Raw genomic sequence first — 72,089 nt, 5'->3', positions numbered from 1 at the left:
AGGTAGTAATCTGTAAGACAGAGGCATACTAGTGTCGTAGTTTAAGCCCAGAGGGCAACTGAGCACCAACCACACAGCCACTCACTCACTCCTTCCCCCTCAGGGATGGGGAGAAGAAAATAAAAAAAAAAGGCTTGGGAATCGAGACAAGAACAGGGAGGGATGACTCCCCCATTATGGTCATGTGCAAAAGACAGACTTGTTAGGGGGAGAAAAAGAACAACAATTTGATTTAAACACCACACCAACAACACTTAATCTAACAGTCAAACAGAGTAGGACAGTGAGAAGTATAACCACATCTTAAAAACACCTTCCCCCCACCTCTTCCTAATTCCCAGGCTCAGCTTTGCTCACGATTTCTCCACCTTCCCCCCACAGTGGCGCAGGGGGCAGGAAATGGGGGTTGTGGTCAGTTCATCACCCCTTGTTTCTGCCACTCCTTCCTCCTCAGGGGGAGGACTCCTCACGCTCTTGCCCTGCTCCAGCGTGGGCTCTCTCTCATGAGGAACAGTCCTCCACAAAGTTTCTTCAACATGAGTCCTTCCCATGGGCTGCAGCTCTTCCCAAACTGCTCCAGCGTGGGTCCCCGCCATGGGCTGCAGCCCTCCCAGCAACTGACTGCCCCAGCGTGGGCTGCCCTCAGAGTCCTGCCCTTCTCCGGGCACAGCCCCCTGCTCCCGCGTGGGGTCCTCCACGGGCTGCAGGTGGCATCTGCTCCCCCGGTGACCTCCATGGGTGCAGGGCACAGCCTGCCCTCTCACCATGGGCTGCAGGGGTCTCTGCTCCGGCACACCTCCCCGTCCTCCTCCTTTCTTCCACTGACCTCGGTGTTTGCAGAGGTATTTCCCTCACAACTCCTTCTCCCCTCCGGTTCCCCTTCTTAAACACGTTATGGCAGAGGTGCAGCCACCATCGCTAATTGGCTCAGCCTTGGCCAGAGGTGAGTCTGACTGGGAGCTGGGGGAGCTGCGAGAAGCTCCTCACCAGGGCCACCACTGTAACCCCCTCCCCTGCTACCAAAACCCCACCACACAAACCCTACACAACTAGCATAGCCTAATGCTAAACTGAACAGAGCGGTGGGTTCTACCTAAGCAAGAAAGGCACAAGTGTGTTGTTACACTACTGCAGCAGTAGCAGGACAAAAGTGAACTTGAGTCACAGCCACCATTTCTCCTTTGCTTACCCTTTGTCCGCACGTAGAAGTAACTTCCCCATCATTGCACAATCACTGCCCAGGGTACCTGGGGCAACAAGGAGTTGGGGGGGGGGGACACACCCGACTTCACTCATTGCAGTAAGATATAGGGAAGTGCTCCCTGCTGTAGATGCTCACGGTGGGACCAAGCAGAGGGAGGTAAGCAGGCTCCTCTGTCTGTGCTGCTCAGCCAAGAACAGCCTAACCCTGAGAGAAGTGAAATATCACTGCAGTGTCAAAGCTACCATGACATTTGACCTTGAGCCTCAACTGTGATGCAAAAGAAATGTGACTGGAGTGGCTTGGGAGCAGTAGTTGGCTGTCACCGATGCAGGTGTACTGGCCCGCTTGAGAGCTGCAGCCTGAAAGAACTGCGAATTTGGAAAGTATTATGGGAAGTTCTCACAGGCTGGAACTGAAGCTGCAAGTTTTGACCAAGCATGCTTAAAGAAAGAAGATGATCAGACAAACTCCCGTGTGCCTCATGATTGATGAGATGAACTGGTGAACAGAAAGGCCATTCAGCAGGAAAAAAACCACATGGAGAGCTATTTTTCCTTTGTTTCTCCATAAAAAAGGCCATCTGCATGTAGCAGAAGGTCACTTAGACAATGTTTTGCTGATTAGGGATATCAATTAAACTCAGACACCAGAGTGAAAAGAGCAGGTGTATTTTACTAGAAATAACTAAATAATATAACAGAATAATACAGAAAACATACAGTAAGAAAAGACAGAACAGTGCACTTAAACAAACAGGCAAATCCAGGGTAATGCATCACATCATTGCTACCTGAGAGAGAGAACAGTGATTAAGAAAGATCCATCACCACTTGCACACTTTACCATCATCCAGATCCGCAGTCGCTGGGCAGCCCCGGTTACAGCGAGGATTTGGAGAACCTTTCCCTGCAAGTGGGAAATCCTACGCGGTGCGTCCACCCGTAGGTGAGGCTTCCAAAGTCGCTGTGAGCGGGCCCAGCCTTATATACCTAAAAATCAGTAAGCCAGAATAGCTGACACCTTTGTTTTAAGCGGAAATATCTGGTTTTCATCTCACGTTAGGTTCCCCCCAGAGCCTGGCCAGGGCTTAAGGGAGAAGCTCAGGGAGTTTCCCTGCTTATCTAGTTAATTTATGAGCAAGGTCACAAGGCCAGACAACTGTTTCTGTGGCCTTGTTATCTTGCTCACACATAAAGAAATATAAGGATACATTCAGGATAGACATGTTTTATGATGTTTAAGCTACATCTTCTATGCATATTTCACTAATGACTACATACGGAGTTAGCAGTTTCAGTTCAGGGCCTGTTGCTCAGGCTTCAGTATTCCCACCTTTTACATCAGAACAGTTGGTTTGCTATAACTTAGTATAATACCTGTTAGCACAATGGTTATCAGTTATAAAATGTACAGGATTCATCTATAGGTCAACTCTGGCTTGGGCCTATTGTCCAAGCCTTAGCACTTCAGACAGCTAAACAGAGTGAGAAGAAATTTGCCTCCATCCAGGAGAAATAATAGGAAAAAATTGTGACTCCAGAGGCTGATACAGAAGAGCACTGTCTGCCCACTGCCACAGAAACAGGGTGGCTCTCGACTTACCAGGAGGTTGTCCAGCCCTATTTTCCTGTGATACCTCTTACTTCCCATGGCTGATTAATCTCAAAAGGAAAAATAGTTATTAGTAATTTTCAGAGATTCCATTTCCTTTTCTCAGTTTTGTGTGGCTCCCCGTCTGTCATTATCCTCAGTAGTAGCCTTAGACTTTTCTAGAGATGCTTTTTCTTCACTTCTGTGTCCTGCAGCCTGGGCAGGGGGAGGTGGCATTGGTCAGAATTTCTGTTGTAGACCACCTCGTCCATGGTCAAAGCTCTTCAAGGACAGATGAGAAGATGGTGTGCCACAACAAAATACTATTTTTGGTAGACAAGATGAGACAAAGGATGGGAAATCTGTGTGTTATTCTTCCTGTTTTGTTGATCAGGAGCTATTGTTAGTGGGGTTAAATTTGCTGAGAATTGACTGCAGGTGCTCTCATTTCACATGCAGATTGGTGACTGCAGGGACATTCTTCCTAGGTTCCCCTCAGATCTGCCTTAGCCAGAAAAAGAAAGCCCCCAAAACGATCACATTCTTCAGAGAAGTATCTTCATTTTGTCACCAAAACAGGGAATAAACCTCTTAACAGCAATGTAGCATTACGAAGCAGGCCTTCTCTTTATTACAGCACTGGATGCACAGGGGATCGCTCCACCTAACATGTTTACAATAAAATAAAAGTTCATCCTTTAATACTTTAAAGACATGAATATTCATACATTTTCCAAGAAGTCTCCACCTTTGTGCCTATCTACTACATTTACATAATGTTGGCATTGCAAAGCTACACCACGCGTGCGCGGGGGTCTCACGTGGTCCTCGATGGTCGGTTGGGGAGTTACCCCCATGCTCCTTTTTCCCTTTTACGGTCATGAGTCTTTTGAGGACAATTTCTTCTCCTTGGATATGTCCCAACTCTGTTGTCTGGCCAAGTTGTTCTTATCCACCTTGTTTGAGCAGTTCTGCCAGGATGTGTCTCTTCTCAAGGTTAGGATTTCTTCTCTGTGCACTTTAATCACTCAGGCCTCGTTAACTACAAAGTTAAACATTGTTTGGTAAAAGAATTTCTCAACAATTTCATCCCACCAGCAGGAAGCTTTGTCACTGTAGGATGGGGAAGAACATGATGGGATATCATAAAATTAGCTGCCTCAAAAAAGAAAAAAACAAACCCCAAACTGAAAAACAAGATGTGGAAAATATGGTACAAAGTTCTCAGGGTGCCTCCCACATGGACTGTTAGCACTAGGTTCATTCTGAGCCCAAATTTCTTTATTTTGAATTTACTGTGAGCAAGCTAACAGCAGAGGTGCAGTTCCTGCATGGTTTGCACATAGATCCCGTTTGACTTCACTTACGATTAACTTGCTTTAAATTCTCCGTGAGAGAGAACAGAAAAACTTCATCTTTCCTGATGGCAGAAGTGGCTGTTGGTGGTGCTGCCTTTGAGTATTAATCTCTCAGTCTTCATTATCATCTTGTTGTTCTATGCTATGAAGTATAAAGCCAGTGAGTGCACTTCTCATATTTTTTTGAGGTAATTCAGATGTTGAGTGGGATATTTATGGGCTGAAGGACTTGATGTTACTCTTGTGAGACTTCACAGCGGTGAGCTGTAACAGAAGCACTCCTCCAGCTCTCTTCAGCCGGCTTCTGAAAGTATTCATACTAGGTGAAAACAAGCTGTTTCCTTTCTCACTGATGTAGAAATACAGAGAAATGCTTGCACTCTCTCAAATCAGAGCATATCCCCAACAATATTACTTGCATTAATGGTATTATACATACCCTGAAGTGGATAGTACCCAGCAGAAATGGAGCTGCTTGAGAAGTAGACACAAGAAGTCCTGAGCAACCACCTGGAAAAAGCCGTGTCAGTCCCTTTGGAAGGACATAAAGGGCTGGACTTTCCTGCACCAGGATTGTCTGTAGGTGGGATTTGGCAGTTAGCTGAGGAGCTGGCACAGTTGGCAGATCTTGTGCTCTGACCAGTCTGGTGCTACTCTGAAAAGGGTCTTTAGCATTACTGGTCATTGATAGGGAGCAAATGTTGTCCTTTGGAGCACTGGCAAATATCAAAACACAGCCCTAATGTAGGAGTAAAACAAGAAAAAAGAATTTGGACTGCTGCTAGCTCAGCTGGTTAGGGAAACTTTTGGCTAGCTTACACAAATTCTTGGTCTGTGTGTGTGTGTCTTTAGGTAAAGATTGTGTCAAAGTTTCCCTGACACCAGGAATGTGAAGCGCCCCAGCCCAGAAGGCTTAGGTTTGGTTAGGTGGTTTTGTTTTCTGGATTAAGGAGGGCACGGCTACTCAGTTGATTAAGCTGGTGAGCTATACTGTATTTACAGTGTGTCTACTGGAGCAGAATGAAGTTTCTGGGATTTTCTTTCCCCCCCTGTTTGTAGGCATTTCTGGAGAAAAGGTACTACTCTCATTTCCTCTGTGGTAATCCCCCTCCCATAATTTTTACAAGATTAATCCTGTGGTTTTCGGGGAATTTCGAGAGAACCCAGTTTGGATTCTACTGAAGTGAGTGGCAGAGCTCCAGCCTGCTCTATGAGAGAGCTGAGACAGATCCTCTAGCTTCTGTAGAAATTCCCATTCAAACACACAATTCTTTTTATCACTTGTACTTTCTTGCTTAACAATTTAAAATGAGTTAACTCGTGGTGCGAAGTAGGCTCTTAGCACTGTGGTAGCCTTACTGGCAAATTGCAAGATGTTCTGCAACCATAGTCCCCCCAGAACTGAGTGAATCTGATGTTCACCTCTTACCACTGATAACAACTCCGAAGCCTCAGTTCGGTGTGAGAAGTTTTCATGTGAACAGGGCCGTGCACCAGCAGACCATGTACATGACTGGCTCAGGCAAAACCACACCTGGTTTGATGCCAAACACTCACCTGCTGCTGGTTTTTTTCATCCCTTTGCTGTATTTTCCTGTTGTATATCTGCCAAGCACCCGGGCCATAATGACCCCGAGGTCTCCCCTCACAGCAGTGAACCTTTCTGCTGTCGGCTGCAGCCCTGGCCTGGGGAGTGGTGCTTTGCTGGCCTGGGGAAAGCCTCCCCTCCAGAGCCCCCGTGGGATGTGCCTCGGTGGCCTGGCAGGGTCCTTCCAGCCCTGGAAGTGTCTTGTCACACTAATTTGGGGCCAGATCCTCTGGGAGTTGTTGGGGGGCTGATGTAGCCCTTTATGGCCTTGCAGTTTTTGTTTGCAGAATCACAGAATCGTCTCGGTTGGAAAAGACCTTGAAGATCATCCAGTCCAACCATCAACCATATTGTGAGTTTATTGACCTGGCTGGGAGCTTCCTAGTGAGGAGAGCTAATGTACAGTAAATAACCAGCAAACGGACCAAAGCTAAAACTCTGAAGGACAGAGCTTCCTGAATTCGTTGCTAGTTCAGAAATGATGGTATTTAATGACACGGTCAGAAGGAGCTGCAGTCTCTTGAGTGCTTTAAAAATTATTCAATGTCAGGATGGGCTTTTAACTCCTCGGATTTTGGTTAACACCATTTAAATTGATTTCTAGCATACGTCATTCTGTCTGAAAGGTCTCTGCAAATTTTGACTTGGAGACCTGGAGCATAATGGGTCTCTAAAGAATTCCTTAAGGGATAAAAGGAGCACGGGGTCTTTCTGACAAGTTGTATTTATAATCCCCCCTGGGTGACTGCTGAGTAAGAGATACTGTGTGGCAGCAAGCGGCTCTGAAGTGGAAGTACTGGCATAGCTGGTGCCTGGCTTCTGGTTTTCCACAGCATCAGACTGTTCCAGCCTCTTGTCAGTAAACTTGAGTGTACCGACTGTATCGGTCAGTTTTATCATTAGCCGAGGGTTAGTCTTGGGCACTGGGTATTTACAGAGCCAAGTAAATACCTCACAAAAGGAGACATCAAGCATAACTCCTAATGGGTGTGCATTTGAAATGTGCTTTTTCACTAAACCTCGTTCTAACAGGATTTCGGAGCACGCTGCATTCAGCACATGGAAGTGACTGAGAAGATGCACGAAGTGGAGTGGTCGTGTTTGAGGAGAAGGTGGCATTTTGAGTGCTGGTTTGTTCCGATACAGGAAAAGGTCCCAGGGGACCTCTGAGTCTCAGCCTGGATCTCTGTAGGAACTTGTAAGACCCCAAGGCACTCTTGGCATCTAAGTTTTAAGATGATCTCCGCTATAGATAGCGCCATCACATGATGTTGAGGAAACATTTGAAATGCTGCAAAAGGCAGGGACAGCCCAGTTTGTGTTGGAATCGCAGCCAAGGAGATGTTTAGCTCCCGAGTCACTCTCCATGCAGTAGATTGTATTCTGTCAAAAATTCCTTTGGGCCTCAGGATTTCAGCATATCCCCGAAGACTTGGTACATGCCAGAGATCTCTGGCCTCTATGGAAGCATTTCTTCTCGGCCCATCTCCAGCAATACTAGCTACCCACCAGGGCTGTGCAGTTGGCACCATGCCACGTCCTGTTACTCCTTGGCTGTTTGGAAGTGCAGCATTGCAGGAGCTTTCAGCCAGCCTCGCTCACAGATGTAGTTCAAGGCCTTCCCTTGAGTAATGTTTTGATATTACCAATGACCTTGCCGTGATCTTAATTCAAACTAGACCAAATACAGATTAAAAGTATTTAATTAAAGTGTAGAAAGCCTACTGGAAAAAAAAAGCAAAGAAATAAAAGGCAAGTTTTATCTGCTGATACCAAGATAACACCTAAAAACTGTCCCTCCTGTATTTGGCTGTTGTGTTGCAGGTGCTTTCTGGTCCGACATCCCTGGAAGCCGATGGCCTGGCGGTAGCCTAGTTAGATTTCTCAGAGAAGACTGTTTCCTGGTGCAGCATATTTGCTTTGTAGTCCTTCTGCCTTTCAGAAGTTTTCCAGAGGTTCCATTCACATTCAGTCCTTTTTCAGCAGACCTTGTTCACTCCTGGCAGCTGATGACTGTGATACCTCCTGGGAAATCTAGATAGTTCACTGGAATGTCATCTATCACTTTCTGTATGTATTAAGAACTTTCTGGCTCCACAAGGGGTTAAACTCTCTGTTTTACCCCCCACACCTACTCTCAGGAATATACAAACAGTGCGTGTATCCCTTGAACTGATCATCATGTCTCTATCAATATTTATATCATCTGTAAGACTAAATGCCAGAAACAAGAATGAATTAATGCAGCTCATTTCTGAGACTTGGATGTGATCAAACATGATCAAGCTTCCACCTGATTGATAGCTTGGGCAAGGCACCCCCTTGCAGTCTGGCTTGGATGGCCGTTCTTTTAAATGCAGGAGTCTCTGCCCCCTCTACATGTGGCACGTTGCCGTGTCCCGGGGTAGGACACACAGCGCTGGGTCCATGTTGGTTTGCTTGTGTTGCAGATTCTGGGTACGAGCGGTGGGAACTACGTAACTGTTTTCTGTCTGTACTTACGATCAGGAGTATTGGTTATGGTAACATTGGCTTGGTGAGTCCCTGTATTCAGTTTTTAACTTAAAATTGCCAAAAACAAGCACTTGATTGCAAAATAAACCCTCTAGTGTTTTTTACATAAAAAAAAAAAATCAAACAACAGACCCAAGCAAGAAATAGATAAATCCAAACCAATGCTTATTCACCATCATCTCTCAGCAGAGGGGTAGATGTTTGAGGGAGAGCTGAGTTTTCATGTATAAACTTGGAAAAAGAAGCATAGAAAACAGAGTTCACAGGACTATAATTTCCACTTAGAAACACGTAAAGGGAAGTAGGAACGCTGTGTAAAATACTGCTGTTACATTTCTTAGGAACTTTGTGTAGGCTTTATTTCTGGTTTTGAATCATGTGAACTCCCAGTAGTTGAGCTTTGTTTTGCGTTTGGATGAAACCAAACCTTTCGAAACAAAACTCAGATTAAACTGCTCATTTTCATCCTTTTTGTGGTTTGATCACATGAAGTTAACATATTTCCCATGGTTTCTAGTCAAAAACATTAATCTAAGGTTTATCTGAAACTCAGTAAAAATTCATGTGGAATTGGGCTCAGGTTTTGAGGTGATTTCATTGAATCTGGACTGAATATCAGGGTTACAGCAGAACCACAGCACGCAGTGGAAAACACCTGTTTGGTTAAGTTCCCTGTCTGCCTCCTCGATATTTAACTTGACAATTTAACTAACATTTCTGTGCTTGGAAATAATAGTGAAATATTATTATGGCACCATCTGTTATCACCCTTTGAGCAAAGAGAAGCAAAGGGCAAACCAAAATCTTGTTCCACAAGAACATAAAGCAGTTGCTGGGTTTTTTTCCTTCCCTGTGTTCTCTGGTGCTATGCTGTTTTCTGACTATAGGGGAAAGTTTCTGCAACCTAAAATGCACTTTGGTTCTACATTTTGAATATTAGGTGTTCAATACTATTCAGCTTTGAGTGTTGGATACTACTGGGCTGGAATGAATGGGATAGGCCGTCTTTGCTGTGAGTCGTCTCAAGGAAGCTTGGCATTGCAGGATCTGACCAGGCAAAAGGAGCCATTGCCCAGGAACAATTGTGTCAGGATCAGTCCCGCTAGGTGCTGGATGTTCTGGCCTCCATCCATCAAAGCATTCCAGGAATACACAAAATACCCAAGAGATCTCATTACAGACAGAAACTGTACTTCTAGGTTAGAAGGATATCCTTGGCTGGATTGAAGCTTGAATGCTGAATGACTTGGAGGACAAAACATTGATTCATTTTATTTACATGCACAGAGAAAAGGCAGAAGAACAACTGCAAGTCCAGTTGAATAAGGGTGGAATAAGGACTTTTTTAAATGGAATTTTTAGAGGCACTTGGATACTTAATGCTGCAGCTCAGTGCCAAAAAGGCCCTTGAGCAGTGAGCTGAAGTGTTGAAGACTCATTTTTCCCTGCTCAGAGAGGAAGAATGAGTCAATCGAAGCACTCATCCCCACCGTGCTCCTTCTCTGCCTGATTCCATTGCTTTGGCTCTGGTGCTCATCTGATCCTCTTGTGAGCTGGTTCACCCTGGTTGGTCTATCTGCTTTTCCTTTAAAAAAAAATTTTTAAAAAATGGACAGAGGAGTGCTAGATACAGAGTGAAAAGGAGGAGGGAGAACCTTCTGGGTGAGTAAATACTGTCAGCATGCATTTTAACATACTTGATGTAAAGGTCTGAATTAAATTAAATACTTATAGGTCAATGCTGTCTCTTGGCTGAAACCAAATGAAATTGGAATTAATTGCTTTAGGATGAGAAAAGGTTTGAGGAGACTGACCTGCCTATAGCAGTCTTCTCAGGATCTTTACCTTTAATCCAAGGATGCTTACTGTGGTCATGTTACTTTTCACTTCACGTGAAACCCCTGAGAGCAAAATTTGCCTTTAGTTCACTGTCAGTTGCGTGTTTCTGCTAAGGTATTACTGCTGGGGAAAAAAGAGTTTCTGGGGTCATACATACAGTTGAAAGTTTCCCCTGAGTGCAAATAAACAGAACATATCTGTCACCTACCTGTTGGTAACAGCTTTGCATCCTCCAGAATGACAGCGTGTGCAGTGGAGTTGCGTGTAGAGACTTTTTGGCTGTGTGTTTCTTCCTCAGAATAAACTGATGATACGAAAGGCTTCTCAAATCACAGTTGCTTCCCAGTGGGAATGAACTGAGCAGTTTCTTGTGCCAGAGCTTATGGTTTTGATGGGAAAATCCTGCTCCTGCTGGAGTTATGTGCCCTGTATGCAGTGGGAATTTAACAAAAGTGCTTTAACTAGACTGGTACGCTCAGAGAAAAGTAAACCTGTGCTTTGAACCAATTCCATTCACTCCATCCTCTGCCAGTGCAGTCTGTGCTGCTAAAACTTCTCTTCTGACAGTATAACTGTGCCTAAATAGGGGTTTCTCTCTACTGAGTGGGGGTGTCACCACCACACAGCTTGGGTAATTTAGCTGTACTGGCAGAGATGTGTAGAGTAGCCAGCTGTACCAGGATGCTGGTCAGACATCGGGGAGATGTAAATGGCAGTTTGCAGCTTACTGGATATCAGGGAGAACATGCCCAGAACAAATTGTCCCCACGTCCGTGCCACCGTTTTAAGTACAAATGTGGTTTCATGGCTGCCTTAAATTAGTCTGGATGTAGTTCTGGAGCTCTCAGTGGCTCTGCCAGCTTAAGTGGCTTCAGGCTGGTTGTTCATCCTCAGCTGTGGCAGTACAACTGTTCGTGAGACAAAAGGGTGAAAAGGCTTGGGCGGCTGACCCAGAAGTTTTCCTCTCAGTTCTCTTCCATGTCCGAGCCGTGTTCCCATAGCAGCTTCCCAGACAAGCTGTACTGGTACAACTGCAGCCCAGGGATGAGCGGGGAGTGAGCTGTTGGGGGCAGAAAGTCTTCAAGCTGGTGCTTACACTGAGAGAAGTGGCCACAGCAGCAAGGCTTTTGGCTCTTTTCATGAGCTTCAAGACATTTTCTCTGTACCTGCTGCACGTGCATAAATACAAGGCTGCTTGTTATATTGTTTACAGCATTTCTGTGCTGACTACCACCGAGCTCATCTGAATGAGTGCAGATTCACTGTCATTTGTGAGAGTGCACGATCAAACAGCCACAGTAAATGTGATACCAACTGTCAAGAAGATTTAATCATCATATGAAGTGAAACATCTCCCACTAATGACACAGCCTAATCACAGGATGCTCTTTTGCATGCATCACTGTCAAATGCTTTAATAGTTTTAGTCTGAAGGTATTTCAGAGATTACAAGATGCTTGTGATTAAAATTAGTACAATTACACTGAAGGAATGGGATTTGTGTAGTTGCCCAAAGACACTTTTTGAAAAATAGAACTAAATTCCTGTATAAAGGATGAAACAACGCTAAGACAGGTTCATTTGAAAGCGTATGTCAGTACTGGTCCTAGTGACCCATGTGTTTTCTCTGTCAGTTTGCTTCTCTTGTATGTTGTCAAAGAAAATCCTTCCCTTTGAAATACAGACTTCAAAACATAAAAATAGGATGCCTGCCAAGAAGAAAGAGAATTTTTATTGGGGAAAATAACCAGAGAAGGATATGGAGCAGAGATGTGCATTTTTTTCCCCACTCTAGTATTAAGAATGTGTTTATATGTTTGTAGACTGAGTAAAACCATCTGTTTGGGTTAATGCCTAAGCTCAAGTGACACTTTAATTTAGGATCGAATGTATTGCACTGGTCTTCTAAGGAGGACCACTAAGCATTGGCTCTGTTGTGTAAGCCTGATACTTGGTATAAATGATGCAGGCCTTGTTAACGACTGTACCCTTGAAGAGGAGCTAAAAGATTGGTAAGAGGGGAACATCCTGTCCCAGAAGGCATCAGAGGCTGGATTGTCTCTGAGAAACTCTTTTATTTGCCAGATGCCTCATAGCAAAGAATTACTCTCCATTTATGAAATGTGACTGTTTTCCACGCTCTGAAGATACATATCAGAGTACACCTATGCAAATGGATTCCCTTCAGAAACTTGATCCTGAGCTCTCTGAAACAAGTATAAATAAAAAAGGAGGGTCTCTCAGATTCAGGATTTGAGCAGCAAGACCCGCTCATGGTTAGCATTCCTGCGCTCAGTTCAGCTTTTGGTACTCCAAGGAGTTTTCAAACCTGTTTTTCCACAAACGCCGCATACAGCTAGACTTGACTGTTATTTCTAAGTTCTGGTCTCCAGAATCTCCTGATCATGGGGGCTGATGTAAAGCTCCTTACCTTTTGTCCACAAGCATTATTGTGGAATAACAAGTGGAGAACTCTGCAGGCTGTCTTACTTGGTGGTACAGTTCCCTCACACATGCATGGCTGTGTATGTACTGCAAGGACACTGCTCTGAGCAATCTGAAGATTGCTTGAGAGCATTTCTTTATTTGTCGCAACACAGTTCTAGATGTCATCAAATTCAAAACGCATTTGAACTTTCTGGTAAGCATTTAGCTTCTCTTTGAAATGCAAAAGGACATATCATGGCCCCATTCCATAAAAGCTAGCAACAGTGTCTTTAGAGGCTCGGGGCTAAATTCATGTGGAAACACTGATACCTTTGGAACAGTCTCCTTCATTTCAGCTGCTGCAAAAGGGCCTGCCAAATTCTATACTTGGAGAGGACAATTAATAAAATCTTATTAAAGAAAATTAGTAATGGATATGAGTTACAGATAAGGTGGTGCTCTGAAAGGTGAAGGCAGTCATATTAAACCAGCTGGGTGACTTCTGTTTGCATTTATCCTCTTGGTAGAGGAGACCGCCTGACATAGAATCATAGAATAGTTTGGGTTGGAAGGGACCTTTAAACCTCATCTAGTCCAACACGATCTTCACCTAGATCAGGTTGCTCAGAGCCCCATCCAACCTGAACTTGAATGTTTCCAGGGAGGGGGCATCTACCACCTCTCTGGGCAACCTATTCCAGTATTTTACCACCTTCATCATAAAAAATTTATTCCTTATATCTAGTCTAAATCTACACTCTTTTAGTTTAAAACCATTACCTCTTGTCTTATCGCAACAGGCCCTACTAAAAAGTCTGTTCCCATCTTTCTTATAAGCTCCCTTTAAGTACTGGAAGGCTGCAATAAGATCTCCCCAGAGCCTTCTCTTCTCCAGGCTGAACAACCCCAACTCTCTCAGCCTGTCCTCATAGGAGAGGTGTTCCATCCCTCTGATCATTTTGTGGCCCTCCTCTGGACCTGCTCCAACAGGTACATGTCTTTCCTTTACTGAGGACTCCAGAGTTGGACACAGGTGGGGTCTCACGAGGGTGAAGCAGAGGGGCAGAATCACTTCTCTCGGCCTGCTGGCCACACTTGCTCTTATACAGCTCAGGATACGGTTGGCTTTCTGCGCTGTGAGTGCACACTGCCGGCTTATGTCCAGCTTTTCATCCACGAGTGCCCCCAAGTCCTTCTCCACAGGGCTGCTCTCAATCCCTTCATCCTCCAGCCTTTACTGATACCGAGGGTTGCCCTGACCCATGTGCAGGACCTTGCACTTGGCCTTGTTGAACCTCATGATGTTCACATGGGCCCACTTCTCAAGTTTGTCCAGGTCCCTCTGGATGGCATCCCATCTCTCAGGTGTGTCAGTGGCACCACTCAGCTTGGTTTGGTCTGCAAAATTGCTGAGGGTGCACTCAATCCCACTGTCTATGTCACTGATGAAGACATTAAACAGTAGTGGTCCCAAAACAGACCCCTGCGGGTCACCATTCATCTCTGATCTCCGTCTGAACATTGAGCCATTGACCACTGCCCTCTGGATGCAACCATCCAGCCAGTTCCTCATCTACTGAGCCATCCATCCATCAAATCCATCTCTCTCAAATTTAGAGAGAAGGATATTTATTGTGGGGGACTATGTCAAAGGCATTACAGAAGCCCAGACAGATCATATCCGTAGCTCTTCCCTTGTCAACTGATGCAGTCATTCCATCACAGAAGGCCACTAGGTTGGTCAGGCAAGACTTACCCTTGGTGAAGCCATGCTGACTGTCTTGAATCACCTCCCTGTCCTCCATGTGCCTTAGCATAGCTTCTAGGAGGATCTGTTCCATGATCTTCCCAGGCACAGAGGTGAGGCTGACAGGTCGGTAGTTCTCAGGGTCCTTCTTTCTACTCTTTTTAAAAATGGGTGCAGTGTTTCCCTTTTTCCAGTCACTGGGGACTTCACCTGACTGCCATGACTTTTCAAATATCATGAAGAGTGTTTTGGCAACTATGTCAACCAGTTCCCTCAGGACTCTGGGATACATCTCGTCAGGTCCCGTAGACTTATGTATGTTCAGGTTCCTCAGGTGGTCATGAACCACCTTCTCTGAAATTGGAAGGACTTTGCTCCCCCAGTCCCTGTCTTGTGGTCCATCCACTCAAGAGGTGTAGAAAGAGAGGTTGTCAGTGAAGACTGAGGCAAAAATGTTGTTGAGTACCTCAGCCTTCTCCTCATCCGTTGTTATCAGTTTGCCAGTTATATTCATCAGGGGAGGTACACTTTATTTGACCTTCCTTTTCTGGCTGACATACCTATAGAAGCCCTTCTTATCATTCTTTGCGTCCCTTGCCAAGTTCAGCTCCAGCCTCACCTTGGCCTTCCTGACCCCATTCCTACACAACCGGGCAACATGCCTATACTCTTCCTGGGACACCTGTCCCTGCCTCCACTGCCTGTGCATTTTCTTCTTGCTCTTCAGTTTGACCAGCCGGTCTCGACTCATCCATGCCAGTCTCTTGCCTTCTTCTCCTGATTTCTTACACCTGGGGATTGAGAGCTCTTGCACCCTATGGAAAGCATCCTTAAAGATCTACCAGCTCTGTTCTGTTTCCTTGTCCCTGAGGGCAGTTTCCCAGTGGGTCCTGTAGACTAACTCCTTGAACAACTCGAAGTTGTATTTCCTAAAATTCAGGGTCCTGACCTTACTCTTCATCTGACCCATATCCCTCAGGACTATGAAATCCACCAGTGCATGATCACTGCAGCCCAGACTACCTCCAATCTTGACGTCATGGATTAGCTCACCTGCATTGGTGACTGTCAGGTCCAGTATTGCATCCCCTCTTGTAGGGCTGTCTCTTACCTGGCTTAAGAAGTTGTCCTCAATGCACCCTAGGAGTCTTCTGGATTGCCTACAGCTTGCTGTGCTACTTTTCCACCAGATGTTGGGGTGGTTCAAGTCCCCCAGCAGTATGAGTGCCTGCAAGCGCAATGCCTCCTGTAGCTGGAGTAAGAATGCTTTGTCAATAGGCTCCCCTTGCTTGGGCAGCCTGTAGTAAACACCAACCACAAGGTTCCCTTTGTTGCCTTGGTCTCTAATTCTTACCCGTTATCTTTCAACCTGCTTGTGGCTATTCTTCAGAGACAGTTCTTCACAATCTATCCCTTTCTTGACATAGAGGGCAACCCCTCTGCCCCTCCTTCCTTGCCTGTCCCTTCTGGACAACCTGTAGCCATCAATAGCCACACTTCATTCATGGGATTTGTCCAACCAGGTTTCAGTAATGGCAACTAGGTTGTAGCATTCTAACAGCATGCTGTCTTCCAACTCCTCCTATTTGTTGCCCATGCTGCATGCGTTGGTGTAGAGGCACTTCAGCTGAGCTGTTGGCCGTGTCACCTTCTTAGAGGAACACACCTTAATTCATTTGAGGTACTTCACCAGTGTTTCCCTGTTGGGTCCTATTACCTAAGGAGCCCCTGGCTCATCTCTGTAAGACTTCAGGTGTGCTCCAGTGTACCCAGCACATCTCAGACCAACAGGCTGAGGGTCCTCTAACCTTGGTGTGTCATCCCACAGCTTGTCATGAACAGGCCTGATATTATCCTCTTCCCACTTCAAGTCTAGTTTAAAGCTCTGTCAATGAGCCCCACTAGCTCATGAGCAAAGAATCTCTTCCCCCTTTGAGAAAGGTGAATCCCATTTGCTGCCAGCAGGCCTGGTGCCATGTAGACCATCCCATTATCAAAAAACCCAAAATTGTGGCAATGGCACCAGCCACAGAGCCATGTATTAATAGACCAGGTCCATCTGTTTCTTCCTGTATCACTGCCTGTAACTGGAAGAATAGAGGGGAAAAAATGAATTGTGCTCCAGATTCCCTTACCAACCATCTCAAGGCCTGAAGTCTCTTCTGATTGCCCTTCAACTACTCTTTGCGGCTTCATTGCCACCCACATGGAAGAGCAATAATAGGTGGTAGTCTGAGGGCCATACCAGTCTAAGAAGTTTCCTAGTGATGTCCTTAACCTGGGCTGCAGCGAGGCAGCAGACTTCCCTAAGGGGAGGGTCTGTCCAGCATATCAGACCCTCTGTTTCCCTCAGAAGGGAGCCGCCTACAACTATAAGCCGTCTTTTCTTCCTCGTGGAGGTGGTCTTGATACATGGGGTAGGCCTTTCTGACCTTGGCAACACCTCTGGTGTAGATGGACCATCATCCACATCATCTGTTGACTGGCCTTCCACATCCAAAGCCTCGTACCTGTAGTACAGAGGCACCTAGGAAGGCAAGATAGGTAAGGAGGAGGTTCACCTGCTGCCCGTAACATGTGAGCACAGGCCCACAGTGGCTCTGTTTGCCAGCAGTTCTTTTCTTGGGAGGTTCTTCTTGTGACTTACAGTTCATTTACCACCATGAGTAAGGTGATGAAACACTGGTACAGGTTGCCCACAGAGGTGGTAGATGCCCCATCCCTGGAAGTGTTCATGGTCAGGTTGGACGGGGCTTTGAGCAACCTGATCTAGTTGAAGATCTGCTGGACTAGATGACCTTTCATCCCAATTTGTAATTGGTGAGAAGACCTACAGAGATAAAGGTCTTTCAGTACTGTCTCTTATGTGGTTGTTCAATATAGAGCAGATGACACAAAACGAAGAATGATTTCCTGGTGAGGAGACTCATCCAGGACTTTTGCCCATGAAATTATTGGAGCGAACTCATTCCGATGATCTTGTTGATCGCTGGACTGACCTGGGTCTACTCAAGAAAGAAAATATGGACAGCAAAGAACTGTATAGATAGAGAAGCTCTCTGATGATAGTTGTAATGCAATGAATGTCAGCATGCAAGTGATGGGAAAGAGATAAAAACGTCCCTGTGGTAAGGATGCAGAATGTAATTTTTTGAGTTATATAGCTTAGTTTATTTGGGAGTTTAGACCACTCACGTTTGATTAAATTTAATTTTCTGATAAACTTTGCATTATTTACAATATGTTTAGTGGTCTCTGCTTGGAGGGAAGAAAATCAAACCTCTCATCTCTTTTCCTTCCAAAGGAAGGAATAATATGTAGGTGAAAAATACATAGATGAGAAAGACTACCTGCCCAGCAGATGTGCTAGGAGAGAGCCTAGGAACCACTCAGTACAGAAGGAATGAGAACTAAAGAATACTCTTTGCAGAGTGGTTATTTTTCATTTGATCACTGGATTTACATGCCTGTAAGCCAGCTGGATCTGACAGGATCAGATAGGCTGTAGGTCCGAGTTTCATTCATCAGGTTGCGCTTTCCCAGTTTGAAACCCTTCCTTGGGAGGTGGGGATCCATAATCCAGCTGCCATCAGCTCACACATCATGCAGAGGTTTATGAAGCATCCTCAGACACTTATGTGCACAAATCCAGTTAGCTGTCGTAGTTGAACTCTGCAAAATAAGGTGAGGAGTGAAGAGTGTGAGAATGTGTTGTTGCACTTCAATCCCAAACAGCATTGGAGAGTTTTGGATGTATGCAAAGCAGTTAATTCCCAAATTCACTCTTTAACTTTCTGGATGCCTTACTACATTTCAAGAGTCCTGTGGATAGATGGAGCCTACATGAACTTCAAAACAGGAGCTCTAGTCTGCACTGTGGTAGTTACTGTCACAACGATAGTACAGAACAAAGGGAACCTGGGAGTTGGCACAGATGGGTTTCCCTATAGTGTCTGACTGGACAGAGCTACAAGAGTGAGGTCTGCAAGATGCTGAATTTTCTTTGAAGCCTATATGTTAGTTGAAGGTGTTCCTAGCTGGTGAAGCACTTTAAGCCTACCTGTGACGATCTGTATCCAGCCCGTATGTTGGCAGATACAGCTTTAAGCTCACAGGGGGAAATGAGGTAATTGCGTGCGGGGGGGGAGGGTGTTCTTTGCCCGGTAAAATTTTGGAAGTTGCCTTTGTGCTGTCTAGCAAATTTTTCTATGAGTAAGTGTCTTTTGTAACCAGTGTGCTGGTTCACCAGTTCCTCCTTCTGCTGTGAATAGCAGCGGCAGTCACTTGTGGCGCAGGCAGCTGGCACGGGACTTGCCGGGGTTATTGGGAGGCAATCGCGGAGTGAAGGCTGGAGAGAAACTGAGCTGGTACTTTGGGACAAAGCACAGTTCACCTGGGTGCTGACATACGTGCCCTGTCACTAACAGAGCAGCTTTCCATGTCCACCCCTAAGCAGGGCTCAAAGGTGTTGAGACTGAGCAGAGCAGAACCCCTCAGAGCTTACAGCTCTGGGCGTGACTCCTACAGCAGCAGGTTCATCTCCAGGTGTTGTTCCATTTCTTGCACGTCCAGACTGGCCCTTGGCATTGCTGAAGTAACCAGCCGTAGCTAAAGGACAGTATTCATGCCTGAAGCTGAGTGTAAGATATATAAAGCGTTAACGCCAGGACTTGGAGCCATTAAGCCCCACCGTATCTCACATCCTGGGAACCGACTGATGTTGCAGCATCGCAGTGACAGAGTGTGTTGTCTGTTCAGTCTGGATCTGGGTTGCAGGAATAAAACTTTCCCTTTGTGCCCAGAGCGCAGCCAGAGTTTGGGAACTATTAAACTGCAGGAAGTGAGCGATGGAGAGGGAGGCAGGCTTTCAAAGGAAGTGTGTGGTGGGACGGTAGAACTCCAGCAAAGCAAGTATGTGATATCCAGAAGGGATCAGGACACTGATTGGACCCACATGTCACAACAAAGAGTGAGAGAAAGAAATCTGCTTAAATGTGGGCAGATTGAGCTGCAGCGTTAGGGAGACCCAGCATGTCTTCCACACAGATCCTCATCCCTCAGAAGCAGGAGTTCAGCTCCATCTCTCTAGGAGCTCCCTGTAACTGCTCTGAAGCCTTCATAGAATCCCTTCGCCAGAAGCCTTCCCCAGGGTGTTCTGCAGATTACAGGCCCTTTGAGTTGGGGAGAAATAGCTGATTGCCACAGACTGTAAACACCTCACTTCTAGTCAGGGTTCAGCTCCTTCCTGTTGTGGCTTTTCCTTGCTTTTTCTCTCTCATTACTTCTTCAGGGCTACACATGGTCTCCGAAAGTGGCTGGAGAGCATGAGCCCATTAGAAGCAGAGAAATCCCCTTTCCTGCTCCGTGGTACACTTTTAGCCAGGAATCAGAGAGTTCCCTTCCTGCACATCAGAGATAGATTTTGTGAATGACTCAGCGTTCTGTTGCGCCGTACCCTACAGATTTATAAGGAGATGTAACGTTTGGTGGCAGCTTCTGAAGTGCTAAGGCTTGGACAATAAGCCCAAGCCAGAGTTGACCTATAGATGAATCCTGTACATTTTATAACTGATAACCATTGTGCTAACAGGTATTATACTAAGTTATAGCAAACCAACTGTTCTGATGTAAAAGGTGGGAATACTGAAGCCTGAGCAACAGGCCCTGAACTGAAACTGCTAACTCAGTGTGTAGTCATTAGTGAAATATGCATAGAAGATGTAGCTTAAACATCATAAAACATGTCTATCTTGAATGTATCTTTATCTTTCTTTATGTGTGAGCAAGATAACGGAGCCACAGAAACAGTTATCTGACCTTGTGACCTTGCTCATAAATTAATTAGATCAGCAGGGAAACTCCCTGAGCTTCTCCCTTAAGCCCTGGCCAGGCTCTGGGGGGAACCTAACGTGAGATGAAAACCAGATGTTTCCACTTAAAACAAAGGTGCCAGCTATTCTGGCTTACTGATTTTTAGGTATATAAGGCTGGGCCCGCTCACAGCGACTTTGGGTCCCTCACCTACGGGTGGACGCACCGCGTAGGATTTCCCACTTGCAGGGAAAGGTTCTCCAAATCCTCGCTGTAACCGGGGCTGCCCAGCGACTGCGGATCTGGATGATGGTAAAGTGTGCAAGTGGTGATGGATCTTTCTTAATCACTGTTCTCTCTCTCAGGTAGTAATGATTTGATGCATTACCCTGTATTTTCCTATTTGTTTAAGTGCACTGTTCTGTCTTTTCTTACTGTATGTTTTCTGTATTATTCTGTTACATTATTTAGTTATTTCTAGTAAAATACGCCTGCTCTTTTCACTCTGGTGTCTGAGTTTAATTTATATCCCTGATCAGCAAAACAGCTTCAGAATCTCATCCACACTTTTTTGTGCTTAAGGAGCAGTTTGTCTGTCTGCTTTGCAAAGGCAGCAATGACTTTGTAAGGCATGAGGCAGAAGGGGGTTGGGACTTTGGTTTCATTGTGGAGCTTTCTCAGAAAAATGCTACTTAATTCACTTTGCTGATACTTGGTGGAGTAGAGGCCAACTTTTACGTTGTTAGTGTATATTAATGAAAAATACACCCCAAAGAATGTTGCATTTCACAAGCCCCTGCACCTCTCTCTGCCTAGTTGCGTGTATCACAGAAAACCAGTTAGCTCCATTTAGAGTTACTGAAAAGTACCACAGAGGAAAATATTGCAGGTTTGGAAGTTGCTTCTATTATTCTTGAACAATTTGAATATATTATTTGTTCATGTGCTGCACGATTTTTAAACTCAGAACATCTATGTAACTTGAAATTTCATTGTCCTTATTACCATTTTCTCCAAAAAAAACCCCTGGAAATGAAAATGTTTATAAGTACAGTCAGTTAAAGAAAGCTTTGAAAAATCCTAGCCAGCAGATTATTTTAAAAAAATTGCTTTTGAATAGGCTATTGTGTTTCAATGAAAATAACTCCATATGAAGTCCACCACATGTAGTTGTGTATATTTTCTGCAGAATTTTTTTCTGAAGATTTTTCTTGTTTCTGAAACAGAAGCTGAATGACCACTAAGGTCCTAAAAATCAGGAACACTGACATCAGTAAAATAATAATCATTAATATTATGCTGAATCTCTCATCAGTATAGCTATTCTGGACTTAACAAGTGGTGAAATATCAATTAAAAGGATGATTTCTTCTCCTGTGTTGTTTTCTAAATCCCAGCATGGTAAATTCTTCAAATTAGTACTTTTCGTCTGTTGAAAGCACTTTGAGAGATGGAAAATTTACACATTTACTGTTCAGTATCTCTGTATTAAAAGTAATAGTCATTGTTACAGCAATGCCACAAACCAGAGGGGAAGAAAGTGATCTTGTAATTATAGCAAGCCTTCCCTGAAAGTGTCCTCTTGAACTTTAATGCTGGCATGAACAGGAGTCAATTGTTCTCCATGGGTTACAGATCTCTCCTATTAAAGCGGCACACAAGAACCACAGAGGAAAAGGCAGTTTGGGATGGCAAAACAAAACTATTCTGGGCTTCCAGACCTTCCGTACTCAGCAACACAGCTTCCAGGCAGGAGCCAGTTCTCAGCTAGGAAAGCCCTACTGCTCTCAGCAACTTTTTTGGCCTGCCAGCTACTGAACTGAAAATGAAGAGTTGTCGTGTGGTGTTGCATCATTTTTCTTTCTGCTTCAGTTGTACTTTCCAATGAAACAATGAAATGGCCGGAAAGTGATTTTCAGAAATGCACTGGTAGCTCTTCCAAAGATGTACATTGATAACCCACGGTGGTTAGGGAAGGAGGGGTGGGGAAGGGTAGCACGTTATCCAAGGCAGGGTTGTAAACTCACATACTGGATGCAAGCCAGATTTGGAAATGAGGCAGAAGGAAAACTCCCAGGCATTTGGCCTGCCTTCTGTGAGCACTAAGTTACCCATTATCAGGTGGTGATGTAGAAACCAATGCTTCTTGTCTTGAGCTAGGCTCTCCTGTTCAGCACTTTGTGGTCTGTGACCCCAAGGGAAGATGACCTTGTCATTAGCAAGTCAGCCTTAGCGTTAGGAGACCAGAGCTTAAAAGTGCTTAAATGAGTCACGGGAAGGTGTTTTCCTGATACAGATACCCAGCTCTGAGAGCTCCAGCTAGGAGAGTGTCTTACCTGAGCAATGATCTCTTGAGCAGGGTGTTTCTGAAGAAGCAGCTGGGACCCTCAGTGACTGCTGCTGCCAGGACCAAACCAACCACCCCTGGAGGAGAAGGGTGTGGGAGCCGTGGGCTTCATTCCCCCTGTGGATTATTAGTTTCTGACTGTGTTAACAGTGAGTTGTAATCTCTAGAGTGTTTGGAGAGTTGGGCTGGTTAATGTGCTGGATTAAACTTTAATTAAACTTTATCACCTATTTCTCATTGTTTGCGTAGGGCAATCTGGGAAGTTATGTCCCTCTGCTTCACCTGGGTATTTTTATCTCCTCTTTAAAGCAGATCAATCGGATAATTTCAGGGGGGTATAAAAAGAAATGTTTGTAAGGCCTTGACCAGAAAGGAACTGTTTGCATACCATGATATGACATGATTTTTATATTCCCCAGTAAAGATTTGTGATTACTGTTGAGTAAAAATTTTGAATCATTTTAAAGACATCAATATGAGTAGCAGTGCCCCTTTGAGGGTTTTGTTCCTTTGGCTGAAGCAAAACCCCTAAAGCTTTCTGGGTTGCTTCTGCTGGGTCTGATCATAATGTTTAGAGCCCATTGCTGCCTGATTCTATGGAGAGTAGAGCAGATCGGAGTGATGCTCCTGAGCCACAGGTGATGGAAAAGCCACCTCTGTAACGGGTGATGATGGGAGCCTTTCCATGTTCAATTTAGTTAAAACCAGGCACAGCTCTTTAGATGAGACGTGGAGTATGGGTTTGGTTTTTCTGCCTTCCATAGAAGAACACACAAGGAGTCTCATGGCAGCTAGGACCAGCTGCTAGAGTCATGAATTTTTATGAAGAGCTTTCTGGCAATCACATTAAATCGTCCACATACTGGCTCTCTGAAGTAATTTTTATATCAACCCTGCAGATGGGTGATTTGTTGCAGCACTGGCCACTATTCCTACAACAAAAGGCTCTTCTGCTTGTCAAGATTTTCAAGTTTGCAGTTTCTCTTCCACTCAGGGTGATACTAGTGCTAGAAGAATTATGGAAGGGAAAGAAGAATGAAATATTATTTCACCCCCAAGACTCAGTTATAATATCAATTTTAACACCAGTTGAATTTCTTTACATCTTACTACTGATCCTACCTTCCAGCTTATTGGAAATCTTCACACCTCTGACTTCTTTGAAATGGCCTCTAAAAATGAGTGTCACCAGGAGTTCACCCTTCAACGACTGATACCTCAGTCCAAATGGGCCCATATTATGTCATGCAGCAATACAGAAGGACGAGTGCTGTTCACCTTTATGTGCATCACCTGCATGCCTTCAAGACTCACGATGGGAAAGCTGTAAGTGTTGTAGCAGAGGTTGTGTGCAGGTAAATGAAAGCAGAATCTATTCTGCAGAGTGCAGGGCAGGTCTATTGGTAAACACTTCTGGAAGGAAATCCCATAGGGCTCAAGCCAGTAGGTTCATTTTGTTATGGTCATGCTATATTCTTCTCCATGATGTTTACTGAAATATGAGTTCCATGGTTTTCACCTCAAAATCCACGGCATTGTAGAATACCAGAATCCAGAGTAAGTTCCTTCTCTAATCAAGTTAAATAATTAAAACCATTGGGGTGTCATTCACTGATGATATAACCACCACCCTGCTTTGCTAGCACTGTTTTTATTTCAAGAGGCAGCGTCCTACTGGTGCTCTGCAGCTGCTCTTGATTCCGTGAAGTCTGGTGGTTGCAGTTGTAAAGGATGCTCGTAAACATTCTCCTAATTGTTAGAAACTGGTTTGGGAAGTGCTTTTCATTTCTCATTCTTCTTTTTGAAAGCACACCAAACTCTGTGTGCATGGTGATGCTCTTACTCTGGAGCTGTGGACTGTCTGACAGCTCCATGGAAATGACCCAGTTTTGCACTGAAGGTCTCATCCTGTAGGAAACAGAAAAAGAGAAACAGGGGCATAGAAGGGAAGTGATGCACGTACAGCTACAGAAATCATCGGTGACAGAACCCAGAGAATAACTTTGCTCTTTGCTCTCTAGTTCATTGGAGCCATCAATGCCCATTGGCAACATTATCTCCAAGGTTTCATGAAACATCTTTTCCTTTGGCTGTTTCCTGACACCTATTCAGTTGTGGTTTTCTGCCGTTCTGATTTATACCCTCTGCAGGCTGGACAAGGCCCGTGACGTTTATAAAAGTAGAGTCCACTAATCTGTCGTATGCTCCAGGAAAGCAGCATGCAATCACCTATTGCCTTTGCTTTTGAAGATGCTTGGTACAGGCTTGGGGTTTCTCTGTGTGGACAACCAAGACACCTTTAGCAGGCTTTCCTGCACATCGATGTCACACTGTTCCTTGCTGCTGTTCTTCCTGTTTGATTACAGCACGGCTGCACAGATCTTAAACTGCAACAAAATGGTTTAGTGAAAACTGCACATAACAACCTCTGATTTCCTCTTAGGAACCACAATCCCCCTTAATTACCTTCTGCAGCACGGAGTTTTGTTATTGCTTTTGTGGTTGGACTTCTTTTTTAGCCAGTCCACCTTTGTTTATCCAAATGTGCCCCCTCTTTCCCTTCTCCAAAGCATAGCATTTGAGGGAATTTCTTAAGAGGTGGGAACCTTCTTAGAGCTTTGTGCTGCCCTAGTCAGAATACTTGTCAGGATAACCTCTGATCTGTGTGAGCAAGTGGCATGAAACAAGGCCCATATGTCCTTGGCCAGACACAGAGAGGGGAGGAAAGGGAAGGAGACCTTGGAATTGGGAGCCAGTGTTGACTCTTACGCAAAAGCAAAAACCCTTTTGGCTTTGATCACATCAAACATTTGTGTTTGCCAAGAGAGTCAGAATTGTGCATGACCATGTGGAATGCCACCTGCTCATTTGGCATTACGAATTGCGTCTAAGCCTACTTAAAATTAATCCTGTCCTCAAAGAATGCTTGTTAAATTTGCAGGAGGAGGTACTCTCTTACCCAGATTATCCTCAGCAGTCTGTACGTATTTCTTAATCTGAATTTAGGTACATTCTCCCCTGTGCTGGAAAAAGGAAGGGATAGGCCAGGCTCTTGATCAAGATGATAATTCATGTTTATTCTTCAGAAATAGAGAGCTATGCTGGGATATAGTTGACTGTTTGACTCATGGGTAAAAATCAATGTTGTATTGAAATTCTCCAGCTGGAAGCAAATGGAAATAATTTTGTGAAAATATTTTATTTACTTCAAAATATGAAATAGAAATCACTTATAAAGAAATCACTCAATCTTTTTCCTACATGTTCCAGACCAAACCAGAGTAGATGTGTTTTGCTGGCTGTGCTTTCCCATGCCCAAACCGAGGCCTACTACAGAGGTTGTGAGAGGTGTGAGGGTGCCATGGATAATACCTAGAACCTCCCCCTCTGCCTTTGCTTTCTCCCAAACAATTGACAGATGAGCTGAAATACCTTGAGGTAAAAACAGGGTTATTTTTACATGGCTTTTTGAGCCTTAAAAATACATTTGGGTCATATATGCATGCTTCTTCCCATGGCCATGAAACTTAGGTAAAACCAAACAAAGGAAACAGATTTTTTGCTTTATAAAAATTTCTTTCAATGCAAGGAAGAAAATATCTTCATGCCATAACATTTCTGATAAAATATTTGGAGCTGGCCAATTGAACTGAATTGCTGAAAAATGGCAGGACAATTCTGGCTTTTGTTGCAATATGAAAAATGAGCACAGTGTTACTCCAGTAACCCAGAAGGCTGAAACTGTGGCACTGCTGATTTCCAGAGACTTGTTTTCAGATACGTTCATAATCACTTCTGCATTTTACTACTGTTGTGTTTCTGAATTCTGACACTGTGGCTGTATCATTGTTTAAACACAAGAAAGAGGCAGGAGTTTATGTAAAAAAAACCCAAACTAGACTCAAAGCCTCTTTTTTTTTCTTTTTTTAAATTAGTCTTCTGATTAATTTCTCCTAATTGCCTGTTGTGGTGTTCATCCCAGTGTTAGAGGTGATGAGAAATATCTTACTTGACTGAGGTGATGCTCTCACAAAGTAGTACTGATGACAATAAAACAATCATATTTAAACACTGCTGTAAATCTGAGGAGGAAATTGCACTCTTTAGTGTAAACATCCTTCCTCTCAGCCTGTCTCCTACATACCTGCACTCATGTGCTCTGTCTGAAGTACTGTGTGAATGTTTAATGAGACTCTCTCTCTCTCGGGTCAGCTCCTCTTAATGTTGAGCATGTGCATAAGGGTTTGCAGAATCTGAACCTTGGTTTCTGGCAGAGTGCCTTTCCTTTCCATTGTGTTGTAGGAAGGTGAAGAAGCCAACTGCCATTGAGAGCTGGTGAACTGGCACAGCAGACAAGAGTTTCAGCCTATCATGGGTGTAAAACTCTGCCTGCTAAACCATATTTAGACAAGAATTGAGGCGTTCACTATTTATTCCATTTCAGGAATGGCTGTTTTGAAGTAACATTTAAACAGTTTTCAAATGTCTGTTACTTGCTTAATAGAATGAAACACTGGAGAGTCACACGGTGACAGGACAAGCTGCTAAACCTGCCTTGTTTCCCTTGAGACTTTTGTGTGTTCGCTTTCTGCCCATCAGAAGCATTGACTCGATGGCAAGTCTTTGCAGTGACAGAGAGTAACGGCAGAAAAAACATCAGTAGTAACCGTTCCTATCCTCTATCCCACCACTATTTTTTCAGGAAAGAAAAGCCTTAGCATATTTCTGCAAAGAGATGCCCATCCCAATAGGGAGATACACAGCCAGGGCTTCTACCCTGCAGCTGGAGAAGGTTTTGGGTTGTTTTCTGCCTTGCATGTCCTGCCAGGAGGACAGTACCTGTGGCGGTCTATGAGCTCAGGAACTGTTGTTCCAGGACTTTTGGGAGACATACACCGGGCTAAAAAAGGGGCTGAAGGCTGAGCACCAGCTGGTTTTCTTGCTTTGGGTGTAGTAGCTGCTCCATTATATGTGTGTGTGTGTGTGGAGTCGAGGGCTCCAGGCAGGTTTTATTCTGCAGACCTTTGTAATCCTCTGCACTGGAAGCTGGAAGGGGCAGCTGGGGACACACAGGCGACCTTTCAACTAAGTGGAGAGAGTATGAAATTTCCCAGGGACACTTTTTTCCCCTCATGACCAGACAAATTTTCAAAACTGAAAACCATCAGGAAGAAGGGTAGTTTTTGAAAAAACAATCTGATAACCTTCTCACAGGGGGAGAATTGAAAAAGCTTTGAGATTTTCTACTTAGTTATTTCTGAATTTCAAAAATTGGGGGGTTTTATTCAAGCCATCCTTTGTTTTCACACATTGGTTAATTTATTAAATAAGGTTTTAAATAATACAAAATTTTGAATTTGAAATTTAATCTTTTAAAAAATATATAAATAAAATTTTCAGTCTGAACTACGTTTGAGATTGTTGGTTCATGAACATGCATTTTTTGGGGTGATTTCAACATCTTTTGGGAGAGATTTTCAACATCTCACACATACTTGCATAGGAAGGCTATTCCTCATGCAGCTGCTGGGTGCTGTGGTGACAGTTTTGAAAATGTGGATCATTCCCTGGAACTTGAGAGAGGTCACACACCAGATTCCTTTCACGTAGACTGTCAAACTGCTTTCATTCATAACAAATCTTCCTTTTTCTTCACTGACCTGCAACTGAACTAACACCTTAAAAGTAATAAAGGCATTATTTTCTTCATTTTCAGGACATCTTTTCATTTCCCTTGCCTTTTCTGTTGACCTATAAGCCTATTTTGCACCACATAACAGTGGAAAGAATGCCAGATCCCTTCACAAAATAGCAAGCATAGAGAAATGTGTGTGCATACTCTATCCATACTTCAAAACAACATTTGTTGGTTTTGAAGTCTTTTAATCCTTTGTGTACTGGTTGTGGGTAGAGATGTCTGAACTCTAGCCAAAGATTTTGAGAGATCACTGCCAAGTTTATTAAACATCTGGGAGGTGTACCAAGTTTCCTGCAAGTCATCTGGTACAGAAGCTTCTTACTATAACCAGTGCTTTGAGGTTTGTCTAAGAGCCATCACTGCTGCAGGTTAAAAGGATGAATTTCCTCCATGACATCGCCTGACGGGGTTGGTATGGTTAGAAGGGACAGAAGGGAATGTCTGTCAAGCTAATGGATCATCCGTTACACCAGAGCGCCAGACTGGCTACATGCTAGGCATACACACAAGAGAAATAAACCAAGGACTAGTATAAACTTTAAGCAAACATAGTAGGATCATTTTCTCATTTTAATAATCCATTCAAATGGAGACTGTTGTGCCCTCGTGATACTTGTGGTACAAGACTCTGCGCTCCAAAGGCAGTTCAGAGCTCTCGAATTCCAGTTCAGCAGTTCAGGGAGGGTTTATGAACATTAGAAAATTCAGAAGAAGGGTTGGGTTTGGCTCTGGGAGGAGGTGGTTTGTTTGTTTTCATTTGGAGCTTTGTTTTGTTTGTTGCATTTTTTTTGCATGTTTGTTGCATGTTTCTGTCTACTCTTTCCTGTTATTTCCCCAAACCAGTGAGTCTGTTTCTGGTAGCCCAGATCCCAATATACAATTGCAGTACAGCGAAAGACCTTCAAAGCCTCACTGGCCAGAGCTCAGGCCTTGTTGTCTGGAACAGCAAAAGGTGGCATTCACCCCCACAGCTAATCTGTCGCTGCAGTCTTGCCCAGCCCCAGGCATGGCAAAATTCAGTGCACAAGGGTTTTTTTGGCTGCCTGTGTGGGTGTAGTGAGTCCACAGAACATTATTAACTTTATTAATTATTAAATTATTAATTATTAAACCTTAAACCTGTGCCAGACTGTTAATGTCTTAATGCTTATTCAACTGCCATCAAGTGCTGGCAGATGGCAGAGTACAGGGCGGCTGTCAGTAAGGACATCAGCTGCCATTCCCAGGGGGATTGCTGCAGGCTGGCAGGGAGCTTTGAGAGGATGGCAGGCTGAAAGGAGAACAGGGCTGCAGGAGAAGTTGTAAATGTTTCCTTGTCTTGAGGGGGTGAGGAAGAAGCCTCCAGCAATAGCAACTGTAAATCAATAACTAAACAGAAATAAAGACCCCGACAGCCAGCTCTGGAATGGTGCTACTAAAGGAGGAGTTCAGGGCTGTTAGAGCTTAAGGCACGGGGCCCCGACACAGTCTAAAGCATTTGCAGTTCCCCACCAGCTGCAGAAGCCAGATCACTTTCATCAGTTCTTCTGTAGTTGTACGTCACATGCACATCATCAGTCGAGGTCCCAAATGAGAGCTTTTACCCGTAGTTAAAGCCAGTAATTGTGCAGGGCTGTTATTTCTTCTGGACAGTCTGGTTTGCAGTGAGGCTACTTCCCATCGCCAGCGCTCTGACCTCCCAGGGCACAGAGGGCTTGGGAATCAGGGTTCAGCTCTGTTCTTGGGGCTGGCTGCTCATGTGCTACATCATCTGCCTTTGAAAATGCCTCATCTTTGTCTTTAAGACAATGTGGAATATTTTTCAAATTTGCAGGTAGCTGTAAAGATTTATTAGTTTGAATACTTTGGGGAAGTTTTATGTAAATAAACAGGAAACTTAATTATTGTGCTCTGGACAGTTTATTCCTTTGGGGACAGTTAAACAGAGGCCATCAATAATGCAAGTGATTGCAATGAATCAACAACATCTCTTAGAGATAAAAGTCAGGATTAAGCCATACTGAGTTGGGTTCAGCTTTACTGTATCTCCCAGCTTGTAAGGGACGTCAGGAGCCAGTGAAACATCACGCATGGAGCTGCACTTCTTTTGATGGTTTTGAACTTGTAAAGTGCCCCAATAGTACTGGCAGAGTTATATTTACTCAAAAGGACACAGCCATTTGCTCCTTACAAAAATACATTTTTAAGGTAGGCCAAATGCTGACACGTTTCATCATGGCTAGTGGTTCCACAATGACATTGAAGGATTCAGTGGGACTCTCAAGTAAGCAGCAGCCTATAAACTGTCGTAAATGAAAGAGTTGCTGCTTGTCCTTGAGAGCTTAAAGATGCTTTTCCAACATAACTTCAGCCTTATCTGGCTTGATTTATGCAACTTCACTCTCATGCTGGCCAGACCTGGGGAAGGGTCAAGATAATCCCCAGTTAGATGAGATGAAAGAGAAACTGAAGCTGGTGTCCTCCTTAGGCCAGCCTGTGCTAAGCCATTGGTATGTGCTTGCCTCACACAGGGGCTTCACAGGAGAGAAGGCAGGGCTGTGTGACAGCTTACAGAGGACAGCCTCAGGACACGTGAGCAATGGCTCAGACTGGCTTGCTTTGTCATTTGGGAGAGAAAATAACACTATTCCAGGATGGCTGTCTTTCCCCTCTGTTCCCCACCCACACCAGCGCTTGGCCTTGTCGTTCTCCGATGTCAGTGGCTTTAAAGATTCAATGTCTATTTTTACACATTGGTTGTCACCCACGTAAACGATGCCCTGTGGAGCTCAGGTGTGTGGAATGACTCAATGGAGTCCGTCCTCCTGTCAGCGTTCTCTGTCTCTGAAGCACTGGTGTATGGGCGGGGATTCAGAAGTTGCATGTTCCTCTTGCTGGCCTGCCAGATGACACAGAATTTGATACTTCTGTGCTTTGCTTTGCTCATCTGGGCAGTGCTTACCTCCTTGGCAAGTGGTCTTGAGCTCCAGCGGAGATACCTCCGTGTGAGAGATGTCACCTACAGTTTTAATTTCTTCTGTGAGGTTCCTCCTTAACTATATATTATCACAATACACAATTTCCTTATCCCACCTTGTTTCTCCCCAACGTATAGTATTTGATCCTTCCGCAGTTTCGTCAATTTTTCCCTCCTTTTCCCACTGTCTTGGTGTTAACACGGAGGGCCCTGAGAATATAGAAGACTCTCTCCATCTTCTCAGCTCTGGAGCCCGCTGCGCAGAGGGGCATCACTTCGGTGCAAGTCCAGCTCAGCTCCTGCCCGAGGCTGGCAGTCATGAGAAGGTCTGTGAGAGTTTTGCTGATTCTCACATGTGCTTGTAAGGCAAACAGCTTTCAGAAATTAAGAGCTTGTCTGAATTGGGGCATTAAAGGTAAATTACAGGGAGCATATTCTTTCAATTTTCAAGCCCCTGTCCAGGGCTTTGTCACAGAATGTTTTCCTTCAATAGGTGACAGTAACAAATAAAAAAGATGTAGTCAACACAGGAACATGAGCAATAACAGTAGGTTTTTGTCCACCCCCTTTTCAGAAGAGTATAAATAGTTTTATCTGAATTTTGCCCTAGCCTGAAGCAGACACCTGCCATCAACACTTTCAGCTCTGATTGCTTGAATTCTGACAAAGCTGTAAACAGCTAAAATCAAAGTCTCGTTACAAAAAATCTATTACAGGAAGTGCTGTCTGCTTACCAGTCGAGTGCCCTGAGTGCTTGTACATCCCTTCATCTCCACACAGAATCATTCCCTGTCATAGCCCTCCATCGAAACACTGAAGACTGCTTGCATCCTCTGCCAAATCACTGAAGTACGCTCTTAATTTCCAACTTGAAGCTAAGGCGAGGTTTAAGCGATCTGCTGGACTGATCCCTCTAATCTAAATGTTTACAGTGTAAATTGAATTTGAAGCAGTTTTTTGAAAATTCAAAGATGCTCAAGGGTTTTGGTATCTGGTTCTGCAAATAATTGCCCCTGTGCAGGTGTCTCAGTGATTTCAGCAGTCCTGTGCAGAGGTTTAAATGTGCTAATATTGCCAGACCAATGCTTATTTCTGAATTTCAGAGAATTAACTTCAAACTCTAAATCCTTCCTTTCCATCTGTTTGTATCGAGTGCTCTTTGTGTGTGGGATTCTGCTGGGTACTTTTTGAAGCGCCAGATACGTTGTGTGCTTTTTGTGTAACGGGACTTCTCCGCAGTGAAATGCTACTTTTCATTTAGTCTGACTTTGCTGTTATGTAAAACCACAGCTTAGTTTTGGCAAACATTAATAGCTCTTAAATGATTTGTAATCTATTTTTAATACGATCCTAGTTCAAGTTCAAAATGAATAAACATAGGTCTTAAAGGAAACCTCATGTCTTTCTGTTTTATGCAGGGAAGTGCTACAAACCACAGGGTAAGGCTTGATTTATTTGCACAGCAACGAGTATTAGAATGAAAAAAGAATGGGTATTGGCTATTTGCTCTTAATTACTCTTCTTTGATGATTCTTTGGAGTTACAGGAGGCAGAGAGCAACCAGTTTAGGCAATTGTTTCACATTGCTCTGATGGAGAACTGTCCAGTTACTTGCTGAAACAAGTGTGTTCTCTCTTTATGCTTAACATCCAGCATCACTTAACTGTTGTACAGACCCTGCTTGCATGATCTGACAAGTAAAGATTACTGGGTAAACCGAGGGAAGTGTTTTCTGGTTTATCTCTTGGAAATGATGAGTATTTGGCTGGGGCACATAGCACAAGCAATGCTGCATGGGATCAGTATAAACCCAGAGCCTGGGGGCAGGGGGGAGGTTGTTTTATCAGTAGACAGATTGTTCAACCACGCAAGGGAAGTTAATCCACAACGGAAGCTGCATAGAGTTAACAGCTCTATTCTCAGTATTCCCAGGCTTGGTGATTTTTCTAAAGCTTAATTTCCTCGAGTCATCTGATGCCATTAAATATGCTTCTCACCCCCATTTTTTATAACTTCTGATTCTTATGTCTTGCAGAAACACTGGATAGTATGAATATGTTGATTTGAAGCTTATCAGCTCAGCTACCAGTCACCAGAAAAGTAAACAGAAATATCTTGAAAAAATACATTTTCCTTCTATGTAAATATTGAAATTTTGGGAGTTAAACTCCTGCTTCTTCAGCGGTTAATACTGGTATTGGTGTTTCAACCCACCTTTTCTGGAGTGGGCCTGGAAGCCCAGGAGCCTGGTTACAATTAGCCAGAACTGTAGTTTGGTTGCACACGTGGGCCCACAGATTTCCTGTGTCTATAGATACAAAAATCTCTTCTCTCCTAAAATCCAGTTTGTTTTGAAGTAACACATTCAGTTTTCATATTTGGATGAAAAAAAGCTTTTACAGTAATAATGGAGATAACATGGGGCTGTGGATGAAGTTTCCCACAGCTCAAACCCGCAGGCAAAGCGGAGGGCTGGTTTGCAGCCCAAGGTTGGGGTCTGTGTTTCTGCCACAGGAGAGGGTCCCGTGTTAAAGCCCAACCTAGATGCTGGGTTTCATGCCAGCAGACCCAGCCATGGGGCCCGGGCCTGGATTTTAGAACACTGCCCGCAAAGAACTTGTTTAGTGAACATCAGTCTAATTGGTTTAATCAGCCCCCATCTAGTTTTTTAGTTTTTGTTTGGGCTTAATTCCCTTAATCTGCATTGCTGTTGTGAGCACTACCGTATCAGAAATGGGGAGGGTAAATAACAAAGCACCTGAGCAATGCAGACTGGGCACGTTCTGCGTTTGGAACGTTAGCTCACAACTATACCTCTGACCTCCTTACAATTCTTGATCTCCTCTCAACTCTTGCCAAGTTATCCATAACCGCTTGCACTGTTGCAAGTGAGGCCTGAGCAATGCCAAGCACACAGACAAATTACCTCGCTTGCTTAGCACGATCCTTGACTTACAGCCCTGAGCTGCAGCATGTGCCAGTCCTGCCGCAGTGCAGCGCTGCTGATTCACGCCCCGCGTGCTGTTCGCTGCACACCTGGCACTGCTCTGCCAGGAGAACACAGGCTGCCCTCCCTCTTGTCAGCCTGCACCAGGACAAACCAGGATAACAGGCACTTACTGTAGGAAAATATTTCTGCTTTAAACAAAGGTTGTGTCTGAGAATACGGGAGACACGGGGAAGGAAAAACATGTTTATCCTCTAATCTGAGAGGGGCGAAAGGAAAAGGGGGAAACACTTTATCTGGATTAAGTCTAAATCTTTTTTCTAGTAGATTTCTTGTAGGTATGGCGGCAAGAGTTGTCTGGTGAAGAGAATCGTAGGGGTAAACAGGAATCAATAGAGTGAAATAGTTTATTGCATTGGGAAACCTGTCACAGAGAGGAGACATCGCAGAGCAGAGCCTGGGGAAGATACTTCGCACCATCCTCTGACATACCCACCACAGTGGGAAAGGCCCAGGGTACGTGTGTAAGGGCTGTGGCTTCTGGCTCGGCATTGTGTCATCTTCCTCCAGAAATAACGTTGCAATGTCATTTGGTTATACTGCACATTATATGTGACACTGTGCAGATGGACAGAATGAGCTTTTGTGCGAATCCAGACCTTGAAGCCTTGCAAGTAATTTCTAAAATTCACAGTGAGATCACATGAGCCTTTAAGTCCCAGTTCCAGAAAGGGAATTGTGTGGGCAAAGGCCCTTTGTGCTGGGGTCCCTTTACCTATTTGTTATCTTGCCAGCTCAATTATTTTGAAAGTAAATTTTTAAAGCATTTCTTTCTAGAGTCTGAATTTAAAGAAATGGCAGGTAGGTAGGGTTGTGTGCCCGCCTCCAAAATAATCCTGGCCAAAGGAGCTCAGGTTTACATGCTCCTTGTATGCTTGTGTGCAGAAGTAGTAGCCAGAGGCTCCTGTCTTTCAAGCATCCCAACGCCCAACAACCCCTTCTGTGAATAATATCCTAAGAGCCAGTCTGACCCTGCCCTGGCGCAGCTTGAGGCCATTCCCTCTTGTCCTGGTGCTTGTACTTGGGTCAAGAGACTCATCCCCCCTCTCTGCACCCTCCTTTCAGGGAGTTGTAGAGGGCGAAATGGATCATATTCCCCAAGGTTAGTGGGAGTTTAATACGATATTGAAACCAGTGGTACTGTTATGATGATAGCGTAGGGGAAACTGCTCCTTTCTCTGTTGACAGCATCAATTTTCTATCTCTTCAGTCTGAAGTACACAGGAGGCACAAAGCATGCTGCAGAAATGACAGAGTGTCAGGGTTCTGACTCACTGGTGGGGATGGCATAGCATGGATGACATCGCAGGTCCACCCCGTTCCTGGACAGCTGAGCCACCGTGCATCAGCTGCTGAATCACTTGGTTTACAGCGTGGTGTTTTGAAGTAAATCATCACTGCTGTTCCCTTGCCTTAAAACTCCTGACTGCAAACCGCAGCAGTTCATCAGCTGATTGATGAGCAGCACTCAGCTGGCTGCTCAGCAGCGTGGGAGGCCGGGATGGAAACCTGCTTGGGTCTGCAGAGCTCTGTGCCTTGATGGGGGATGGGAGCCCTGACGAGACTGAATAGAGAGGTGGCATTTTAGGGTTTTATGACTATAATATTTAAAAGACCTCTGTTCCCAACAGAACAGTTGGCAAAACTCTTCTGTATTTCACTCAGTGCAGTTAGGGGAATGCTGTGTCCTTCTAAAAACCCCATCCTGCTTCAGTGAGTTAAAAAAGCATAAGGCTTCAGTCGTGTGCCTGTGTTTTCTTTGCATTTAATACACTTGTACTCCTATTTCAAAGCTCTCGATTTTGCCATCAGCAGTTCCAGCCAATTTCTTAACACTTTGTGCTGGCCAGGCAGTAGCTGTCTGTCTTTCCTGATGGTGTCTAATTTTGAATGAAATCTAATGTGTAGGACTGAGGAGATCATACTCAGCTTGTGCATTTGTTTGGTTTTAAACAAAGTGCTTGGAGGACGGACCATTTATGAATTCTTTAATGAAAATAGATCCAGGAAGGGGGTGGGGGGAAGTTGTTTCTTATTATGATCCCAGTATTAGTTGTCTATCAAAACTTCTTTTGCTTTCAGTCCAGCTGCCCGCTCATAAATTTTGGTAGAAAAGAGTCGCTACATGTGTTGTCTGTTGTTTAAGGTGGATGGTACTTCACTGCAGGCTTTGGCTGGTCTGAGGCCTTTCTGCACCCTTTCCCATTCCATCCATTCTGTAAATCTCTCGAGCTTTACAGGAGTTGCTATGGAGTGTGCAATGAACTGAACTTTTCTAGAATCTCTGGTGGCTTGTGACATCTGTGCTAATCCATCATGTCACTTAGATACTTACCCTGTATGGCTCCTTTTAAACTTCTCCTCTGAAACCAGAAAAAAAAAAAAAAAAAGTGGGATTATTGAAGAAATTTACAAGGTTAAAAAACCCCATGGGAGAACAGCCTTATTTTGAACTGAAAATGTAATTAAAATGTTAAAAGGACATCATCCAGATGAAGAAATTGCCCATAAATTAAAAAATAACTTACAAATGAACTTAATAAAAAGATTAATCAGTCAGTGGTGGAGCACACTTCGTATAGTATCTTTTTTAACAATTGTGGCCGCCTCAGTTTTAACCTACAGATAAAAATCTCCGCTGTGTTGTGATCAAGGTAAGGTACAAGTGTGTGGAGAAAGCGAATATATTACACACGTGGTCTTCTTTCCATGTTCTGTGTTTCAAGGCAGCTGCTTTTGTGTGTCCAGCAATACAGATTGTTCCGTGTGTTTTGGTTGGGAGGAACATACGCCCTGCCCTCTCCCTTGGCCCAGGTCATTTCCCCGCAGTTGGGATTTTTGCAGTGGTGCAGTCTGCCCGTGTACTTGCGTGGCACTGCAGCATCGTGGTGGCACAGCCACCCTCAGCATCATCAGACCTGCGCCACTCTTCTGCCCCCCAGAAGAAGAGCACGGGGAAAGGGCAGAAGGGAGGTTGGTTCTTGGGGCTTAAGCAGGGGACATGGATTTACAGCACATCAGCATCAAGAGGAACTTGTTTGTTTTCCTCCCTTTTTCCACCCTGACATGTTTTGAGAAATTCAAGGCATTCTCACACCCCCTGCACTTTTCCTAAGGCTCCCAAGCATACACACAAATGCATTCATATCCATCACACTTTTGCAGTTCAGTAGCCAAGGTCTTTAGTTTCGGGTGATTCAGGATCTGCTTAATTACTGCGTCGGAGTTCTCCTGTGTGAGTGATCAGTCAGCAGTGCTGCATCTGACCTTCCCGCATCATCAGCGAGATCTATCTATAGATCCAAGAAAGAGTTCCTTTGCATGTTCAGGAGGAAGATGCCTTTCATTGAAATTCAGTCCCTGGTCTGTTCTTTGCTTACTGGGGTTTTCCTTCTTCCTTTCCAGCCCATTGTTGCCTGGGGACTTTTTTGAGAACTTTACAAAATTGTAAACTTTACAAAATTGTTCCTCTGCTGGTTTAGTGAAAATGAAGAAGTCTCTCAAGGCTCAGTGGGGTTTGTTCTGCCTGCCTCAGATCTTTGCCTTCCCTGCCAGGGACTGCACTTCACTGGTCTCTGCTGTGTGCAAGATGTGTTTCTGTTGCTATGTTGCTGTCTAGCAGTATCACCTGTGGATAGTTTTAGTGCTCCTGTTGCTCTGTGGTGGATTCCTTCTGAATTGCTCTTAGTCTTGCTCTCGATTTCAGCCAGGAAAAAGCCCATATCGCTCCTCTTTCAATCTCCTGTGTGAGTATGAAATACTATTCTGTGCTCTGCCTCTTACAAGGTGCAGTTACGAAGAAGTATTTCTAGGAAGGACAATATATAGGAAGGAACTGTGAGTCCAAGTTGTGCTGAAGTCACACTGCTGGAATTGTGTGGCAAATTCTGCATGGAAGAATGGGAGCAGGAGGACTTGAGCTGGGATAGTTATAAGATCTAAGTTTCTACAAGTAAGGCATATGAAACACCAACCTGGGGGTATTTCAGGTTTTTATCTTCTCAATAGCTTGAGCTGTAGAATTTACCTTTTAGTGCAGAAACAAATGCTTTTGTAAGCAAAGCAAACACACCCAGCTGTATGGAATGCAACCAGTGGTGGCCCCTGTGTCTGCTATGCTTTTGTTTTGGGTAGCCTGTGCCCTTGTCTAAAACACTCCACACTTTTCAGAAACACTCCAGAGAAAGCTGGGTGTTGCTGGCAAGCACCTAGTCCTTACTTCCTTTCTATCTGTGAAAGCCGAGGCTCATTCTGACTTGCTCAGACTTTCCCAGGTTGGTGCAAGGCGTTAAGATCTATAGTCCTTTCCCCAGCAGACTTTTGTTTTGCCATACCTCAATTTTGTAATGGCATCCTTAAGAACAAGGCAGGATGGTAATCGCCTACTAAATGTGGTTTGGGGTCTCTGATTCGGTGGTGAAGCAGCTCTGAGGGGATGTAACTGCACACATGAGGTTTGTATCTTCTATGAGGAGGTGTGACTTGGGACGCATAACAAATTCAGTCACCGTTCCTCTGGCTGAGGGATGTAGGATGGGAGGTACCTGCACATAACCAAGGAGCTGAAAATGTTTGGCAGTGTCTTTAAAGGCACCTTCCGTGGCTACTACTGAACCCCTCAGTGGGTGCTTCTGTAAAGGATACGAGCTGTCCATATTGCTGGCTCTGTTTTATACACCCGACGGGCAGACTGAGCTCTCTAATATAAATGAAAACGAACCAATGCAACCTTCCTCCATTGCTAGTAGAAAACAGATTTTTCTTCTGTTGCTGAACACAGAGGTTTGGACAAGACCTTGGCGGCCTGGAAGCTACGTCTGATTCTTTTAGTTTTGCCAAACTGGAACTCATCTCCTGCAGGAACTGGTGGGGTTTTGAGCACATTGTCTTTGGCTCTGGCTTTCCATTTACACTGCTGTTACTGGGAAGGTTGGGACTTCTTTCTTGTCAGAGGCTACTCAAAGCCAGAATCTGGACCTTAATGCCCAAGATCTCACGTTCTCCATAATGACACTAAATGCAGAAAAAATGTTTATTCCTCTTTGCACAAGGCAGGGAGTTACCGACTTCACTCTGTCATAGGAAAACATCACTGGTAGAGCAAGGAAATTATCTAATTGCTCTTTCCTTCAAGTCGGGTCTTTAACAAAAAAAAAAAAAAAAAAAAAAAAGCCACTCTTTTCCTTCTTAAAAAAAGAAAAAAGAGAGGAGAGAGAAATGTTTTTCATGTTGGTGACAGCCAAATGTTTTCAAAGCCCAGTTAAAAAGTTGCAGTTTTAACTCTCAGCATGTTTTTCACTAAAATCAGATTCCCTGTCTTTTTTTCTAATTCCTGCTTGTCAGATATTGTATTGCTGTGGTTTATCAATATTTTTAGGTCCCAAGATACCTCTGCTCTATATGCTAAGGCTTTGTGGTCCAGATTCTGCTCAGTGACCAAATTTCAGTTCCACTCAAGTCATTCTGAAGACACGGTTTAGTGTTCTGTGTTTAGCTCCTGAGCTAGTTAGAACTGAGCATGCTGCTTTGTTTCTCCACCTCCATATAAAATACAACAGAAGAGTCAAGGTCGAGGTAATAAAGGAGTCCTGCTGGAAAAGCACGTGTGTTGGATGAATCATCCTGTTGGCTATGCTGTATTTATCTCTGTCACACTTTGGTATCATCCCTTTTCATTGCATCGAGAACATGTCCTGTGCCTTGTTCACAGTGTTTGAACGTGGAGCGTACAGAACATCTCTTAGCTTGATGTCTCACTGAGCAGAACTGAACCATCTCTGTCAAGCAGCATCCAGAAATAGAGAGCAAACAAGTGAGCCAATATGTACCTTTCGCAGCCAGACTTTTGGGAATTTTATTTTATTGTTATGAATCAGTGTATCTATTAATGACCTGATGATTTTATTCCTTTCCTCTTGAGGCTAGGAGGCTCTCTGTGTCTCAAATTTAGTTTTTTCTGAAGAAGGATCCACGTGGTTGTGGGAGTAAGTGTTGTGCTGAGCGTTAGGGGACTGCAACTTCAAATTGAAAAGGAAAAATCCAGCCCAGTGTCTTCCAGCTTCAGATTCTCTTAATACTTAAGGAAAAATACTCATCAGTCTGCACCTCAGTGCCCGTGGAATAACCAATTTCCTTGGTCTTACCAAGGAAAAGATCAGCCGGAGCTGCAAACCCAAATTCCCTTTGGGAATTAGTTATTAGAATTTAAGCACTGCCTGCAGACCTTCTGACAAGTTGTGCTTTAACAGGCAGTAATACGTAGTATGCGTGTGTGAAATAGGTGGGAGGAAAACCCTGCTGTGATTCACACCTGTTTCAGTTCTTACCCTGACAGAAGTTAGTGGTATGGTGGAAGTGGAGGTTTTTCCCCAAACAATGTATCACCCATGAAATGAGATACCGCCCGAGTCAGCTTTGTATTAACCAAAACAGCCCAATTCAGGGTGAAACTGGAATCTATAGACGTTTTAGCGAGCCGAGCCAGCAATTAGTTGTGATTTCACATAACTCTCACCACCCAAAGCAAAAATCTGGAGTGAAACCACTACTCGCCTTGGTGTTTTACAGTGACAATATTGATGTCAAGTTGCTTTGCAGATGCAGACTAGCCTTTCTCACTTTCCTTGTAGAGTATTATTCCCTTGTAGAGTATAAGGTTTGGTGGGTGGCAAGTGTTTACACACTGTCCACTGCCACTTGCCTCATGGCTGAGTAAACTTTGCTACAGTAGCTGAAAGCTTCTGAATTTGTGTGCAAACAGGACATCTTTCAGCGCCGTGGGCTGCAGAATATTTTGGATTTGTTCAAGTCTCTGTGATTAAAACACGGTGAGCTTTGAACAGTATGAAAACCTAGAAATTGCTGCAGAACGTTCCTGTCAGCTCCTTGGTAATGCTTTGTTTCTCAAACTTTGCCAGCCTTGCAAAGAGCCTGAAAGCCCAAGAGACTTTATGCATCAGGATGCTTTATCATCGCAGAGTGTGGCTGTGGTTGAATTGCTCCTCACTTGCCCAGTGATTTGAACTCTCTTGTACAGGAACCTTGTTTTGTTCAGTCCTGCCCCTCATGCTCTTACGCTGTGGCACAAGTGTTGACTTTGTTGTTCTCTTCTCCCAAATCGTTGGGCTGGGTGGAATTCAGTCACTGGTGAACAGCTGCACAGAGTGACTCATGTCACTTTTCAGACACGGAGACTCCTCACTCTTTCCCGTTTGGATGCAGATGGGGTCAGCACCCATCACACAGGCTGAGAGGCTCTTTTCACTGTCCCTCTCTGTCTTTGCAACTGGTTTTGGCTTTCTCTTGCTGTTTATTTACTGAATCCCTCAGTCTTGTGCTGGTTTGAATGCCTCCATTGTCTGGACATGCTGCCAGCAGCATCAAGTCTATGGTGTGTGTGGTGCTTCAGGTCCCCAGGAATCTAGCTAATAACTTAATAGCTCGTCATCCCCACTGAGCTCACTCTGAGCAGATCTTTGTTGTGGGTTGCGGAGCACACAGATGGCAGCATGCTGTTTATCTCCAGGCTGTCACGTTGCTAGTTGTTCTCAAAACGGGGTGCCTTCACAGGCTGGTGTTTGCTGAAGTCTGTGGCTTTATGGAGCCTTTTCCCAAATAGGATTTGATACAATGGAGAGAAAAGCAACAGCATCTGCACTGACAATGATGGCTCGGGGGCATTAATGCTTTTCTCAGGCACATGCACACGCTCTGTCAGCACACAGGCAGGGCAGCCTGGGGATACTATCTTCTCAATTTGATCTCCCTTGCCTCCCAAGGCGAGGGGAGGGGGGAAGCATGTGCAATACCTTTCTGCACTTGATCTGTCCACTCCCCGAAATGTGCCTGGCCCATTAGTACTCACGGTCCAGTAACTGCTGTAGTAGAGTTAAAACCAGCACATATTTGTGGTTAAAATTGAGCACAAACTTGGCTTGCAGTCAAGGCTATAAAACCCAGGTTCCTTAAACTGACAAGAACTGCTACTCCCAAAAGGAAGGAGAGAGGGGAGGGGAGGGAAGGAGGGTAGAACTCAGCTCTCAGATAATCAGAGAGATTTTATCTTTTGGCCTTTGTCACCTAAAGAGCTCTTGGGTGCTCACAGCCCCCTTGCTGCCCACCCACTACTCTGGATGACTGAACAGCCTGCAGCACTGACTGATCTTTTCCTTGGTAAGACCAAGGAAATTGGTTATTCCACAGGCACTGAGATGCAGACTGATGAGTAATTGCTTTATTTTTCCTTAAGTATTAAGAAAATCTGAAGCTGGAAGACACAGGGCTGGATTTTTCATATTGTCACAGAATTTGGAGAGAGTGTTTAACAGATGTCTGACTTTGCTCACATCTTTGATATCATTGGTGAATTTGGACAATATTGATAAACAACTACACACAGGCATTTTTTTCCAAATTTCTGTGAAGCCACTCAGAGAGTAGGTGGAGACAGATGCCCTGAAGTGTCGGTCTTTAGCTTGGGTCACACCTGTCACGGTAGAATTGGAAAAACCCAGCACTGATTTACCAGGGCTGAGTTGGGAAATTGGAGCTTTTGATTGTAGTTACAAGGTTGTCGTGTTGCATAAGGAGACTGTCCTCACACGTGGCCTCTTCAGGGCTGGGCTTCGCTTCAGTCTCTCTCCCTCTGCGCTGACGGGGGCTGTGGCAGCCCATGACAGCCTGAACACGCTTCCCCATCAGAGCGCTGCTCTTAGGTAGCTGCTGTAAGGATTTGCCCAAAGTTGTCAATGAACGTTATGCCACATCCCCAAAAGCTTTACAGAAAGTTTGAGTTCCCAAAACCTGTCAGGATTCTTGTACGCTCCTTCTAACTCTTAACCTTGACCTCTTATCTGTCATTTAATGAAGAAACAGCAAGATACAAAATAAAGCACGTGGCAATTGCAGTAGACAGGCAGTGATGAGAGCCTGTGTGGGCCCTTCCCTGAGAAATCTGCACGGGCTGGAAGACGGTACAATCTTTACTGCTGTGTGCAGGCAACCCAGGGTATGACACTGGGATTTCTTCCTAGTGCTCTAGTGCTTCCTATCTCTGCAGTGTAGAAAGCCTCTTACATTGTTGTGCCTTGGGGTAATTACCCCGTATCTTTTTTGTGTGTCTCCTCAGGAAAGGATGCCACAGACACCTCCCTTCGCAGCTGTGTTTGACAGCAGTGGCTACAACAGGAACCTGCATCAGTCAGAAGAAGACAACTGTGGAGGGCTCTGTTACCATGACAACAACCTCCTGTCGGGGTCTCTGGGAGCTCTGATCCAGCACTTGGTACCCAGTGTAGACTGCTACCCTGATGTAAGTCTGTACCCCAGTTAGCTGTATGGCTGGGCCTCACGCGTCTCGTAAAGAGGAACTGCACATGTACAGCCAAAGCAGAACGTGTCACATCAGATTGCCAAGGAAGGGGTTCAAGTGACTGATGTAGCAATGACAGGATAACTGTTGCTTCATGTGAGTGCAGCGTGCAGTAGCTCACCTGACCTAGGAAGTCTAATTCTTTATTACTCCTGTTGTGAGGTGCACAGCCCTGGTCTCATTTATAAAGTAAGTACTAGTGTGGCTTACTGTTTGGTGGGTTGTATGTACCATTGACCCTTTAAAGTCTGTCAGGCAAGCTGAGGAGAAAGACGTGACCACCAGCGTGACAGTATGAATGTCTTCAGTTTAAAAACAAACAGTTTTTAATGGTTATTTCCCATTGCTCGTGTGAGGTCCCCACCTATCTTGCAATTAGCAACTGGTTGAACTAGTGCCACCCTGTTTGGAATCAACAGATGCTGGACGTGAGAGTGGAACATTTGTCATCTGAGAATTTTTGGCCTGTCTAGATGCATCTGTGCATTGAGACATTTTATATAATTCTTAGAGAAGAAGAATGATATCAAAAGGGGGGGGGGGGCAGTTGAGGATGACTGAAGGATGATGAAACTGCATCTGTGCTTGTTGAAAGGCTCTTGCTGAAGACATAACTCTGCCTATATTCACTTTCTGTTGTTGTCGTAGATCTATTCATGTTTCCAAGACAGGATCTTTTTTAACTTGGGTCAGAGTTAGTAGCAGCACAGGACTGTGCTTGAGCTAGTGCTTATCCATTAATGCTTAAAATTCAAACATGCAGCAATTTAGACATCAGTTGGTCAAACATGATGTTTATTCCAAGTTCCTAGGACTGGAACATTGTTGAATCTTTCTTGTGGGTGCCACAGATACTTAACTACTGGCAGTGTGGAGAGTGGAGTGGCTATTTTGTCTATCCATCTCACAATGAGTTCAAATCATGATATATGGAAAATCAAAGCAAAATAAGGAGCCTCTTACTCTTACTCTTCTTGTAACCTCAGAATGAGTTACTAATTTTTGTTCTGTAAAATTAAGCTATGCAGTTCCCTCTGCTTTCACCCAGGAGACAAGCAATACTGTGGGAAATGAACAGTATTTGGAGATTCTTAAAGGAAGTACAAGGTCATAGTGTGCAGTTTACTGAGGTCAGACAGGCAAACACAGCATGGTAAAGATGGTGTACGTGGCAAAATTGAGTCAGCTCAGCGATCTGGCCAACTGGCATCTTTTTTTATTCTTTTTCTGAAGACTGTTTACTTTCACTATCAATGTGGAAGCAGACAGGATTTCTCTGTTGGTATTCTAAGTATCTTGGACTTGCAGCATGAATTTTATTCCATTGTCAGCCTACAAAGAGTTATGTAACATGGTAATGGCTCTCACAAAGATTTACTGTAGAGCAAGAGAAGATGAGTTGAAATTTTATTCTGAGTAATTTTAGGTACTGAGCTTGCAATGAGGCTGTGTGCAATAGGAGAGCTACACCAGCCCTACTCTACCTTGTTCTGGTTAAATCTTGCATAGCTTGGCTCAAGCACGAATTTATAACACTGATTCTGGAGCAATGACAAGTGTTAAATTAAATGCTTATTGCTGTAGTAATAGCTCTTGTCACAGTCACATGCAGAGTTTTCTTCTGCAGACAGTAAAGTTTTAGGAATGGATTTGCCAGGAACACAGTTGGAGAAAATATAAAGCTGGTGGTAATTTATCCTCATCCCTTTCTCTGTCTTCCTCTTGTTTGCAGAGGACGTACATCTTCACCTTCCTTCTCAGTTCACACCTGTTCATGCACCCGCATGAGCTCATGGCCAAAGTCTGCCATCTGTGCCTTGAGCAGCAGAGACTGAGTGAGCCTGGCCTGGACAAGGTAAGGTCCCTCCTTCTCAGGGACTCCTGTTACTTCCACTCAAATGTCTCCACCCTGCCCGCGGAAGAATGTTCCTACTCAAGAGAGTCCTCAGTAGGATTAAACAGATTGAAAACCTGATGCAAGCACCTAGAATGTGACCCTTTCTTTGCTGACATTCATGTGGAATTTCCACACTGCTCAGCCTGTCTCTGTGAAGACTGTTGCTGCTGCTGCACTGTTTTACCAATATATGGCCCAGAAATGAAAGTGCTGCTGTTAATGACATATCCCACACTGGCCCTGCAGTGGTTGCTTTTGTTTCAGGGCTCTGAATGTCTTGACATGTAATGCCACAATGTTGGAAAGACGTAATGATGAATTGAGCATGTCAGTGGGGATTACACTGACCTGTCTCACATGTTTAAGCTACGCTCTTGCTACAGTCTTTGCAGAGTGGCTTAGATCGCTGGCCCCTTTGCATGTCATGGCTGGAGCTGAAAGGGGACGGGATGTGGATGTTTGGAGAGAACCTCCACGCCAGTAGAAAATGACACAAATTAAATTCAGATACTTGAATAATTCCATTGCTTTCTCCCTATAAGGTATAGTGTGTGTGTAAGTCCTGGCAGAACTGGAGCTTATCACTTTCATTGTTGACAGTTAGCCATAAGTTATAGAAACACTAATAAATGTCTTGCACTGAGACACTCCTGATAATGGGGGGAATCATTCTAAGATTTCCACCTACCTGGGGCCTAATTTCCACATCAGATAAGCCAATGAGAATCTCTTCATTGGGTATTGGCTCTGGCCTTTATTCCAATGCTGAATTAAGTTAAGCTTAAAAATTCAAGTGACCTTCATACCCTTATGCTCCACAGTATCCTGTAGAAGGGAATTCTATTTCCTTTGGGTTAGGTATGTGCTGTACTGCTGTTACTTGTATCATTCCTCCTTACTGTTTTCCAATAGAATCAGATATGAAAAATTGCACCCAAAATCCTACAGTTGTTGACTGAATGGACAGAGACATTTCCTTATGATTTCCGAGATGAAAGAATGATGAGGAACTTAGAAGAGTTGGCACAAAGAATAGCCAGTGGTGATGAGATAAGTTGTCTGTGTACAAAGTTATTGGGTAAAAAGGCATTCCTTTAACGCTCTGATATTGTAGGTTTGTTGTTGGTACGGCTCTGGGTGGCTAAGCTAGCTTAGTATGAAGGTGCTGGTAGGCAAGAAGTTCTGCCTGGTACCTAGGCCTAGGAGGAAACCACGCAGCATAGGCAGATCCTTTTCAAAGCACACGTAAGGTTCACTCCATCCCTAAACCCATAATATAATTGCATCTTGTGCAGATAGACACAGCTTGCTGGCTGGTAGTATTTTTCATTTTAGTGATTCTGCTTGGAAGCCTTGCATATCTGAGAAATCCCTACTGATGTTGATAATTTCTTCGATTTGTGTGAGTAAAGTGTGCTGGCATTGGGCCTGGGTTTTCCAGCTACAGAAGCAGGTCAGTGGAAGAGTTATAGCAGGTTTGAAAGAAAGTTTCTAAAAAAAAAAAACTGGACCAGGAAGAATTGTCTTGAACTTAAAGCATCAGATATGGGCTGAGAGGGAGTCTGTCATATTCGTTCCTCTTGGATGGAGCACACAAGGAAATCACCTGACCTTTTTCTAAGTCCCAGTTCTCAGGTGGAAGTAAAGTTTCACAGAGGTATTATGAAATATTTTGATGCTTAACTGATGGTTGTCTTGTAAGTACTGAAATAAACTCAGCCCAAAGCCAAAAGTTAATATTCACTTAGTGGCAAGGCAATTAACAAGGTTTCAATGAGCAGATCATGCGTAGCTGCCATAATACTCACATTACAAAAGGCACTGGAGTGGCATTTGGAAGAACTATAAACACAAAGAGCAGTTGCTAAATGGCATCGTGTTTGAGGCATTCCTCAAGGGCTGGTATTCCTTAGTACCTTATGCCAAGGGCATGTTAACAAGCATTTAGGTGAGCTTTACTGGGAGGGGTTGCAAGTGCTACCAAAGGCCTGGAAAGGTCTTGAGAGACTGTAAACAAGGCTGGAAAAGAACAAACCTAAACCAAGTTTGGAAGCTAAAATACATTGTGGTGTTGTGAAAATGGGGAGGGACAAAAGAAGATGGGACAAGAGAGTGAGGTGCAGTATGGAATAGAAATGAAAATGATACCAAATTTGATGAGCAAGCTTAGAACTGCTGCGAGATAGCTACAGGGGGCTCTGGACTGTGGAGGTTTGCCTTCACTGTGGGGTGCCAGGAGGAACTTTTCCCTGTACAGCGCTCCTGCACCGTTGCTTTGTGTCTGGGTACTCTTAATAGGAAGACAGGGAACTGCAGTTCAGTTCAAGGAAAAGGAATAAGATTGAGGACTCACACCTGTTTGAAAAATACCCACTGGCACAAAAAGAGAGAGCGAGCTGTTTAGCCTGGGCCAGTTGGGTTGGTGGATACAAGGGTGAAATGGCAACAGGGAAGGGTTGTCTACAGTGAAGTTTCTGGCACTGCAGACAGTTTAAACAGTGAAATCATCTATTGAGGGGAAAGGCAAACGTACAAATTGCTAGAAGATGAGCGCTAGGGAGCAGTCTTACTCTGGCAGCAAGCTGTAGATCTTTTCTAGCTCTAGCTTTGAGCTTTTTTGGACTTTGAGGTTTCCTTCAGAAAGACAAAGGGAAAGCAAGCACTGCAGTGAATTGACTTGTGTTACTGTGAACTGCTTGGAACAGTAAATGGCAACTTCCTTGACCTTGCTTTTCTACAGATTGCTTGGATTTGTGTGAGTCATTACCTCGAAGGACACAAAAGAGGCAGTGTTTCTGTCCACTACAGCTCTTCTACTTGTAGCTTCTTAATCCACTTCCCAAATTATCGTGCTCCACTGCTATTAAGAGCTGTCAGTAGGAGTACAACTAAAACCCTTCACCATGCTAACATCAGAAAGTCGTCTTGGGAAAAACCTTGGTGGGGTTATTTTTGTCCCTCTTCTCCCTCAATTTAATTCCATTCCTTCCACTTTTTCCCTCTGTGTCCTGAGAGGTCATCATGCTCATGAGATATTTCTAGATTGTTCTGGTCCCTTTTACCACTTAACTGACCTTTGTTTCAAGGTATATCTGAAACCTTTCCCATCAGCCATTGCCTCCCATTTCCTGATTAGTTCCATATAAACGTTTAGCAGTGGCTTTTTCTGTGAAATACTTGATGGCTGTGTGCAGTCAGACCAAAGCCACATCCCGTAGCCTGATCTCTTTTTCATGTGCAGCCCAACATCGCACTGACCTCTCTTTTTTTTTTCCCCACCATGATATCATATAGTGAGATTGACTGTGGAAACTCATTTAACGTGTGGTATTCCAGATCTAGCAGGTAGTAATGGTACTTCCAATCACTATCCATGTGGGACAGACACAAAGGAGTGACCTTGAGGTGAAGTGTCCCATCACTTTCTCCCATGCTGTCCAATCCTCAGAGATTTTTAAATATAAATAAATATCAGCATTGTCAGTGTGAAAATAGAATAAAAAATAAGACTGTGGGACAAATAAGTGGAAAGGGTCAACCTAATTTAGAGGAAGACTGTATGTTTAGGCTGACTGGGAGCCATACTACAGTCAAATTAGTATCTAAGAGACATATTCAGTGAGTTCATTGGTGTGTTGTTAAATATATATATCTATATATATATATGGAATTAAAGAAATGCCTGAGATGAAGTAATGGCCCAGCAACAAATCCCTGTTATGTGTGCAAAGTGCAGTACGTACTTATCCTCACACACAGTGCTTCGAGGTCGCTGCCCCTTTGCTCAAGAGGAGGCTGAAGCTCAAAAGAGCAGAGGGGTGTTGGTTTTGTGGGCTCAGCTACATCTATGAGGTGTGAGAGGAAACTGGCATTTCCTTCTGCCTTTGTGCCAAGAGGGTTTTGCCTCATCACTGGACAGAGGGGATGTTTGTTATGCTGAACTGCTGTTAGACCAGATGTGGGTAACTACCCTGATTTCTTGTTCTGGTTTGGAGGGTATCTGCCAGTTTGCCTTTTCTCCCTGATTTTGTCAGTTCTGGGTTGACATGAACCACAAATTAAGGCAAGGTTTGGGTTTTTTTGCTTTGAAGCTTAACCCACTGGTTATTACGTGATTTCCATCAGTAGCCAGAACTCATCCTGAGTATTTTAGACTTTTTTTTTCATTCTCAGGTGAGTACCAGCTGGGCAAGAAAATGCTTCATAAAGTTCTCTTACATGAAATTTCAAAGAATTTGGAAGGGAGTGGGTCAGTGAAGCAGGTCTCTGTGTGTCACCTAACACCTGTTGATGGAAGTGCAGCACTTGAAGTAATACTTCTGTGTCTTCCTGAGGAAAATGTAGATCCCCTTGTGCTCTTCCCACCCACCCTGGTGAAAAATTATGCCGTGTGTGTTTGTCTAGAAAATCAAAATACATCTAAGCAGAAAGCAATTATTTACCAAGTAACAAGACAAATCCAGCCTTGGTTGAACATAACTGATTTCAAGAATGAATCTGACCCAAGATAGTGCTGTTGTATTTGAGTAAATTTGGAAATCCATGTAAATGGCAGCTTTGGAGGGAATGAGAATTTCATTAGAATATGGGAAACATTCCTGCCTTGGACCGATCACACTGTGCTGTGCTGCCAGTAGGTTTTGGACACTCCTTTTTTCATCCACTTAGGTTTTGCTTTAACGGCTTTAGGATGGTATCTGGAATTTGGAATGGTAACCACCTTAGGGTCAGTTACACAGATCTATCTACTTAAGAGTCAAGTCCTGCTCCTACTTAAATTTGTCCCTCCTGTTAACTTAAACTGCCACAGGGAAAGGCCTGCAAGGTGAAAGAGAGATGTTTGTACTATCTTCTCCTTTTTCTCATATTTACTGCAAGTTTTAATTCTGACTTCAATGAAATTGGTCTTGATTTACTCCAGAGAGAAGCAGGCCCTTTTTTCATCATTGAATGATCATATATTGGTTTTCCTGTGGTCTTAAGCAGGAGAAGATGGGAGTATTTTCATTTCTTGTGTTTTGTCTGGTGATTGTTGGTACTTTTCTTGCAGTAGGTTGTGCATGTCTTTTCTGCTTTTCCTTGAGCTAACCAGGTCACTGTTGAATCTGTGAGACAATCAGTGTTTAAATTCTTGGCTGGATTCCTTTTGGTCTGATGAAATGTTAATATTAGAAACTCACATAGTGGAACGTATGTTAAGTTGGCAACAAATACAGGTATCAGCATCAATCTGTTTTGGTGTTATGCAGACTTTAATACTATCTTTGCACATTTCAAAAATGTCTCCGGATTGTTTCTTGTCGTGACAGATGTATCGGAAGAACGTACAGCAGCTCCTCCAGAACCTGATTCAGAAGCTCACCACTGTTAGCCAGTATGAGGAAGTACTTGCAAAAATTAATGCCACGTCCACAGATCGCCTCACAGTTCTAAAGACCAAGCCCCAGTCCATGCAGAGGGACATAATCACAGTCTGCAATGACCCCTACGTGTTAGCTCAGCAGCTGACACACATAGAGCTTGTAAGTTGTCATACTTCAACCACGATTGCATCCTTCCCCTCTTTCTGAAATGCAGGTTAACATAGTGTATGACTTGGCTGCTTGTGTGCTTTGTTTAGGAGAGACTCAATTATATTGGACCAGAAGAATTTGTCCAGGCGTTTGTGCAAAAGGATCCTTTGGATAATGACAAGGTAATTGGAGCAGATCTGGAGCAGCTCTGAAATGTGGTATTTAACATCCTGGAGCTCAGGTGCCCCATGACCTGGAAGCGAGGTCCGGCAGTAAATGAGAACCAGCAGAAATGAGCTTTATAGTGAAAGTGCTTTAGGATTCCTCTTAAAAATTTGGTTGATGCTTTTTCTTCCTGGAGGACAACTCCTGGTGCTCTAGAACTCAGCCAACAGGTTGACTTGAATTAACACATTTGCTTTTTTTCTGATTTAAGCTAAGTGAGAACTTAATCCTGTGAATGGTTTCTGCAGACCACCTACGTGGTCGACAGCTGGAAAAAGCTGAGTTTAACTTTGGCTTTTGCGTTACTCATTCTCAACATCTGTTCTTCCTTTTAGTAAACTGCACTCTTGCAGCAAACTGGCAAGTGAGTCAATTTGCAGGTGAGCACGCATCACAAGAAGGGGGGCTGTGAGCTCTAGATCTATGTGAGATGAAGGGCAAGGACGCAGGGTTTTTAGCTAACCGTGCTAGAGCTGTCATCTCCTTGAGTGCAGCTTTCAAGATGACTTATGCTCTGTAAATAAACTGTGCCAAAGCCAGGCAGTTAAAACTTGAATTACTGTCCTCCCTAAAACGGACAAACGTAATAGAATGACTCAAGTTTACAATTTGATATTCAGTCAGACAGTCTCTGAAAATGATTTTGTATGTCGATCACTAAAACTGCAGTCTACCCCTTTTTAGGCAATCCTGAGATGTGGTGTGGGAATCAAGACACTACAGAACAAATAACACTGACTAGGAAAGGGAGAATCTGAACATAATGTGCCAGTGGAGTGGGCTGGCCTCTGTTTTCCTTCTGCACTTGCAGAGAGCATAATGTTGTCTCCACTGTATTAATGGGACAGGAGTGAGGACAGACACAGTGCTCATAGTCAAGGAAGCTTTAGCAGATACTTAGCTTTGATTGTTTGCATAAGTCTATCATAAGTCCTGGTAGGATTTACAGCAGGCGATGAATTCTGCACGCCTGCTGGAGTGCTTTACTGCGCCAACGGCTCAGGAAGGAGTTACACGTGCTCGAATACTGTCACTGCTGCTTTCCCTCTCAGGCTTTTTGTCACTTTGGGTAATTGGGTTATTCCTGGTTACTTGATGGTGTTTGGGGATGACAAGGTGGGAAGCCAAAAGGTCTCTCTCAGGAAAAAGATGAAGATTACACTAGAAGTTGCTATTTTTCTTCTGTCTGCAGAGCTGCTACAGAGATCAAAAGACAGACCGGGAATCTGGAAGCCTGTGTGGAATGGTTTAACAGGCTCAGTTACTTGGTTACAACAGAAATCTGTATGGTGAGCAAAGACTTTTTCTGCTAAAAGGTTTAGTCTAATCTAGTTGTCTAAACCTCTGAAGCCTTTTCAGGTGTGGTGCCCTTTCAGTGTGCCCTTTGACTTTTCATTCTCTCAGCTCTTTTTCCCATGTGGATGCAGTCAATGCAGGGCTGAAGAGGAAATAAGTTCCGTGTTTTCGGCATCAAACTCATGCCTCAGCCTTGTTCATCTGACAAAGTGGTGACGTTGTGCTAGGTTAGCCCTTCTTAGCACAGGAGTGTGTCTGGCCTGCTCTTCTCTCCTGTGAATACCCCTTGTGAGTGGAGGCATCTTTTCTCTCCTCTGTGCTGACCCCCTCCTCTGCTCTACTGTTCTTCATACCCTTCTTCTTGGCAGAGTTCTTTGCCTGTTGTCCTTGCTCTCTATCTGCCTGGTATCTGGGTTGTCTTTGTTGTCCTGAAGGCTTCTGGACACAACAGTGTGGTGTCCTCTGCATGTTAAGCACAGTGTGAAGTTGTGGTGTATGTGGAAAAGAGGAACAAGGGTGTTGTTTCTTTTGGGGAGGGGTCAGAGTGCTCTGTTTCCTGCAGAGCGTAACGCTCCAATGGCATGTCCTGCAGCCTGTGAAGAAGAAGCAGAGAGCAAGAGTGATAGAATATTTCATTGATGTGGCACAGGAATGTTTTAACATTGGCAACTTCAACTCCTTAATGGCTATTATTTGTCAGTACGTGTCCTGAGGTGTTTCGTCCTTGTTTGAATCCAGAGAAAGGAAGCGCGGTGCTTTACACAAAAGTCTGCCCCTTAGCATGCTCGGCTGTGTGAAGTGGGGAGGGGAAGTGGTGGAGAACTGCTCAACAGTATTGTAGTGTGATGTGTGTCAGAAAGTATTTACTGCCATCGTGTAAATTACAGAAAAACAAAGTTTTCATTGCAGCTGTTCAGAGATCTAAATCCACACTTTTTGAAACCAACTTTAGTGCTCAATTGGAATAGAAACTCTTCCTGTGAGATGGAGGGTTGATATCTTCCATCCTTTCTATCACACCATATATATCATAGTGGTTTAAAAATTCCACACCTTTTTATATCTAATAGGAAAATATTGGGAATATTCTTTTAATGTGAAATGTGAAAACTTTGTAGATGTGTGTAGTTTTCAATGAAAGACATGAGAGATGGTGTTGAGAACTCACTTGTGCTTTTCTACTGTATATTCATGTTTTATCAAACCCACATTAAATAATGTCAGAGCATTTTATTAGAGCTTTCATTGTGTAAGAGATGTTGATTTTGTTTCCAAAGTTGTTTTTAACGTTGAAATTTCAAGAAAATGATGAGTTTGATTTCTGAGTAGCTGTGTTGAAAATAATTATTATTGTTAATAGCTCCTTTACTTCAGAAATACTTACTGCCCTAAGCTACTTGAAAGATTTTTTTTTCTTTAAATATTCCTACAAGTTCTTTCTCTTATCTTAAGCTGGCATGAACATGAGTCCTGGGTCTCGGTTAAAGAAAACTTGGGCAAAAGTAAAGACAGCCAAATCTGATATTCTTGAGGTAAGTCTGGCCAATATTTGGACACGGGGCTGTTAATAGCATTTTACTTTTAACTGCTCTAAAATGCAAGTTTGACTTCATTATGACATGTGTCATTAGTATGTTTGTGTTCTTAACGGAAATTCTAGAAGATATAATAAGAATTGTTCAGCTGAGTTGTGCTCTTTTGATTTGGAAGAAGGAAATTGAAGTAATTAATTCCCAAACCCACCTCCTAAGAATTATTTTTTAAAAAATAATAAAAATGTAGGTAACCTCTTGAAAGGGAGATGTATTTGAGGGGGATGGTGTGGGTGCCTTTGAAAATCGAGGTGAGCTGTAAGGCGGCTGCCTTGCCCTGTCAGCGAAATTTGTCGTGAAGTCATTGATTGCCAGTTACCTTCAGGTAGTAAAGACCTTTGTCAAAGATCGGACAGGTGCAGCAGTGGAGGAGTCTGTGATTTACCCAACAGGTTATTTACCAAGAAGTTAATTATCCTGCTGTAAATGGTGATTTGTTAATTCAGGTTATTTATTAGTAAGATAAAGGAAATGTAACGTTTTGTGCTTGACACAAGCATGAAATGTTTATTAATATCGTCAGGAGATTTGACTTGTCTTTTGACAACAGATTAAAACTGGGTGGCTGTAGCCACCTCACACTTCCTTCCCCCGCCCTTGGGTGGGAAGCAGCCTTCCTTGTGCCAAGGGTAGCTGCACAGCTCGGGAAGTTGCTCTTAAGATTACAGCCCTGTTTCATTCAACCTTATCACACAGGCTGGGCTTTGCTGGTTAAGGACATGCTTTGCGAGCCGTGCGGTCATCCCAGTCACTGAGGTGCAGCAGTCAGTCGTGGAGCAATGAGGCCACTAACAGCTTTAGGTCTCTGATCTTACTTTGACATTACAATTGAATCAGCTCTGAGAAACCTGCGTACTAGGAAGAGCAGAATATTAGTGCCAAGACCCATTGTTGTCTTAGTTTCGTGATTTTGGCTTTTGAATTAAAGCTGAGCTACCTTCTTTGTGGAGAGAGAAAGAAGGTCCATGAAGCCTTGCCTTTGCTTTCCTGCCCCTGACTTGGATTGGATCCCTTGTTGTGCTGAGTGAACATTTGTTAAAACAAGGTTCCCTTCTGATCGAGTGAGCAGATGAAAAGATACTGCAGTCCTCTAAAGGGCTGTATTTGTGGTGCTCTTCAGCAGACCTCTTGCTTTTAAAAATAGTTGCTCAAGTGAAAAAGAATTGTGTGTGGTGATGACACTGGCTCATTATTTACATTTTTTCATGCCTTGTAGCATCAGATGGACCCTTCTAGCAATTTCTATAATTACCGAACTCCCTGCGTGGAGCCCCTCAAAGGTCCCTGACAGCTCATAGCAATAGAGAGAAGGTATGTTTGCAAATGATTTGGCAGTGGGCAAAAATGAAATGTGCTTGTGTCCTGGTTCAGCCAGGATAGGGTTAAGTTTCCCCAGCAGTGGGGGGAAGTTCAATACCATGCTGACATCTGCCACATCCCCTACCACGCACCAGCCTCCGGGAAGATCGAGCGCTACAATGGACTGTTAAAAACTACACAGAGAGCAATGGGGGGTGGAACCTTCAAACACTGGGACACACATCTGACAAAGGCCACTTGGTTAGTCAACACGAGAGGATCTGCCAATCGAGCTGGTCCGGCTCAGTCAAAACTTCCACGTGTTGTAGACGGGGATAAAGTCCCTGTGGTGCGCATGAGGGACCTGCTGGGAAAAATGGTCTGGGTTAGTCCTGCGCCGGGCAAAGGCAAACCCATCCACGGGATTGCTTTTGCTCAGGGACCTGGGTGCACCTGGTGGGTGATGCAGAAGGATGGAGAGGTCCGACGGGTACCACAAGGGGACTTGATTGTGGGTGAAAACACACCGTGAGTTATACTGAGCTTTTGTTAATTTTTCTTTGTCAATGCTAATTGCTAAGTGGCAGCTGGATGTGACGCACATGGTATAGAATAAAGGGGTGGATTATGTCCTGGTTTAGCCAGGATAGGGTTGAGTTTCCCCAGCAGTGGGAGGGAGCTCTAGCCGGGTTATTCATTACCATGCTGACATCAGGTCCGGGTGCCCAAGCACGGGAAGGTTGGCAGTCGCCCTTTTTGTGAGGTCGCCTCTCTCACTGCTGTATCGGTACATCTCCTGCTCTGTTCATTGTTATCACTGTTATTGTTATTGTTGTTGTTTGTTTTGTTGTTGTTACACTGTTGTATTAAACGTCTCCTTATCTCAGCCCCAGGCTTTGTATTTCACTCCCTGCCCCGTCCGGTCAGAGGGTGGGGGAGAGGCAGTGGCAGCATGGTCTCAGGTCCCAGCAGGGCCTAAACCACCACACTGGGACATAGTGGGGGCACTGGGAGGGCTACTGGGATGTACTGCAGGGCACTGGGACATACTGGGATATATTGGGAGCCCTAGGAGAGTCACTGGCACATAGTGGGGGGCACTGGGAGGGTCCCTGAGATGTACTGGGGGGCACTGGGACATACTGGGGCACACTGAGGGGGTTACTGGGATGCATTGCAGGGCACTGGGACATACTGGGATAATTGGGGAGTGCTAGGAGAGTTATTGGGATATACTGGGGGCCACTGGGATGGTTACTGGGACGTAGTACAGGGCACTGGCACATACTGGGATATATTGGGGAGTGGTAGGATAGTCACTGGGACATACTGGGGGCATTGGGAGTGTTACTGGAATGTATTGTAGGGCACTGGGACATACTGGCGTGCACTGGGGTGGATACTGGGACATACTGTAGGTTACTGGGACGTACTGGGATATATTAGGGAGTGCTAAGAGGGTCACTGGGACATACTGGGGGGCACTGGGTGTCGCGGTTGATAGTATTGACACGGTGATGGTTTAGCAGGAAATCTGGATTTATTAATCACTAACAGCAATTTATCATTACAAAATAATTCCGAGATGCTGAAAGAAAGAAAAGCGACTGATTCACAGACTCTGAACTGCCCAGATTCACACTCCCTCCCTCACCGGTGCCTTCCCTGACCCATCGATCCCTGCGCATCCACCAACGGACAGACACCCGGAAACGAGGGTCCGTCCCCCCATGAGCAGAGACCGAGCGGGTGACAGAGCAGCGAGCTCAGAGAACATTTCCCTCCTCTCGAGGGCAGAGCCAATCCTCCCGAGGCCTCGGCATTCCCCCGCGGGCCATCCCTGAGCCCCGAGCGGGGGCACCTCGCCCCGGCCTGCCCTCAGCTCTGGCAGCAGACGACACCTCCAGGGTTTGGTCCCTGCGAGGCTCCAGCTCAGGGCAGATGCTGGTCACAGGCCGCTGGGATCCAGGGGAGCTCCAAGGGTCTCCCTGGGGGGCGCAGTTTAGAGGGTCCAAGATCATTGACTTTTGCCAGGTCCCTTCTGGTGCCGCCCAGCAGCTGCACAAGAACTTGGTGAATGTGCAGCTCTGTTCTTGTTCCCATCTGGCCCCACCCCAGCCCAGGTGTGCCCAGCCCTGAGGAGATGAGGGGCCGTTAGAGCCGATCCCCAGCAGGCGGGAGGGCAGGAGCCAGGCTCGGTGACATTCTCAGTCCTTATCTCCACAGATGGGGCACAGCTGGGGGAGGTGGGGGGAATCACACCCAGCATCAAGCACCTGACCAGGAGGGGCAGGGAGGGGTGAGAATTGCACCCCCACACCCAGTTATCCCAGTTGTTGAGACAGGAGACAGCAACAGTCACAAACGAGCTGCCGGAGCGTCACAGGAGCTCATGGCACTGGCACCAAGTCCAAGTGCGCTCTCTGCCAGCCCCGTGCCCTGTCCCTGCGCCAGCCCCCCGCTGCAGAGGATTCCCTCGGACCAACGGGATCGAGCAGCTCCCCACCCCTGCCCCTTCCCTGCTCCCAATGAACACCGCCCCAGCACACCCGCTCCTCTGAGCTCCTCACCCAGCGCAGAGCCCAGCCAGTGCCCCAGGAACAGCACTGCGATGGTTCCAGCAGCGTCACCGCCGTCCCTCTGCAGGACGGGCCGTGGCCTTGGGTGAGCCGCGGCTGATGGCACCGAGGGACTCCTGGTGTGGGGCTCTGCCTGGCTTTTGGAAGGACAGAGGGCAAGAGGCTGATCCAGGGTAATTCAGGTGGTGTAACAGAAGGAAAATAGCCCCCTTCGAACCACATTAACACTTCATATTTAAAGTCACGTGGGTTGTTTGGTTTTAAATTATCCTACTCAGGCCTGAACGCTCAGGCCAGCAAAACCCCTCTGCACCCCACAGCTTGTTCCCCTCAGACAGCCCCAGAGCACCTTTCACAGCAATAACTGATTGCCACGGTTCTCCAGAAGCACTTTTGCTCTGAGGCTCACGACATCACCCTAGACAGTCACTGTAGCTGATAACAAAGGGGTCCCACCGCCCCGCGTACCCGGGGGGGCGGGCAGGGCCGGGCAGCGATCCCCGCTCCAACCATCCGCTGCCCTCCCCGCTCTCTCCTGCAGCGGGGCAAGAAAACCCAACCCCAGCGCCGGGAAAGCGCTGCCCGGAGCAGGAGCAGCAGTTCAGTTCCCCCCAGCCCCGAACTCACAGACACACCTGCAACGAACTTTGTACTTCTACCCGCCCCCCCGCGGCACCTCCACTCGCGGCCGTCACCGAGGGCACGGACGGGGCGTGTGGCGGCACCGGCACCGGCTGCCCGAGCGACGGCGGGGCGGAAGGGCCGTGCCGGGGGCGGGGAACAAGCTTCCCCGAGCGCGCTGAGCCTGGCTCCGAGAGCCTCGGCTGGCGCCTCGACGGCCCCAGCCGTCCCGGCGGGCTGCCCCCGACCTCCCCGTGCAGGACGGGCTGCGGCACCAGGGACCGATCCCGGGACAGGCAGCGCCGTCGGCCTTCAATCCCGGGGCGGGCAGCGCCGTCGGGGTCCGGTCCCGGGAACGCCAGGGAGGCACCGGGTTCTATCCCGGGGCAGGCAGCGCCGTCGAGGGCCGGTCCTGGCAGCGCGGCACTGGAACCGGTGCCGGGGCGGGAAGTGCGGCACCGATGTCCGGTCCCGGGGCGGGCAGCGCCGTCGGGGTCCGGTCCCTGGGCGAGCTGGGAAGCACCGGGGACCGGTGCCGGGGCTGGTAGCGCGGCACCGGGTTTCGGTCCCGGGAGGGGCAGCGAGGAACCGGGGGCGGTCCCGGCACAGGCAGCGCCGTCGGGCTTCGATCCTGGGGCGGGCAGCGCCGTCGAGGTCCGGTCCCGGCAGCGCAGTACCGGGGGCCGGTCCCGGGGCGGGTAGCGCGGCACCGGGGTCCGGTCCCGGGGCGGGCAGAGAGGCACCGGTGGCGGTGCCGGTGCCAGCAGCGAGGCACCGGGGGCGGTCCTAGGGCGGGCTGGGAGGCACCGGGGGCCGGTGCCGGGACGGGCAGCGGCGTCGGGTTCCGGTCCCGGAGCGGGAAGCGAGGCAAAAGGGTTCGGTCCCGAGGCGAGCAACAAGGCACTGGAGGCTTGTCCCGGGGCGGGCAGGGCCGTCGGGGTCCGGTCTCGGGGCGGGCTGGGAGGCATCGGGGGCGGTCCCGGGCCGGGTAGCGCGGCACCGGGGGCCGGTCCAGGGGAGGGCAGCGAGGTACCGGCGGCCGGTCCTGGGGCGGGCAGCGCGGCACCGGGAGCCGGTCCCGGGGCGGGCTGGGAGGCACCGGGGGCCGGTCGCGGGGCGGGCTGGGAGGCACCGCGGCCGGTACCTGGGCGGGCAGCGCCGTCGAGGTACGGTCCCGGCAGCGAGGTACCGGCGGCCGGTCCCGGGGCAGGCTGGGAGGCACCGAGGACAGGTCCCGGGGCGGGCAGCGAGGCACCGGGGTCCAGAACCGGGGCGAGCAGAGAGGCACCGGGGACTGGTCCCGGGACGGGCAGCGAAGCACCGGGTTTCGGTCCCGGGACAGGTAGCGAGGCACCGGGGGCGGTGCCAGGGCGGGCTGGGAGGCACTGGGGTCTGGTCCCGGGGCGGGCATGGGGGCACCGGGGGCCGGTGCCGGGACGGGCAGCGTCGTCGAGTTGCGGTCCCGGGGCGGGCAGCGAGGCACCGGGGTTCGGTCCCGAGGCGGGCATGGAGGCACCGGAGGCTTGTCCCGGGGCGGGCAGCGCCGTCGGAGCCTGGTGCCGGGGCGGGCAGGGCCGTCGAGGTCCGGTGCCGGGGCGGGTAGCGCGGCACCGGTGTCCGGTCCCGGGGCGGGCAGGGAGGCACCGGGGCCGATTCCTGGGCGGGCAGCGCCGTCGTGGTCTGGTCCGGGGAGCGTGGCACCAGGGGCGGTGCCGGGGCGGGTAGCGCGGCACCGGTGTCCAGTCCCGGGGCGGGCAGCGTGGTACCGGGGGCGGTCCCAGGGCGGGCTGGGAGGCACCGGGGACCGGTGCCGGGGCGGGCATGGAGGCACCGGGGTCGGTTCCTGGGCGGGCAGCGCCGTCGAGGTACGGTCCTGGCAGCGCGGCACCGGTGTCCGGTCCCGGGGCGGGCAGCGAGGTACCGGCGGCCGGTTCCGGGGCGCGCAGAGAGGCACCGGGGGCGGTGCTGGGGCGGGCTGGGATGCACCGGGAGTGGTCCCAGGCCGGGCACGAGGCACCGGGGGCTGGTCCCGGGGCGGGCAGCAAGGTACCGGCGGCTGGTCCTGGGATGGATAGCGCGGCACCGGGGTCCAGAACCGGGGCGAGAAGAGAGGCACCGGGGGCTGGTCCCGGGGCGGGCAGCGAGGCACCTGAAGTGCTAAGGCTTGGACAATAAGCCCAAGCCAGAGTTGACCTATAGATGAATCCTGTACATTTTATAACTGATAACCATTGTGCTAACAGGTGTTATACTAAGTTATAGCAAACCAACTGTTCTGATGTAAAAGGTGGAAATACTGAAGCCTGAGCAACAGGCCCTGAACTGAAACTGCTAACTCTGTATGTAGTCATTAGTGAAATATGCATAGAAGATGTAGCTTAAACATCATAAAACATGTCTATCTTGAATGTATCCTTATATTTCTTTATGTGTGAGCAAGATAACAAGGCCACAGAAACAGTTGTCTGGCCTTGTGACCTTGCTCATAAATTAACTAGATAAGCAGGGAAACTCCCTGAGCTTCTCCCTTAAGCCCTGGCCAGGCTCTGGGGGGAACCTAACGTGAGATGAAAACCAGACGTTTCCGCTTAAAACAAAGGTGTCAGCTATTCTGCCTTGCTGGTTTTTAGGTATATAAGGCTGGGCCCGCTCACAGCGACTTTGGAAGCCTCACCTACGGGTGGACGCACCGCGTAGGATTTCCCACTTGCAGGGAAAGGTTCTCCAAATCCTCGCTGTAACCGGGGCTGCCCAGCGACTGCGGATCTGGATGATGGTAAAGTGTGCAAGTGGTGATGGATCTCTCTTAATCACTGTTCTCTCTTTCTCAGGTAGCAATGATGTGATGCATTACCCTGTATTTTCCTATTTGTTTAAGTGCACTATTCTGTCTTTTCTTACTGTATGTTTTCTGTATTCTGTTACATTATTTAGTTATTTCTAGTAAAATATGCCTGCTCTTTTCACTCTGGTGTCTGAGTTTAATTGATATCCCTGATCAGCAAAACAGCACCGGAGGCCTGTCCTGGGGCGGGCAGCGCCGTCGGAGCCTGGTGCCGGGGCGGGCAGGGCCTTCGATGTTCGGTGTCAGGGCGGGCAGCGCGGCACCGGTGTCCGGTCCCGGGGCAGGTAGCGAGGTACCGGTGGCCGGTCCCGGGGCGGGCTGGGAGGCACCGGGGGCGGTCCCAGGGCGGGTTGGGAGGCACTGGGGTCTGGTCCCGGGGCGCGCAGAGAGGCACTGGTGGCGGTGCCGAGGCGGGCTGGGAGGCACCAGGGACCGGTGCCAAAGCGGGCAGCGCCGTCGGAGCCCGGTGCCTGGGTGGGCAGCACCGTCGGAGCCCGGTGCCGTGGCGGGTAGCGCCGTCGAGGTCTGGTGCCGGTGCGGGCAGGGAGGCACCGGGGCCTGTTCCTGGGCGGGCAGCGCCGTTGAGGTACGGTCCCGGCAGCGCGGCACCGAGGTCCAGTCTCGGGGCGGGCTGGGAGGCAGCGGGGGCGGTCCTGGGTCGGGCTGGGAGGTACAGGGGACCGGTGCCCGGGCGGGCAGCGCGGCACCGGGGTCCAGAACCGGGGCGGGCAGCGAGGCAACGGGGGCGGTCCCGGGGCGGGCAACAAGGCTGCGGGGGCCTGTCACAGGGCGGGCTGGGAGGCACCGGGGGCCGGTGCCGGGGCAGGTAGCGCAACGCTGGGGTCCAGAACCGGGGCAGGTAGAGAGGCACCGGGGCCCGGTCCCGGGGCGGGCTGGGATGCACCGGAGCGGTCCCGGTGCGGGGAGCGAGGCACCGGGGGCGGTCCCAGGGCGGGCTGTGAGTCACCGGGGACCGGTGCCGGGACGGGTAGCGCGGCACCGGGGTCCAGAATTGGGGCGGGCCGTGAGGTACCGGGAGCGGTCCCGGGGCGGGCTGGGAGGCACCGGAGACAGGTCCCGGAGCGGGCAGCGCCGTCGGGGTCCTGTCCCGGGGCCAGCTGGAAAGCACCTGGCACCGGTGCCGGGGCGGGTAGCGCGGCACCGGGGTCCAGAACCGGGGCGGGCTGGGAGGCACCGGGAGCGGTGCCGGGGCGGGCATGGAGGCACCGGGGTCGGTTCCTGGGCGGGCAGCGCCGTCGAGGTACGGTCCCGGCAGCGCGGCACCGGGGGCTGGTCCCGGGACGGGCAGCCAAGCACCGGGTTTCGGTCCCGGGACAGGCAGCGCGGCACCGGGGGCCGGTTCCTGGGCGGGGAGCGCGGCACCGGGGTCCGGTCCGGGGGCGGGCAGCGTGGTACCGGTGCCGGTCCCGGGGAGGCCTGGGAGGCACCGGGGACCGGTGCCGGGGCGGGTAGCGCGGCGCCGGTGTCCAGAACCGGGGCGGGCAGACAGGCACCGGGGGCCGGTCCCGGGGCGGGCTGGGAGGCACCGGGGGCGGTTCCTTGGCGGGCAGCGCCGTCGAGGTCCGGTCCGGCAGCGCGGCACCGGGGACCGGTCCCGGGGCGGGCTGGGAGGCACCGGGGGCCGGTCGCCGGGCGGGCTGGGAGGCACCGCGCCCGGTTCCTGGGCGGGCAGCGCCGTCGAGGTACGGTCACGGCAGCGCGAGCACCGGGGGCCGGTCCCGGGGCGGGCAGCGAGGTACCAGCGTCCGGTCCTGGGGCGCGCAGAGAGGCACCGGGGGCGGTGCCGGGGCAGGCTGGGATGCACCATAATTATTAGTAATATCAATATCGGGTGAGTCAGTATATTTAAGATTTTGGTAGCTGGTGGGGAATAGCCTGTAAATACATCCCACCAATGGTGTTCTCCATCTGATTTCACTTGTTTCATGATTTGGTGTATTCTCTCTGTGTCATGCTGGACAGTAATTAAAGTCTTTTGTCCACTTTTTTGGACCTGTTTCATCAATCTTTTTAAATTTTCGTGGTGCATAAGTTTTCTTACTAGGGTCAGATCCAAAATTTAATACAGGAGAAACACAAATGAGGCAATAGAGGAAACAAAACCGAAACCATGGTGGTGGTGGGGGGGGTGTTATTGTTATTTTGGCTTCCAGAGTGAAGAAAAAGAACTGATCAGCCAGCAAGATGCTGGCAGTGTTAGCAGGCAGGAAGAAACGGGGTCTTGGTACACTGCTCATGACATTTCAAGAGCAGATCTCAGTTTCATGCCAGAACTACAGAACTCTTGGGTTTTGTAAGAGCAGTAGTGGTCAGTCACAAGACAAACTTTTACATTTAATTGTGCATGCTTACAGACAGATGGAGGCAGGGTGCCAGGACTTCTGTCTCTGCAGAAAATTTTCTGGGAGGTACCTGTGTACTTTCCACCCATCATTCACCATGGACTCACAATGTTGTTTTCTGTCTCACATAATTTTTAGGGAGCTAATGGACAGATTGAGGCAGGACAATAATTTCAGCTTTTACTACTGGACAATGAAATATTTTTTCTTGAGCACAACCACAGCATGAAAGGTAGAAGGAGAAAGGATATGAACTTCCTGCTTCCATGTGCTCCATCCGAGTGCCCAGCTGTACTGCCGGCAGGAGGTCACCTCTGTCTGTGTTTCTAAGCTATAAAAGCATTGCCTGCTTTTGTCATTTGCTTTTGTGCTGGATGTAGTTTCCAGAGCTGTTCTGGAAACATAAACCTGAATAAAAGGACCGGAAAGGTTTGAAATCACATTCCTGTTCTCTGCAAACTGGTGCTGTGGTGGCTCAGGGGCAGACAGCCCCATGCAGAGTGGGGGGCAGCTCGCTGCACCTACAGGACTGCTCGGACTCTGCCACCGAGCAGTCAGAGCCTGGCCGCCTAGGACTTGAGGAGCTAGGTAGCAATGGGGTTTATTTTATTTTTGGTAGCCTTCTCTCTCAGAATCATGTTCATTTAATCCCTTAAAGCAAGCTTTTAAAATGCTGTGCTGGCATACATCTAGAACAGTGCCATTAAAATGTCCAGGTTCTCTGTGTTTAGAGGAGTAACTGAGAATGGTGTTTAGTCCTCTCCTCATTTACCCTTTTGTTACTACAGAAAGAGCTTCGTTCCCCCAAGTTTGATGGCAATTAGACTTTTATTTCAGTGTGCACCTAAGGTACCATGCAGTTGTAAGCACCAGTTTGGGATTATGATTATAGAGACTGCAAAAGGAAGGGACAGGGGAGACAAAGGAGGGTTTGCTAATACTGAATGGTAACTGTGAAGGGCTGTCAGGCTGCAATGTAACATTTTCCCATGACATTTACAGGCAAGAGGAGGAAATGTCCAAGCTGGAATAGCCTTCGTCATAGGAACAATACCACAGTCTTTTAAGAAAAGGAATTAGCAGCCTTTAGGTGCAAATAGTCACCCAAAGAGCTTGTGGCTGAGGTGGAAACAGGACTGGCACATCTTGGAAATCAGCATGAAATTCAGCTCCTCCCAGCCCCAAAGTCTTGCAAATACCTCTGGGAGCAGTAACTTTATGCACAGGACAGTCCCTTCTTGCATGTGCAGAGGGTCACAGGCAGAGAAGTCCCCATGATCAGGGTTTTATGTTTTTTTAACTTTAACTTTTTAACTTTACTCAAGCAGGCTGTGACTGAAGTTAATCAAATTTCTCCCAAGGTAGAAAAAAACCCCAAAACCAAACAAGCAATAGCAAGACATGGAGTACAAGAGCGATCTCATCTGCCCTGCATACTCTCCTTTAACCAGCACAAAGCAAGCACACAGCCACTATTCTTATGCTGAAACATTTTGCAGTTTGCTTTGCACCAGAGACAGCAACGACACAAAGTACATGGCCCAGGAGATTCGTACTGGAATGGAGCATCAACTATTTATGAAAGTGCCCCTATGGGAAGCAGGGTGTATTTGTAAGAGCACAGATGTTTCTTTGTATTTTGCTCAAGTATTTTCTTCTCCTGAAAGGCACTTACTCTGGGATGGTTAACAGGACAGATTAATTCATGTGGATCCTTGCAGCAGAGTAGGGCTGTCACTGGTGGGGAGAGAGGTTTGATTATATTATTCCCTATTGTCAACACAAGCACTTTATAACAGATTTATGGCTAATAAAATCTTTTAATAGTAGAGGGTTCCTGAGTTTCAATTTTGAACCTTTGGCCCTTGCTCAAGTCACCAGCAGATGCAAGCATTAAAACCAAATAGCACGTGGATACTAAAGAGGCATATGGCTGGGTACTCAATAAAGGCAGTAAAACACAGATAGGGATCTTTACACTCTGGTTTGACATAATGGAATCATTCTTCTAATAATAAAATTACTCTTTACTGACACATGATATAGAATACCTCAGATCAGTGAAGTAATTCCCAGAAAATTCAGGAGTTGAGGGTTGATGCTGCTCAACAAAATGTTTTCCTTTGAAAATCTGAGGTGATTTCACAAACATGGACTGATAAGGAGAAAACTGAACTATGGGTAAGGAAGCAAACAGGTGCAAAGTAAAGAAAACACAGGGCTTTGCGGAAAGCTTCCTTGATGAAATGATCTCTTTTCAGCCAGCAGCTCTGCCTGAGATGCAGACTCCAGGATAGTCTGCCAGAATGCGTTGGGGATGTATCAAACCTTTCCTTAAATTCAAGCCAGAGATGCATCAAATCATAGACCCTGGGTTCAATTTAACCTCATTTTGGGTTCTCTGCTGATCTATCTTCACCTACTGTGTTATCAGTAAGCTGTGATACCAGCAGGCAAACAATGAAAAAACTGACCATGTTCAGAAATCCAGACACTTTCCTCCAGTCCCAGGTACGCAGCCCGTGTTTGCACGAAGGGAGTGGTAAGTCCAGGAATGGATGACAGCAGTTCTGATCACCAGGCTTTGATGCTCTGCAGAGATAAATCCCTCCTTGCTCATACCCAGTGGATCTGCCATGGGATATACAACCTAGCAGAGGCTGGATTCACATCCAGCTGGATGTAATTCCATCTGGGTCTGGATTCATATCCAGATTTTGCCAAGCAAAACTCTGCTAGCAGCAGCACAGACCACCATCAGCTTGCAGAGAACGCTCAACTTCTCCACACTGGTTTCTAAAAGCATGGCAAGTGCAGTGGGCATGTGCCTGGGACTTGCTCAGCAAACCCCCAGCCTACAGGAACGAGGGCAGGCACCATCTCTGCCATCCTGCCTGCACTGTGCCCAGGTAGTGAGTGGCTCAGGACCTGCACAGCCACTGCTGACAGCAGTGGGCACAGCATTGCCTCCAGATGTGAGCACACACCGCTGAGAGCTTTGCTCTCCTGTTGGCCTTGGGCTCTCAGGGGTTTGATGCTGCTCTGAGCAGCATCAACGTAGAGACCTACAAGACAGCCATCACACAGCACAGTGCTGGGGAGTGAAAAGCTCCCAAAATGCAACTTAGTCTTTCTGTCTTTATGGGCATGAGAAGAGATCACGCCAGTGACTGACAGAGTAAGGCAGAGCACGCCAGGCGGTTTCAGACTAGAGGCTGCCATAAGCATCCAGTGTACTGCAAGTGAGTTTTGTTGCTAATTAAATCCTTTCTCCTGATTATTTATAGCCCTCTATTTACTGGCTCATTGATTTTAGAGGCCATGTTAGTTTTCTTTTTTACATGTCTCTCCGAATGGCTAGAAGAACAAGTGAATTGGTGTCAGAGTGATCTATTACACAGATGGTCTGTGAGCAAAGGGCCTCTGTCTTTGATGTTGGCATACCGAGAACACAGGGAAAGATGCTGAGCTCAGTTCATTTGGTGCAAAATAAGATTGTCATCCCTGTCAGTGGCTGTTGCAGGAAGTTTAGGACGTTGGCTCCATGCAGTTTCTTCTCGTGCTGGCTGAGGGTTAGAGGAGAGACAACTGGGGAAGTCATCTGTGAAAACACAAGAGTCATGGATGGTAAGGAGAAAAGGGTGTTTGCTGCCCATAATAAGAGAACTCTTGGATGTCAATTAAAATTAGCAGGCAGCAGGCTTGAAAACAAGAGGAAGCTCTTCATACACGTAACAACGATGTGCAGCTCTGCCACAGGTTTCTGTAGGAGAGTTGCATGATTTCAGAACTAGGGAAGACAGGCCCTGAAGAGATCCTAAGCACAAAGCAGCTCAGGTTTAGGAAACCCTACGAGTCACTGTGGGAGCGCTCAGGGGAGTCAGCACGATGCACCTTCCATATTCTCATACTTTGCTCTTGGCAGCTGCTGGCCACCACTGTCAGAGGGAGTAAAAGCCTGAGCCAGGACAGCTGCTCCAAACTGACCTTAACTGAGTTAAAGCTAAAAATCAAAGAAGAAGCTGGGGAACACATTTAACCCAGCCACCTGAGGCAGCTCACAGAGCAGAAATGTCCCACAGAGGCAATGCTGAGGCAGTGGAGGCTGCCCCGCGCTGTGCGAGCGACCATGAAACCGTCAGCCTTACCCAAACCCACCGAGGGAGTGCAGAGCAAGTGCTCAGCATGCAAACACATTAACTCCACTGTGCAAGAGGAAGAAGGTTGGCTTTGTACCTACCACGGCGTTCAGTTTAAAGGATTCAAATCCATTTCCCAGGGTGAACAACCCTTTCACAGTGTGTTCACCTGGCCCTTCAGCATTAGTACCTTAAGTTCAAGCACTTCCAGTTGTTGCACCACCACGTAGCTGGGAGGGAGCTATCAGCACTCTGGCAGGGAGCTGGAGCTGAGTCGCATGTCACAGAGCAGGGGTTACACCTGCCCACTGATAAAACATCTGCTGCGGTGTCCCCAGAGAGCCAGCACATGCCTCGCAATCACAGGACATCAAGGGTTCAGAGACCACATCTATCTTTACAGCACTGCAGCATATACACTGGGAAAACCAGTTAGCATTTCCATTCCGGGCTGATCAGCACACTGACGTCTGTCAGTGCTCTCTCACCACTCTGAAGACAAAGACAGAGATGTAGTGGGAATTGGACTATGTATGAAATGAGGAGGGGGTGGATCTGGAGCCACATCTGTTGTGGGAAGATGCTAGGCTGCAGCACAAGCTTCACCCTTGGCTAGGTTTTGAGGCGGTCTGAGTGCCTGTACTCAAACTTTTAGTAAAACTTGGTACTCAAGCTCCAACGTGGCAGCAGGGCTCTTGCTGCACCTGCTGTGGGGTATCTGCACACATCCCTGCAGGCACCAAAGCAGCGAAACCTCAGTCCAAACCAAAGCTCGACTCAGACTCTGTAAGGTCTTTATGACTCCAGATACAGACAGACAAAAAAAAAGTGTGCTGTTGTGAGGCTGCAAAGCTTTTTATTGCTATTCTGAGGAATTCTTCCAAGTGTTGACTTGCCCACTGGTATGTCAACTTGTACCTGACCTTTAAATTTACCGTATTTGCAAGAAAAGAAAACTGGCTCTTTCCCTCTACTCCCCGATTGTTTTGTGCTTAAAGGAAATAAACTTTTGTTTCAATAATCATAAACACAAAAGGTTGCCCAGAGGCTGTTTAAGACTCCAAGCTAGTTAAAAAGAACATTTGCATGAATTAAAGAGAAACAACAAGTCACCACTGAGCTAAGCTTCTTTCTAGTGCTTAACTAGTGTCCGTAGGTGGGGGAGAGCAAGACAGATCGGTAGGAGGCAAGAAATTCAAAAACTGGGATGTTTGTTCTGCTTTACAGTGCGTTTCCCAAGCAGCAGCCGGGGGAACAATACCTGTCCTCCACCGGCCGCGTGGTCACTTTATGCCTGTATCTGTAACAAGGCGTAAAGGACAACAAACCTTTCTACAGTGGCTCATAATTTTTGTCTTCCATAAGACACCATCGGGATTGAGCGGGGAATAAAGGGAGCTTTCATGAGCCTTCCCATTATTCAGATCTGCTGCAGCACAACCAAGGATGGTGACGCCAGCTGTGGTGCTGCGAGGGCCATGCTGGGCACCATCCCTCATCTCGCACAGGGAGCTTTGCCGTGGCTCTTCCACTGCAGACCCCAGATGAAACCCCTGGAGTGCTGAAGCCTGTCTGAATTACATGGCAGGAATAAAACCCACGAAGTGTACACGTCTGTGGCTCTTAAATACACATCCATACACTATAATGCACACAAGTGCATTACTAGTGTTTCTTTTGTTCACATCAGATCTTATTTATAGATGTCTGACCCCAGCAAGTGTGTACATCTACACTCGTGACCCGTCCATACCTCATGGTTCAGACTGCACAAGGAGCCACTTTGCCACGGGGACTTTCACAACACAGACTGTCGGCGAATGGTTTCATGTCAGATCTGTGGGCTGTTTTACACAGCAGGTCCTGTTCTGTGTAAATCCTGTGTCTCTACTCATTGCCCAGCACTGGGAAGGTGATGGGCAGGTTGTGTTAACCTGCCTAAAAGCTTTGCTAAGGTGAATGCTAGTAGTCACTTAGGACACCTGCAGCCGCTCTCTCCCCCTCCCCATCTCCCCTGTCAGGGGTGAGACACATACACATGTATGAATACATACACCCACATACAACTCTATATTCACCGGTGTAATTTCCCCACACAGCACAGCTGGGAAGCTGGGAGGATGAGGATAAACTCCTACAAGGACTGACTAACATCCTCAGTGTGCCGTTTATAAAGCCTGCCACACAAAATGGACATGAAATCATGTCCTCTGTAGCTAGTGCTGGAACTACAGACCTTTGTTTTTCACTGCAGCTAAAGACCCAGGCCTTTCCTTAAATGATCATGTTCAGAGAATTCAACATCCTCTGAATCACCCAAAAGAACCCATTGGAAAGGGACTAAAACGTAAAGTCCTTTTTATAAGAGAAAAGCTCTTTTTGAATGCATTCACATTGCTGCAATACACAAACCATGGAAGATTTGGCAAGGATGATGCATAGTTTAAGAGCTCCAGCGAGATCAGATACCAAACACCCAGGTGCAGTGAGACTCAAATCTTCTCTAATTTTAAAGCATTGTGTGGCAATGAAACTTCTCAAGAAGTTATGCTCAAGTCTGTGAAGCCTGGATGGTTTTGATCAATTATTCAACCACAGCCCAAAGTCTCTGCTAAGCTACATAAAAACCAAAGGGACTTGCAATGGAAAGCAGTGGGCTGGGTGAGTAGTTTTGCAGGGTAAGCGCAAGCTTGGCCTCTGGGGCTCAGACACCACGACCTTTGCTTTCTGGTTGTAGCAAGGTTTAATCAGAAACTAGTTGCGAGGCCACACATACTTGTCCGCTAGACTGTGACCAGCAAGTCCTCGCTTACTGGATGTTACAGTAAGGAGTAAAATCTGTGCAATTAGAGGAGGCTGAAGGGCCAGGCTGGTTTTAGGTTTTGCAGTGCTGAGATTGTTACAGAAACCATTCCAACAGCTAAAGAATTATTTTTTTAAATCCCCCAGTCTCGAGAGTTCAAGATTACATAGTGTGGGCACCTGTTGTTCTCAATAGCTGTGCAGCAATCACCCAGCCAGGGAAGGAACCCTGCCATGCCATTAGGTGACCAGCAAGGAGACCATTTCACGAGCACGAGCATCACTCAGCAGCACCGTAGGAGAGGGCTGAGAACTGGGAATCCTTCACAACCTCTGGGAAGCGGCACAAGCCCAGAGGGGAGCTTGGGCTGGCACATGGCAGTCACCCCCAAACCAAAGTCTCAGGCAGGATGGCTGCAGGGTGGGGGCAGAGGCTCAGTGTTTGCTTAACTCCATAGAACAGGAGCTCTGGGAGCACTGGGACAGCCCTGTTCTCCCAGCACGGGAGCCCCTGTAAGGGCAAAGTCACACCATGATTTTGCAGAAGGGGATGAAGGTCTTTATTTGAGGCAGGGGAAATTTATAAGTCACTACTGGGGAGGGGGAGTAGGATCTCCTCCAGTGCAAATTGATCAGTCTATGCTCTAATAAATGGCTCCAACAGCAGAAATAATGATTGCTGTCAGTGTCCTGGAATGAACTGGCTGTGACCCAGCGATCAGCCCCATGTCCCTGTCCAGCTCAGTTCCTGAGGTTGGGGTGGGAAGAGACAAGTGCCATGCATGTAAGGTGTAGTCACTAATTAATCCAGGGAATGCCACAAAGGAATGATTTCTCTTTGAGGCAAGCATCTGGGATTAGAAATTCTTTTTACCTAGAAAAAAATAACCATGCTGACAGTTTTTACATTTCCAAACTCTTCTTTGATCCTTTACAAGATACAGGAAAGCAGAAACCATTGTGGGCATCTGATCAATACACCTAAACTCCACTTTCACTTTGATCTCACACCAGGCCCTGGTTAGTTTTTGAAATGTAAATAGTGCTTTTGAGCACTTAATCTTCCCTTAAAGCCTGATTGAGGGGAGAGATTTGGCTGTTCAAAGAGTAGAGGGCAACTAAGCTGATCCCAGACCTGATGACAGCAAGGTCTGCACTGGGATGTTAACCTCCTCCCCTCTCCCATCACCCAACCCCTTCCAGGGAGTCTAGCTGCTGTCGTGGGCAGGCTAGAAAGGACAGACCCCAGAAAGCTGCATCTAATTCCAAAACACAGTCACTTGCTCTTTAGGCCGTCACCAGTGCCTGAGAGTCAGAGCACACATGGACTGAATGAAGCCAGCCAAGGACCTGGCACCCTGTACGTTACCCTGCAGCCACAGATCCCATCCCACCCAGGCTTAGGCATTTCTGATAACAGGAGGGACCAAAGACAGTCCTCTGGAAACACTGAGCTTCCAGC

At 46.7% G+C, this 72,089-nt stretch overlaps 1 pseudogene; it reads left to right on the top strand.

Moving 5' to 3' along the window:
* The first annotated feature begins 19,298 nt into the window (after nt 1-19,298).
* Nucleotides 19,299-53,456, top strand: LOC141949131 (ras-GEF domain-containing family member 1B-like; annotated as a pseudogene).
* Nucleotides 53,457-72,089: the final 18,633 nt, after the last annotated feature.

The sequence above is a fragment of the Strix uralensis genome, chromosome 13, assembly GCF_047716275.1.
Source record: "Strix uralensis isolate ZFMK-TIS-50842 chromosome 13, bStrUra1, whole genome shotgun sequence".
Taxonomy (NCBI): Eukaryota; Metazoa; Chordata; class Aves; order Strigiformes; family Strigidae; genus Strix; species Strix uralensis.
This window is presented reverse-complemented; position numbering and strand designations above follow the sequence as displayed.